The 72,089-nt window shown below is 33.9% G+C and overlaps 1 protein-coding gene across 2 annotated transcripts; it reads right to left on the bottom strand.

Annotated features, from left to right (window-relative positions):
* Positions 1-19,133: 19,133 nt before the first annotated feature.
* On the bottom strand, positions 19,134-62,468 carry LOC145266360 (nuclear pore complex protein Nup54-like). 2 transcript variants are annotated; one of them, XM_080121982.1, is made up of 12 exons: positions 62,168-62,468; positions 57,594-57,623; positions 50,175-50,273; positions 46,554-46,619; positions 42,973-43,196; positions 37,807-37,994; positions 36,326-36,528; positions 33,117-33,265; positions 32,040-32,147; positions 30,651-30,770; positions 24,037-24,147; positions 19,134-19,447 (listed from the first exon to the last, which is right to left on the bottom strand). In XM_080121982.1, the coding sequence occupies exons 1-12, from the start codon at positions 62,364-62,366 to the stop codon at positions 19,328-19,330; spliced, it is 1,617 nt and encodes a 538-aa protein (XP_079978108.1). In that variant the 5' UTR covers positions 62,367-62,468; the 3' UTR covers positions 19,134-19,327. The 2 variants fall into 2 exon arrangements, with proteins under 2 accessions (XP_079978108.1, XP_079978109.1); XM_080121983.1 differs by lacking the exon at positions 50,175-50,273 and having other exon boundaries at positions 62,168-62,459.
* Between the last annotated feature and the right edge of the window lie 9,621 nt (positions 62,469-72,089).

Raw genomic sequence — 72,089 nt, 5'->3', positions numbered from 1 at the left:
ACGAAATATTTTTTGGCGCGAGAGATGCCATGTGCTAACAATCTCTCGTTAACTAATTTTTAAATTTTTTTAATTTTTACTTCGAAATTCTAAAATCAATCATTAAGAGAAAAAGTAATCACTAAATAAATTTATTAATCAATTTTCTTGAAAATCCCGCTATCGTTTATCAAGAATCTTTTTAATTTCATTTTTTGTTGGTTGTTTTTCGGGGGGAGATATTGTTTTAACCCCCCCCCCATTCTCTCTCCCTCTCTCTAAATTATATTTTAAAAAATATTAAAATTTATTATTTTCTTTTTAAAACCAAATCTCCCTCAGTAATTTCTTTAATTTTCTATTTTTTAGCGATTATCAAGACCCCTAAGATGTGATATACCGGACATTATTTCTCGTTCGGGTTTATATTACTGTACACATAGATTCGAAAAAGTTGTCAAAAAACAAATATATAACAAATAAATGTTATCAAAGGCAAGATAAATTACTTTTCTACCAAACTGGATATAATTTTCGTGTTTTTATTTAATTTAACATGTTTATTCAGCTCAAAAAGCATACAGTGTTTACCGATGTATTGGAAAATTCAAAATGGCGGCCGACTCTCTCTTTAACACGGTAAGTTCGGAAAAAGGTGTTATAAATAATAAACTAGAGAAAATACTATTAAAAAACCACCGAATATATGTCAAGTTATGTCACGGTAACATATATTGAAAAGGTATCATAAATAATAAACTAGACAAAATACTGTTAGAAACTCGCTCAATATATGTTACTGTGACATAAGTTGACATATATTCGGTTGTTTTTTAACAGTATTTTGTCTAGTTTATTATTTATAACACCTTTTCCCGAACTTACCGTGTTTAAGAGAGAGTCGGCCGCCATTTTTAATTTTCCAATACATCGGTAAACACTGCATGTTTTTCGAGCTGAATAAACATGTTAAATTGAATAAAAACACGAAAATTATATCCAGTTTGGTAGAAAAGTAACTTATCGGGTAACCCAACTTATCTTGCCTTTGATAACATTTATTTGTTATATATTTGTTTTTTTTTAACTACTTTTTCGAATCTATGTGTACAGTAATACAAACCCAAATTTTAATATTTTTTAAAATATAATTTAGAGAGGGGGGGGGGGTAAAACTATATCTCCCTCCGAAAAACAACCAACAAAAAATGAAATTAAAAAGATTCTTGATAAACGATAGCGGAGTTTTCAATAAAATTGATTAATAAATTTATTTAGTGATTACTTTTTCTCTGAATGATTGATTTTAGAATTTTGAAGTAAAAATTTAAAAAATTAAAAATTAGTTAACGAGAGATTGTTAGCACATGGAATCTCTCGTGCCAAAAAATATTTCGCTTTTAATTTATTAGTTAATTTTTGCAAAATTTGACAGGACGACAATAAATGTTGATAATTGATAAAATTATAATTTTAAATAACGCATGAGTGCATTTTGTATGAGAGAAAACAAAAACATAACAACAAAAAACTATCATAATTAAAAAACCAAAACAAAAAAGTAACGCTCCCAGTTTTTAATTTTTTTGTTTTGTTTTTTATTATTGTTTTTATGACTCCAAAAAACATCGTTAAAATAAGAAACAAAAAAATTGTAATTAACTTTGTATGAACATAATAAACGCTTTAAAATAAGTGAAACCACTAAGAACTTAGCCAGTTAGGTAGAAAACGGGCAATCGATTTTATTTAAAAAAAAAAACATTAAACAAATAAAAATATTTTTTTAAAAATATTAGGGGGGGGCTATAGTCTATTTTAAAAAGCAATATCTCCTTCAAGAACGATCATAAAATCGATATTTATTCAATAAGGGACCAGTTTTCCTACCTAGCGAAAGGGGACGAGTTTTCCCGAGACGAGTTTTCCGGAGACGAGTTTTCCCGAAACGAGTTTTCCCGAGACGAGTTTTCCCGGGACGAGTTTTCCTAAATTCCCCCTGGAATAAGCACTTGAAAACTACCTCCCCCTTAACTGGCCAAACCTTTAAGCCCTCTCGCCACCCTTTGCCCTCGGCCATTAGTACATATATTTCACCCCTTTTCTCTCACTCCCTTGTTCCTCGTTTTTCCTTGCCTATTGATATTTCGGGTGTGTATTACTCTACACATAGATTCGAAAAAGTTGTCTAAAAACAAACATATAACAAATAAATGTTATCAAAGACGAGATAAGTTACTGTTCTATCTAACTGGATATGTTTTTAATGTTTTTATTTAATGTAACATGTTTATTCAGCTCGAAAAACATACAGTGTTTATCGATGTATTGCAAAATTAAAAATGGCGCTGGACTCTCTGATGAACATAGTAAGTTTGGGAAAAGGAGTTAAAAATAAAAACTATACAAAATACTGTTAAAAACACACCGAATCAGCCTATGTCACGTTAATATATATTGAGCGAGTGTCTAATAGTATTTTATATAGTTTTTTTAAACTCATTTTCCCAAACTTACCGTGTTCAATAGAGAGTCCGGCGCCAGTTTAAATTTTCCAATACATCGGTAAACACTGTATGTTTTTCGAGCTGAATAAACATCTTACATTAAATAAAAACACTAAAGAATTATCCAGTTAGGTAGAAAACTAACTTATCTTGCCTTTGATAACATTTATTTCTTATATATTTGTTTTTTGACAACTTTTTCTAACCTATGTGTACAGTAATACAAACCCAAAATTTAATTTAACTTGGAAATACTATTTAAAATACACGTGCGTACACTGCACAAGCACCCTTGTTATTATCATGATCATAATAATAATAATAATAATAATAATAATAAGAAGAAGAAGAAGAAGAAGAAGAAGAAGAAGAAGAAGAAGAAGAAGAAGAAGAACTGGTGTAGATGACATCGACTGACACCACACCAACTAGTTATGAAGGGTCAGGGAGGATGGAAAGACCGAGGTAGGAGAGTACTAACCAATTCTCCACTGGAAGTGTGCAGTTCAAATCTGGTACCTTGAGGAGGCATTTTGTCACCCGAACCCCAGGAAACACCAATGGCCGATGCCAACGAGAAATCAATGGCAAACGGCTGTTGCATGAAAAAATGCTAGAGATGACATGTCTGATTGAACGCTTTGTGGTCAAAAAGTGGGTGCTCATTTTACGTTAAATTTATATAGAAAAGTTATCCCCCACGCTAAAATGTGTTTTTTTTTTTTTAATTTCTTCTTTCATATTATTTATAAAGACTGCTTTAGGCCACAAAAAAAAAAAAAAAATAGGTCTTACTTTTTTTGGTCAATGTCAAGTTTATTTCCAACTCCCCCAAAAACTTTAAAATGATGACTTTTAATGGTTTTTCGTGGTGCTCAAAACGAATATTACGTTTAAATTTGAGGCAGATAAGTAGTTTTCATGATATGAAGAAATTACTTTTTAAAAAAGTGGAGGATCACTTTCCTATATAAATCTAACGTAAAATGAGCACCCACTTTTTGGTCACCTAGTAATTTCTTCATATCATAAAACAAATTTGTGATATTCGTTTTCAGCACTTCAGAAAATTGGCGAAAGTCCGTATACAATATAATGTCTCCTTTGACAGAAGTATCCTAAGATGAGCATTCATATTTCTTGACCAGGAGAGGTATATACACATTTGGCCTTTATATTTCTTTGGTCATTGGGAGTTGTACACACAGCGCAGAACTGGATTGCGTACTAAAAAAAGAAATTTGAATTTTTAAAATGAGGGAAAATAGGTCTTATTTATTGTTAAAAAATTATTTTAAACGCGCAACAGAACGTATCCGTCTGTATGCTCTTTTCTCTGTAATAATTTAAAAATAAAATAAATAACGAAATAGCTTGTACATGAAAGAACTAGAAATTTATTGAAAAAAAAAGCAATGCATATTTGTCATTTTAATAAAAGAAAAAATATTCACAGTTGAAACTTTTCAATTACATTTGATTTTTAGAAAAGATAATTGCATTGTATTTTTTTTTAATAAATTCGTTGAAGAGTTCTTATTGGCAGACAATAGTTCTTTTTTGACAGGAATTCTTTTTTTTTTTTTTTCGCCGGAAATCTTGCACGCGGGGGAAAAATTCAATGAAACAGTTCATTTTTTTTACGGGAATCTTCCACGACTGAGGACAAATTCAGTTCTTAATTGAAGAGTTACTTGGAATATTGGTCAAACCTCAGATTCATGCGTTCTTTTTCTTCTTGTTTCTTTTTTTCTCGACAAATAAATAAGCAGATATTACTTGAAACTCTGAAATGAAACCATTTGTATCTTAACCTAATAATTATATATTTTAAATAATTTCTTTTTTCTTTAGAAAAAGAATTAGAATTTCTGGGCTGCAGACATTAAATTAAATATACGAAGACATTTTATTCTATTTATTTATTTTATTTTTTTTTTTTTCATTTAGCGTTTGGATAAATGAATTTAATCCAATGACATCTTTAAATAATTAGCCTATTTTTACTATCAGCTAGAATCGAAAACGAAAGATAAACTGTATCATTCAAAGCTGGTGACGTTACCACTGTACCGACGTGACGCACATATGAACTGATTAAAAATAAACTAAGATGAATGCACAAAATGTATAACGATTTCTTTCAATTTTGACCCCCTTTTGACCCCTTAAAAACTATTTTAACCAGCTAAAGACCCATAAAGAACGGCACATAAAAAATCCAATCATTTGAGGCTCCTAGCACCGTTGTGTGACTTTTAGTTTCGGAAGAGTTTGAAAATATGGAGAGACAGACAGACAGACATAGTGTTTTATAAATTAGACTAGAGAGGAGGGGGAGCTTGCTTTGACCGGTCGTAAAATACGCTTAAATGATTTTTTTTATTTGTCTAGATTTCGTATATATTATTATAGTCATGATTTCAAAATGTATTTAAGTACCATCAGTTAGAATCGAAACCGAAAGCAAAACTGTAATATTCAAAGCTGGTAACGTTACCACTGTACCGACGTGACACGCATATGAACTGATTAAAAATTAAAAATAAACTAAGATTAGTGTACTAAATATATAAGAACCTTTTCAATTATGATCCCTTTTTTTGACATCTTAAAACCTATTTTAACCGGCTAAAGACCTACAAAAGAAGGGTCTATGAAAAATCCAACCATTTGAGGCCCATAGCACCGCTCTACGTCTTTTAGTTTCGGGACGAACATAGTGAGTTTTATAAATTAGATTTGGAAACTGTTAAAAAAAAATTGTACAAACTTAATTTCATCCTGAGATTTTTATTGTAAATGATATAAGTCCATTTAAAAAAATAAATATCTGAAATCGTCTGCGTAAAAAATGGAAAGAGAGGAAGGAGGAAGAGAGAGAACCTATAAAAAAAATAGGAAGAGAAAGAGAAACTGTAAAGAGAGAAAGAAAGGGCGAACAGCTGTTTAAAAGAGAAAGAGAAGATACATTGGTCTGCACACATGCGTAAAAGATACGCCCGAGCGAAGAGAGAAGGAAGGGTCAGCTGCCTACTACAATCATGAATTGAATGGGCAAGCACGTAAAAATATTTTTTTTAATAAAATATAAAAATGTATTAAAATAAAAATAATAATACAATAAATAAAAATACGCCTGGTCTAAAAAAGGAGCCGATACAAAATAAATAAATAAATAAATAAAATAAAATTAAATAAAGGCAGGGTAATCTCTCTCTTCTCTTCACCGCTTAGGAAACGAAAATTAAAAATACAAAAATAAGCAATAGTTAAAACCTGCTTACCTATTGCTAAAAATAACAACAGATCTTATCTATAGTAGAAATCTCACCTATCTGTTTAAATGTATGTATGTATGTATGTATGTATGTTTGCCTAAAACTTTCGACGGAGGCAACGGATTTTCACGATATCGGTATTCTTTTGAAGTCGACCCTTCAGACGACAGATATCGAAAAATTGGCTAAAAAAATTAATTCCTTCACCCTCAACTGGGCACTTTTCTACAATGAAAGTTATCCCCCTCTTTTCGATTGACTAGCCTTAATATAAAGCTTCGCCACTTCCGGTTTGGCGATGGACGCAACGGCAAAGACGTCACTTTTTTTTTCATGTTCGTTTCCTCCTTCGCGGTACGGGTTCCAGCCTGCCTGCCTACTACCGCCTTTTTTTTTGTTTTTTGCTCAACACACACCCGGGCAACCAGGGTAGTATGTGTAATATATATATATATATATATATATATATATATATATATATATATATATATATATATATTCCAAAATAACTACTCTTCAGACGGCGAAATACATTTGCTATACATATATGAATACATTCATAATCCTTATTTTAAGGGATTAAGCAGTTAGACTCACCTCTATACCATTTTTATATTTTTTCAAGTGCTTCGAATTAATTAATCCACTTTCGTGTTTCTATTTTTAAATGAAACTTCAACAATTCCCTATTTTTATATTCAATTCATCTTTTAATGTTTTTTTTTTAATTCTTATAATTATTTTTTGCTTTATTTATTTTATTGATTTATTTCCCAAATACTAATCTACACCTTGTAATTCTAGTTTCTATTTATATGTTTAATTATTCTTTTCTCAATTCGCCATAGTTTCGTATAAATTTTATTTACATGTTACGATCTACTAGTTGATTCTTTTTTCATACGTTATTTCTTAAGGAATTATAATTAAAAGGTTTATTTAAATAATATTAATTCAAAGTTATTTTCATTCCATACTGTTTATGTTAATAATTTAAGTTTTAAATTTAACTTATTAAGTCTTATCATTATCTAAGTATTATATTTTATTTTTTTTAATTTTTACTATCCATTATCCTTCCTAATACTGTTATATTGTAAGGGAGATAACTCTATTTTTTATATTCATCTATTTATCATTTATCGAAATTATATGTATTCTTAATTTAATATTTTGACTTTAGTATTTATTAATAGCCTTTGGTTAATTTTAAATTTATAGTTCTAACTTTATTCTCTTTATATCAATCTAGGTTCAATTTCTCCTTTAGTTTGCTTCAACTTTATATTTTGATTTAATCTATTTTAATCAATCATAATCTGTTCATCTCCATATCTCACAGTTACTTAATGTTCGATTTTGTTTATTTCCTCTTGAAATTACTCAGGTGTTAGCTTATTACCAATAGCAATTATTAAATATAAATATATTCTTATCCCTTAGTTAGGTTATAATTAGTTTAGTTTCTATATGTTAATTTGATGATCTATTAATTTATTTATTGTACCATTCTAACATTTTCGTATTAAATTTAACATTGCCTTACCATACTTACATTTTACTCTCATACCTATACCTTAAATTTCTTTTATGATAAAATGTTATTTTAATCAGGCCTTAGGTGTGATAATAGGAATTTATTTGTATGAAGACAGTTTTGTATAACATCTAACTTTTTGTTTAAAATTTCCTCTTTGGAATTCACTATGATGATTATGATGATGATAATTAACGATTCTAATATTTTTTCCTGATGCCGATACAATTACTGATTCCTTACTAAATTCCCAATTCCGATATAATTATCGATTTCGATTCTTTATAAATCTCTAAACATTTAACTATATAGTTGTTATTTTTCGACAATTACCCTAAAAAAATACATGTAAATGTGCAGACATTTTCTCAAGTGTAAAAATACACTTGTGGGGTATAATCTATATATTTTAATCTTATTGGTTGTTTAAAATCAATATTTATTATTTTTACATTACTACCATCAAGGGAAGATTTTGTTTTTTAAAAAAAAATCAAATAAAAAAAAAGACTATTAAAAGAATCGTTTTTTGGCATCGTAAAATTTTCACATTTTTCAGATTTCGATACCAATACCCCAAAAACGTTTTGATCTGTCTGATTCCCGATTCCGATTAATCGTCCCAACACTAGTAATAATAATGATAGTAGGAATAGCAGCAGCAGTAGAAGTAGTAGCAGTAGTATCAGCACCAGGAGGAGATATAGAAAAGGACGGTAGACAAACACATACACATTTATGTGCGTACGTCGAATTTTTTCAATGTAAGAGAAATTATTCTAGACTGAGGTAATTTTGTTTTCATGAAATAACGTCCATACCAATAAAAAAAAAATGTTAAAAAGTATGTTAGTTAAGATTTAAAAAATGTGCATAACAGCCTAAAAAATGTACAAGAGTTCTCTATGTGTATGTATGTGTGTGTGTGTGATTGTGTGGTGTTTGTTTGTGTGATGTGTGTGTGTATGTGTGTGCATGTTCAGCTGACTACAATATGGTCATCTTCAAGTCCAATATAAACAAGTTCTTGATGAGCCGTCCCTTTAAATAATCCAATTTACCAAATTTCCACTACTAACGATTACTGATATTGTCCCATTGACTAGTGCACACTCTTTAAACCGTGTGGCATGTGTGTCTTTACATGTGAATCAATTCTTACAAATACTCTGTTCTCTGACATGAATCAAGTATGATGTAGGCCATTGCATTTACATATATCCGAGACATAACATTATTAAAGTATTCTCGTCTCGAATCGGTGATAAATCTACATTTCAAAGTTTAGTTTATTTTACTGCCCGCCAGGATTGGTAACAGATTGTCGAGCTTCACGCAAACAACAGCGTTAATCGCTTTATTCAAACTATTGTGAGCGTGCTTACTCTGCGTAGGTTGTGATCGCTGACTTATTGCCTTTGTCTAAATTCTGTGCTTGGTTCCGACGCCATTGGTTGCCGTATTAATCATGTAGTTTCTGTCGTTGCAATTATAGGTGGGAACGATAAAATGTTGCCCTAAAAAAAAAAAAAAAGACAGGATTCAATTTCCATTTGATGAAAACCGGTTTTCAACAATTCCCCCACTATCATACAATCAAGAGGTTGTTAGCACGGCAATCGAAAAGGCTAACATGCTTGCCAGTGGGTTTGCCTCAAACTCCACACTGGACCCAGCAAACCACTCCCGCCCTGACTTTCCTTTGCGGACAGACACCACACTAAATGATCTGAAAATTATCCCTTCTCAGATGCATGATATAAAAAACCTAGACACTTCAAAAGCACGTGGACCCAATCTCATCCCGGCTGTACTATTAAAAAAATGCTCCTCTCCAAACTTTACAACAAATGCCTTTAAGAATCTTGCTTTCTTGACTTTCTTGGAAAACTGCTTCTGTGGTACCAGTTTACAAAAATTCTGGTATTTGAATCCATAATTAACCAAGCTCTAGTCCATCACCTTACAGCTGCTAAACTTCTGACTGACCAACAATATGGATTTAGACAAGCTCGTTCTTCAGCAGATATCCTAACTGTAATCTCTGATCATATATACCATTCACTAGACAAAACAGGGGTGGGTAGAATGGTAGCCCTAGATATATCTAAGGCTTTTGAAAGGGTATGGCACGATGGTTTTCTCAGGATACTTAACATAATATAATCCTTCTAATATATAAAAGCAAAATGGGCACGTGCGTTTGTGTATGTCCACGAAAAGCTTTTTGCGTCGGTTAGATTCTGGGAGAAGTTTTCACATACTTCCCAGATCGTAATATCTCAGATTTGCAAACAGACATCGTCTCTCTTATTTTTTTGATTGTTTTTTAAAAAATTCCCTCGTTTCAAGTGTTTGTCTTTTTCATATAAATAAAGCAAAACTAATCGAATGCAATCGTCAACTCCCAGCCTTCGAGCCAGGTAGTATATTTATTGTAATTAGTCCTTGCTCAATGTAGGGAAAACCCTTCATACTGAGACAATTGCTATTTATTTGGATACTGCCAGAGTGCCCCCCTTTTTGAGGGAGCTGGTTTTTCCCCCACATTAAAAACGACCTTTGTGGGTGGTTTAAAAGCATTTAAAAGCAATGCCGTTTCCGAAAGTCATCTTTTTAATTGACTATGTTCAATTGGAACGTTTTACACTTCTGGTCGCGTCATGGAGTAGTGGTAAGATGTCAGATTTTCTTTCACTTTCTTTTCCGCCTTCGCGTCACGGGTTCAAGTCTGCCTGCTACGACTTTTTTTTTTTTTTTTTTTTTTTTTTTAACTCATCACCCCCCCCCCACTAGTCTTAAATAAAAGAAAAATACAGGTTGTTCTCGACGTTCATACATCTAAACAATATGATATATATATATATATATATAATAAAAAAAAATAGAAAAATTATAACAATACATTAAAGATATATAGAATAATCAGTAATAAAATCATGAGCAAAGCTTTTTCTTAGAAGTGCACGACTGTGGAACTCTCTTCCGTTCGCCTGTTTTCCACCTGACTACAACTTGGATGTCTTCAAGTCCAACATAAACAAATTCCTGATGAACCGCCCCCTTAAGCAAGACACTTTATCAAATCTCCAATACTAACGATTACTACGATACTATCCCATTGATTACCGTACACGCAATACCCTTATCCCCGAGTAGCTTCCTGGCCTTGATAAGTGGTGACCTCCATGTAAAAAAAAAAAAAAAAAAAAAAAATGGAGATGTACCTCAGGGGTTTATCCTTGGACCTTTATAATTCCTAATATTCATAAATTGCCTCTGAGACAGGTGCATTTACTGATGACACCACGCTCTATAAATGGCACAAGATGAAAACAAATGAACACATATCTAAGGAAATGGCAAACACGTTAGAGAAAGACTTCCAATCTACTGGAATGGGGACAAAAATGGATTGTCACATTCAATGTTGCAAGACTAAGCTTGTTTCCTTCAGTAAGTACAAAAAAACCTTTTCAACCACTAATAGCAACGACTAAAAATACATTAGCTGAAAGTACTTCTTTAATACTCCTCGGCTGAACGTTCACAGGGAACATGAGTTGGAACAGATACATTGAGAGCATTGCCAGGTCCGCTGTGGGGAAGGCGGGCTCTCTCTACCGTGCTAGAAAGTCACTTAAACCTTAAAGTATCCTTTATACCTCTACAAGGCCACTATCCGCCCACGTATGGAGTATTGGTGTCACAGTTGGGTGGGTGCATCTGCTACTAGTCTCTCGCTCCTGGACAGAGAGTCGCCAACCTGATAGTTCCTGAACTGTCATCTAGGCTTCAACCTCTGTCCCATCGACGAATTGTTGTATCCCTCTGCCTGTTCTACAAGTATTTTAATGGTGGATGCTTTTACGAACTACAAGCCTTTGTACCCCCTCAACGTAAATACCTCGACAAACCCGACAAGCAGCAAAATCCCACCCCCACACAGTTGAGATCCTTAGATGTAAGAAAGCCTTCTACTCTAATAGTTTCTTCCCCAGAACTGCTAGACTTTGGAATTCCCTTCTGGGTTCCTGCTTTCCTAACTGTACTGACATGCAGAAGTTCAAGTGTAACGTGAACAGACATCTTGTTACTCAACTCCCCGTATAATATCCTTGCAACTCATGTCTCCAATAGTAGCCCTTAGGTAAGCACTGTGCCTTGTTTGGGGTGAAAATGGAATAAAAATAAAAAAAATAAAAAAGACGTGTGTGTGTGTGTGTGAAAATATTTAACCAATAAACTCCTAAACTATGGGTCACATAACACTGAAATTAACAGGAAATAATAATCCAAGGTTGATTTATTAAGAGTAAAATCTTTGTTTGAATATGTCGGCAAATTGAAATGTAAAATATTCATTTCAACTTGCCAACATATATCTATTAATTTTGTGCATGTGCAAATTCATTCATAGCTTGAAGTGGTTTAATTTTAAATCTTATTTATCTGTTGATAGCTCAAACGGTAGAGAATGCGGCTGGAGCACTAAATGTTTTGGTTTCGATTCTACCTACTGGCACCAAAGTCATTTTTTTTTTTAATCTTTTGAAATCAGTGCTATATAATAGGTACACTATAATATTCAATAGCGAATTGGCTCTGTAATAATAAATACGAAACCACCGGGCAAGGCCAGGTGCCTCCCCCCTCCGCCATAAAACATAAATCCATGCATGGAGTATTTTTTGTCACAGCTGAGCTGGTGCATCTGAAACTGGTCTCTCCCCCTTAGAGAGGATCCACAAAGGAGTCTTCAATCGAAAGGGTCCTGAACTCTCACCCAAGCCCCAAGCTCTGTCGGTCCTGGATATGACGTTAAACTATATCCGATGGTGAGGCCCAAGCTTGCGGGTTTTGGGGAGTGTAGAGCCACCCTTTGATTGCCATTGCTCCCAGGTCCACTCTGACCCGGACTGGTAGTACCTGGTAGGGTCCCAACTATGGATTAAATAGAAACCGACTTTAAAAAAAAAACAAAAACAAATATACTCTATTAAAAAATTGTTCTTCAAAATCACTGGATTCGGCATTAAATAACCTGAAAAGGGTTGATATGCTGTAAAGCAAAAACAACCAACCAACCAATCAAGCTTTGTCACATCGCTACAATGTTGCATCCCTGTAATTGTTTTACAAGTACTTTAAATGGAATGTACTCCGATAAACTAATAGCAGTTGTGAATCCCCAAAGTTCATATTCCCAACTAACCCAACAAGCAGCAAAATCCCACCCCTTCACAGTGGAGATCCCTAGATGCCGGAAAGACTTCTACTCTAACAGTTTCTTCCGTCGGACTGCTAGACTTTAGAATTTCTTCTGTTTCCTGCTTCCTTAACTGCACTAACCTACTGAAGTTTAAATGTAATGTGAACAAACATCTTGCTGCTCAACTCCCCAGAGTCTCCCATTAGTCAGAATCCCTAAATAGTAGTCCCTTATGTTCCAATATGCCTTGTTTAAAGTGAGAAATAGTAAATAAAAAAATAAGCTGAACTGAAAACAAAGAGTCCATCAGCTTAGTTAATGTTGGTAGTCCATCGAGTTCAACAAAGTGTCTTCGTTTTGCTAACTCATCTGTGTTTCGGAAATGTGGCTGCACAACCCCAAGCTGTGGGCACAGGATCTAGCACAGTAGGAGCAACGAAAGTCCATAGTTCGTACCACTGCTGTTGATGCTCTGTTGCGCTGATCTCTGGCAGCAATGAATCTCTAGCAATATTATCAAGGCGAAGAGGCCACTCAAGGATAAGGGTTAAAGAGTGTACAGTAGACATTGGACAAATCATTAGTAATGAAAATTTGTTAAATTTGATAACTTATATGGAACGGCTCATCAAGAACTTATTTACGTCAGACTTGAACACAACCATATTGTAGTCAGCCGGAAAGCAGGAAAACGGAAGACAATTCCACAGGCGTGCAGTTCTAAGAAAGAAGCTTTGTTCATGGAATCTACGTTTAGGTTTAGGCACAGATAAAGAGTGGGGGAAATTATTGATAGTATTTACAGCTAGACGAGTGTTTCTTGTGAAAGTTTGGCGAGGGGGGACCATAGATTGAAGCTCAGTCGAACACTTTCCATGAAAATAACGATACATCAGAGACAAACTCACAACATCTCTTCTGTGAGATAGAGGTTGCAAGGAGGAGAAAAGGACATCTCCTATGAGGCTACGAAGTCTATTTTGAACTCTATCAAGGCAGGACAAGTCCTTTCTAGCAGCTCCTACCCAGATGTGGCAACAGTATTCCATCCTTGGATTAGTCTTGACTATATCCTTGTAGTTTTTCTTTGGACGACTGTGGTTTCTCTTTCCATTTCTGAAATTCTAGTTCTGCCAATGGATTCCAAGGACAGAATGTAAAGCAGCATCCAAGTCTCACATCTATAGAGGAGAGACGGAGAGGAGCACTTTCAGTTTTGTACTCAAACATATGTTGTCTTGACTGAGCACTTGGCTTCAGCGTCTTCTTAAAGCTCGGCTGACTTTCCTAATCCATCTTTAAATTTCTTTGTCTTCATTGATATTGAAAGTGTTCTGCATTTTTCAGCTGAGTGTTGTCAGTGGGATGGTCGGGGGTTGGTTGCTTGTTTCTCGTGCAGGTTGACAAAGCACCTCAGTCTTATTAAGGCTGATTGTTAGGCCAAACAGTTTGGAGGCTTCGAGAAATGGTTTGGCATCAATTGCAGATGGAATTCAACATGTACCACCAGAGCACAGTCGTCGGCAAAGAGAACTTATTGGATGAGGTCTAGAACGGTCTTGGCATTGAGTTGGTGCAGATAAAAAAGGAGCCATCCAGACGGTATCGAATGTAGATCGCTTGCTTCAGGTTCCTTCATTACGTGAGACAGCATGCAAGTGAAAAAGGTCTTGAAGGGTGTTGGTGCTAGTACATAGCCTTGCTTCATTCCATTGCCGATCTCAAAAGTCTCAGACTCGATGTCGTTGTGGAGAACCTGACCTGTCATGCCATCATGGAAGAGTCTAAGCATTGAAATGAATTTCAGTGGACATCCAATATATCCCAAAGAGCCTCCTTACTCACGGTGTCAAAAGCCTTAGTAATATTAATGAACATGTTTTGTTCTAGAAACTTCGCTTAAAATTATCTCATGGCAATCTGCTTCTCCCTCGTTGAAAACCAAACTAGTACTCCTCCCTCGTCGAAAACCACACTGTGGCACTGCCAAGTTCTTTTCAGAGACAGTAATGGGTCAATTAAGAATGGCAAATATTTTTCCTGGTGATGGAAAGAAGTGATATGCCTCTGTAGTTTCCGCGATCAGTTTTGCTACCCTTGTTCTTATATGGGGAAACGATCAAGGCATCTCGAAAGCTGTCTCGAATCTTCTCCTTCCAGATGCTTTGCAGTAAATCCTCTCAGATTTCAGCAAGTATTCTGTTCTTTCCAGCTGTTTTGCCTGAATTTATTTGAATTTTTTTATATATATATATATAGGAATCACCTCTTATCAAGGCCCAGACGCCACTCGAGGTTTAGGGTTAATGGGTATCCATTAGTCAATGTGATTATAGCGTAGTAAAAATAAGTAGTGGAAATTTTGTAAATTGGATTACTTAGGGGGACGGTTCATCAAGAACTTGTTTACGTTGGACTTGAAGACAATCAGATTGTAGTCAGTTGGAAAGCAGGCAAACGGAAGAGAGTTCCACAGGTGTGCAGTTTTAGGAAAGAAGCTTTGTTCATGGAATCTACGTTTAGGTTTAGACACAGATAAAGAGTGGGGGAAATTATTAATAGTGTTTTGGCTAGACGCAATGATTGCTTTATTGATTTCTGTCATTGCTGACGGCTCAGCAAACGTATTCTAAATTGGTTACTGAGAAATCTGATCGAGTGCTTCCGTGTTGACTGAAGATGGCCGGTTGAGCAGATTGTTAAAGTGTTCTTGCCAGCGTTTACTTAATCCTTCTTAAGTTAAGTCATCAGAAGAAAGTAAGGGAGGGCATCTAGATACAAGTACAGACTTTCTCCCCTGCATCAAAATATTTCTTTGCATTGTGTCAGCATAGCATTGAACTTTAGATGTTTTTTCCTTCCACCAGTTGTCTTGCATTTTACATAGCCCCAATTGCACTTTGACTTGCAGAGTTTTGAAAACTTTGCGCTTTGCTACAAAAGATCATTCTACCATTCGAAATATTCTTTGCTTCCTTGATTTGTTCATTCCGGTCAAATTAGTCTTCATTAACTTTCATAGTTGTTCCAAGAACTTCTTTAGTAGTTTCGGAAATGGTCTCCTTAAATGAGCACCATTTTGCAATGCCATCCTTCGACAAAAAACCATTTTGCAAATTTGCTGTCGAGCTGCTGCTGAAACTTTGGAAGCTAGGCTGCATCTTTTAGCCGAGCAAATGTTGAATGAGGCTCTGACATGGGCTTTTTTTCTGTGAGATAGTGAGATATATAGCATTATTACGATCCTGACAAGTCTGCGATCTGTTCAGCATTAAAAATCTCTCCTGACATGAAATACGCAATCCAGAAATTCGATTATTTCTTACGCAACCGCCACTTTCGTAATATTTACAGACCACAAATCACTGATATACCTGGGACAAAGACTATTCAATAATGCAAAAATATGAAGTTCGCAAGAGGAAATATCGTCCTACAGATTCGTCTTGGAATATGTGGAAAGTGGATCCAACGTATAGGCCGACATGCATAGCAGTAATAGTGGACAAAAGAAACTGAAGGCATCAAATAAGCCTAGTCCAGCAGGCATTACATTTACACTAGGCGGTTCCAACTTAAACATCTACGTTCCATTGTCGTGCCTCGGAGATATTAAAAAAAAATGCAACTCGTCACTAGGTTTATGACAACAGCATATTCTTTTCATTGTTTTTACTCTCCAGTATATATCTGACACAGTTAGACGCAATTAATCAACCGGGGATTACATCACTATACATAAAAACATATATGATATCGATGGCGAAGGGGAAAATTTCATAAGTCATATGATCAACCCATCATGTCCAAAGTAGAAGAACAGAGGCTTGGTCCCTATGAGTTTTAGAGAATAACAAATAAGGTCCTGAACAGATGCGTGTCCTCTATCCCAGCAATCATTAACAGGCGTGAAATAATTTGGTCAGCACCTGACAAACCCAAATTCTTTGACAAGAACTTTGCAGCAAACTCAAAGCTTTGCGCTCAAGGCAACCTATACTCCAAATTTTCTCACAAGACTGAAAATAATCTGGGCATCATCCACGTAGCTATCCGTAATGTTGTCATCCTCATAAAAAACCTTTATGTCAGCAAAGCAACTCGTTCTGACAATATTTCAGTTTTAGTACTAAAAGAACTGCAAATATTGTGCTACAGATTCGTCTTGGAATATGTGGAAAGTGGATCCAACGTATAGGCCGACATGCATAGTAGAAATAGTGGACAAAAGAAACTAAAGGCATCAAATAAGCCTAGTCCAGCAGGCATTACATTTACATTAGGCGGTTCCAACTTAAACATCTACGTTCCATTGTCGTACCTCGGAGATATTAAAAAAAAATGCAACTCGTCACTAGATTTATGACAACAGCATATTCTTTTCATTGTTTTTACTCTCCAGTATATATCCGACACAGACGCAATTAATCAACCGAGGATCACATTACTCTATATAAAAACATGATATCGATGGATATATACCTGAGAATCAAAACAAGGAATAGAATATGCTGTTGTCATAGTCTACTCATGACGCTGATGCCCTCCGTACATCGCTGATGCTGTGTTGACGTGTTTGGACCTTGTGGTTTTATATTACTCGGTCATCCTGAGGTAGTTGTTAGTGATACAAAGGCTACGTTCCGCACATTTGCCAGGAAATAGCAGTCGATTGTCATTGATCTTAAATGTTCAAATAGCGAAACATTTGAACCGATTCAGACTTGTGATTGCAACAGCTAATGAACAAATGAGAAGCATTGAATCTTTTAGAGATAATTCAGTTAAACAGAAAAACATAGGACATTTCCATTGATTTTCAAAAAGAAAAAAAAATTCTTTGAGATTTTCCAATCAGAAAGACGCAATCACCGATATCAACATTCTTATGACGTTAAAATTCAAATAAACCGAAATAACATACAGCTATAGATTTTTGCTCCTTGATGATTACGTACAGAATTTATACAGACAAAAATTCTAAATAAATCCAGCAAAGGGGATGTGTGCATATATCAAAGAGACCTCCGTTTCAAACAGCAATAGAAAGTTTGAAATAATAATCCATTTAAAACGCTTGGTCTCTCCAATGCTATTTTGTTATTGATGAGGTAATAGAATTTATACAGACAAAAATTCACAATAAATCCAGCAAAATAATAGCTAGTAAAATGTGTAGTTTTTTTCTCTCTTCCCCCCTCCATTCCCATTGGTGAGTGAGAATATTTTGGTGACCTGTGACCGTTATTTAGAAACGCATGCAAATGTCGCAATCATTTAAAAACGATCCATTTTGTTTTCTTTTTCTTGTGTGGATTTCTTTTTGTGCATGCAAAATAGAAAGTGCATTGTATAATTCATCTTGCTGTTAAGTAAAAAAAAAAAAAAAAAAAAAAAAATTAAAATTACAGATAATTTGTCGTTTTGTTTGTTTAAATCTTGGTGAACTTGTAACTAGCAAGGAGACGATTCCAATATTCCCCCCACCCAATTCTGATACATTCAGTGATTCTGATTCTTTATAAATCTCTAAATATTTAACTATAGAGTTGTTATTTTTCCATGATTATCATAAAAACATGTTAAATGTCCAGATATTTTCTTAAAAATAACACTTGTGAGGGGTAATCTTATATATATACTAGCGGGGGTACCCGGCGTTGCCCGAGTGTTTGTTTCCGGGACGGGGAGGGGGGGGGGAGAGTTTTAAAAAATGTTATGGTAGGTAAGTAGGAAGGATCAAACCCGGAGTCATGAGTAAAAGTATGAAAATAAAGTGTGAAAAAAAAAAAAAAAAAAAAAAAAATCTGCAACGTTAACAGTTCGGCCACTAAGAAAAGTCCATTCCAGTTGTTTAGGAAAAAAAAAAAAAAAAAAAAAAAAAAACGACTATGGTAGGTCGGCGCGAACATGAAAATATAATGTGAATTGTCCAGCACGCTAACCACTACGCCACAGAGCACTGCAGCTTAGTTTAGTGATTTTAAATAACTTCACATGAAAGAACTACGAAGCCAAACCAGTGTTCTCTTCTCAACTGTTCCTTGTGAACGATCCCCAAACGGTGTTAAGTGGTGGCAGGGGGAGGAGGAATTTATTAGAGAGAAAATATTTTACCACTTCCATTGATCTTAACCGATTTTGGCCGTGACTTCTCAGCAGAAAAAGTATAGAAATCTAAAATTATCGAGGAATTTGAGAAATAATAAGCCTATAACACACCTCAGATATTGTTCTGCCGTTTGTGCATATTATATTTGCATGAAATATCTTGATTTTTAATCCTGTTAATGTCAAAATCAGACGGGAAAAAATGAGTTCATTTTATATATATATATATATATATATATATACACACACACACACACACACACACATATATAACAGCGCGTATAGGCATGTGTGAAAATATATCAGCAGGAGCTGTAGGATAACTGGCTTGTGAAGATATTAGCAGCAGCAACAGCCATTTGAACACTATACAAATTAGGCTTGTGTCAGAAGAAAAAGAAAAAAAAACTCAATGTGGCAACACTGGGGTCGCCCTGCTAGTTTTAGATAAATTTCACAAGAGGCCTTTTAATGAGTCAAAAAATTAAAACAAATAAAATCCCCCTTTTTTTTTTTTTTTTTATAAAACTTTTATTCTTAAAAAGAATATTTTTTATGTCAATAACCCCTTCATATGCGTCGCTCTTCAAAATAAACAAATATCAGTGACTGTTCTTATTAAGATTGCTTTGCAAAAAAAAGTTCAACTTTTATGGAGTTGCTTCTTTTCCGACGGTAACTCCTTGGCTATACGGAACTGTTACCGACTGTTGGATACCAAAATGTCAGTAAGGCCTTCTTCGATGAGACATAAATCGGATGAATCTTCCTTCATCAATTCAATTATGTGATGGATGCCCGTCTGCTGCTGCTTCAATAACTACAAAAAAAAAAAAAAAAAAAAAAAATACATTTGTTTAAATAAAACTATTAGACATGATGCTGTATAGTTATTTTTTTATTTTTTTTAAATTTATTTGAGGACTGTTATCCTCATTTTCATAATTGTTGTTTCACCACGTTTCGGCCAACTATTCCTCTAGCCTTCTTCAGGTGGTTAAGGGCAACGAGATAAGAATGCTGAGTCTTAACTGTATCCTCAGTAATTACTGCCTTCCATAGTTGTCGCCTCACGACCCCGTGGCGCAGTGGATAGAGGCATTGAATCTTTATGATTTCAGGTGAGTATTGTCTGAAGATAGCAGGTCAGAAGATTAGTTACTTATGGGGATACAGTATGAGACTCAGCATTTCTATCCCGTCGTAGTTAACCCCATGAAGAAGGCCAGAGGAGGAGTTGGCCGAAACGTGGTGAAACCACAACCACCATGAAGATGAGGATAACAATCCGACAATAAATAAAAATACAAATTACTCATCTCAAAAGATTTTTAAAAAAATAATATATAAGATGTATGTTTGTATGTGTGTTTCTCGTCTATATGTAAATCATTTTTTTATGTGTGTTCCTATTTACAATGCCTCCCCACGGGACAGAGTTAGACACCAGGGTCGTTTTTTAATGTGGAGAAAAGGAACAGAAATAAAAATTGTCTCAGTCGTGAAGGATTTCTCCTCCACTGACAGAAAACAAGAAATTGAAGTGCAGCATTTGAAGAACAGATACTACACTTTGAGATATTAAATCTTTTATTCATGTTAAAATGTATCGAGGGCGGGGGAAGAAAAAACAAAAGGTGATTAGTAGGACCCTCCCAACCCCGTCTAGTTGATAGACTGCCCGTTCCACTAGGTTTGTAAAAGGAACCTCGCTTCTGCGGGTCAGTCTCTAGGTGGGGATGCCCTCTAGATGGGGGTGAATGGAGAAAAAAAATTTTTGTGGGTAAGGGATGGAGGTTAGTTTGTATTTCTTTTTCTCCAAGATGGGTAAAATTTAGAGGAAGGGGTGAAAACAAAAATTGCAGGTAAGAGGGGATGGGGATCTTGGAGGCTTCCTAATCGGGGAGGGATGGAACACACTCAGCTAGCTGAGAGGCTACTTGTTTAATTTTACTTTACAGAACTGCGCGTTCCACACCTAGGCGGGGAACACGTATTCAAATTTGGCTCCTCTTCGTACACACAGACTTGCCACATGTATCCATCTTCTGTCAATCTTGACCCGAAGGCCAAGTCAAAGGTTTTTATGTGTGTTTCTCATCTATATGTAACTTGTGTGTTTCTCGTCTATATGTAAATCATTTTTTTTTTAGTAAAAGTAAAGGCGACAACCTGAATTGGCTAGTACACAGACATGCAGGGAAGAGCGCCACTCCTTTCCAGGATTATTCCACTTACTCTTGATTCTAAACAGTAATGAGATGATTCCAATACTTTTCCCAATTCCGATACAAGTACAGATTCTGTTCTAAATTCATGATTCTGATATGATTACTGATTCCGATTCTTTTAAAATATCTACATATTTAGCTACAGAGTTTTTTTTTTTTTTTTTTTTTTAATTTTTGGGTGAGTGTAAAAATCCATGTACCATGTGCATATATTTTCACAAACCTAAAAATACATGCGTGAGGGGTGATTTATACATATTGGTAATTTATTATTAATAAATATTTATTATTTTATAATTAGCACGAGCAAAGGAAAATTAAGTTTTAAAATTAAAAAAAATTAAACTAATAGTTTTTGTCATCAGAAAATAAGCATTTTTGGGGGGATTCCAATACCCCAAAAAGTGCGAATTCTTTTTTTTATTCTTGACTCCAATTAATCGTCTCAACTAATCCTAACCAGGGCTTTACGTTGCAAGTGAAACAGTCGCATCTGTGAGTAATTTTTCCAAGTGGCAGCTAGAAAAGAGAAAACGCTTATCTTTTGGCAAATGATTTTTTTTCACTGACAATTTTCTAAAATAAAAAGCTTTGGAAGATTGCCTTTTAATAAAATGAACAAAATAAAATTATTTATGTTAGAGAATGGATCAAGAGAGAGAGAGAGGTGTAAATTATATTGAGACACGTTGACCGGAAGTCAGGATCAGTTGATCGGATTGCGTGTGAGTCACGTGATCAGGTTAGCTGAATCGTTGAAATTTGGTTTAGACTTAGAAGACGGACAGCTTCACTGTTGTCTCCTCCCCTTCACTGGGGGGAGGAACGCTGACGTGTGTAGAACAGAACTATACAAGCCAGAGATTCACTTTCCATCTTCTGTGAGACATCTGGAAAGTGAAATAAACTAGAAAACTAATTCCTTGTCTTGGAGTGATTGAATCTTGGTCCAAAACAGGTACCAGGTCTCCCCTCTAAGACGAGATGATTCCAGATGAACCAACATCCAAGACACAGAAGGTGTGTTGAAAAATACATGTACCACACACACACACACACACAACGGCATATGAACAAATAGACAGAACAACTAGACGATCACACACGATCCCCTTTATGATACAACGAATATATAATATACATCATCTCTTCTAATCCCTTATTAGAGATAACTACGCAACATTTAAACAACAAAACGTTGGGCCACACTTTAAAGGTAACACCACTTCCAACGGCTCGGGTTACACTTTTAAAAATAAAAACAAAATAAAACAGAAAACTTGTCAAATAAAATTCAATAACTTTGCATCTGGACCCCTCAAGTTTCCAACGGCTTTTAATCTCCTTCAAAACTTTTCAAAAGCTTTTGAGAGCCTTTAACTCTCAAACTTCTTGCGGATTAAGAATCTTTAAACTGGCGAAGACCTATTCGTAACTCCTTGTCGTGGTTTGATCAAGTTTTTATTTTTGTCTTCCACTTTTCCTCATCTAGTGTTTAAGACCTTAATATTTATGCCAGATGCTTGCTGGAACTCATTGCTTTTCTATTCAAGCACGCAACTCGTGCATAACCCTAAGTTCATGTGACAGTTCTGCTCTTATGATGTCTGGTCGGTAACACTACCACAAGGGTCCTTTGGCTGGTCATCTGATGTTGGATGTTGAGGAGGAGGTCTTCTTTCACAGGCAGGTGCGTCGCTCTCCTCTGCTGTATCATCAGTCTAGGGAAGAATTCATTTCACAACCACAGGCAAACAACAAAAGAAATCACAAAGGCTTTTTAGTAACATCATCTGGGCAGGAGCTGCTAGAAAAGACTTGTCCTGCCTTGATAGGATTCAAAATAGACTTCGTGGCCTGGTGGGAGATGTCCTTTTCTCTTCGCTGTAACGTCTATCTCACAGAAGAGATGTTGCGAGTTTGTCTCTGCTTTATCGTTATTTTCATGGAAAGTGTTCGACTGAGCTTCAATCTATGGTCCCCCCCTCGCCAAACTTTCACGAGAAACACTCGACTAGCTGAAAACACTATCAATAATTCCCCCCACTCTTTATCTGTGCCTAAACCTAAACATAGATTCCATGATCAAAGCTTCTTTCTTAGAACTGCACGCCTGTGGAATTGTCTTCCATTTTCCTGCTTTCCAGCTGTCTATAATAGGGTTGTCTTCAAGTCCAATGTGAACAAGTTTCTGATGAGCCATTCCACTTAAGTTAACAAATTTACCGAACTTCCATTACTATCGATTACCATATTGTCCTTTTGACAACTGTACACTCTTTAACCCTTATCCTTGAGTGGCCTATCAGCCTTGATAAGTGGTGACGCCTATGTAAAAAAAAAAAAAAAAAAAAAAACATCAATTATTCAACATTATTACAGATATAGTCTCGGTAAGGACATGAGCTAGGAGCCTTCATAAGCTTGGTAAATCAGACTGATTTCTGGGTGCAGGATTATAATGGTTTAAATCAAGTTTTTTCAGCCAGGCCGTTGGACATATCGTCCAACGGTCTGTCAACGGACTCTGCTCACCAACGAATTCTCCTCAACTGGCTAAAAAACATGTCTTTATATTATCTCTGTAACTTGTAGTTTACGCCCCCCCCCCGTTCTATTTGGGGCTTTGTCCTTCTTTCTCTCTTTCCATCTCTGCCTCTATCTGTCTGTCTGTCTGTCTCTCTCTCTGTACCCTTTCCCATTACTCGTGGGAGGGGTTTCCCAAAGATCATATGTATAAGGTAAGATAAGTGAATTGGTCATCATAGTTAACCCTATTTCCAAAGTGATTTCACAGTCAATCCAATAATTAAAACCACTCGACAGTTTACCTACTTGCTTTTCTGGTGGCCCCTCAAATAAAACTCAAGTGGTCATTTCCAGATTCACAATCTTCTCCATTTTATGATCCCAACCGAGGTCCAGCTTGCGACGGGTGGGGGTGGGGGGTCATTTTGATTATTTGTTATCAAAGCAATTATTCTATTATTATCAATATGAGATTGGACAGACTCTTCTTACCTCACGGATTTCTTCTTCGATCAATGATTATGTGAAATTTTACTAAGATGGCCTAGGTTCTTTGTGTTTATAGCAAAATGTTATCAAAGCAATTCCTAGCAAGTGCTCTATAATTATTGACCTTGTACCATGATTAGATTGGACAGACTCTTCTTACCTCACGGATTTCTTCTTCCATCAAAGGTTCCATCTGATAATTGGTATCTGCTCGCGAACTCGTCAGATGATTCTGCATTCGTATCTGAGATAAAAGTTCGTTGAGACGACCCTAAAAGAAAAAAAAAAAAAAAATTTTTTTTTAAATAAACAAACAAAATAAAAAAATTATTTTTTTAAAAATAAATTTTAAAAAATAAACTTTTTAAAATAAATATTTGATATAAAAGTTTGAGACGACCCCAAAAGAAAAAAAATAAATAATAAATATATAAAGTTTTAAAAATAAACAAAAAAAAAATTAATTTTTAAAAATAAATAAAACAAATAAGCTTTTTAAAATAAATATCTGAGATAAAACTTTGTTGAGAGGAGCCTAAAAGAAAAAAATATAAATTTAAAAAAATAAATATACAAAATAAAAAAATTAATTTTTAAAAATAAAAAAAAAACTTTTTAAAATAAATATCTGAGATAAAAATTCGTTGAGATGACCCTAAAAGAAAAAAAAAATTAATAATAAATATATAAAGTTTTAAAAATAAATAAACAAATTAAAAAAATAATAATACTAGTTTGCAAAAAAGATGACAAGGCTTCATCGTCTTTTGACACACATGTGAATAACCAATGATAAAAAAAAAAAAATTAAATTAAGAATTTCTCGATTTAGGCATCTCAACCACTTGAGTATGTATCCGTGAATGGAGTAAGCAGAAAAAAAAAGAAGTCTCGTTCTACTGCAGATATTTTAACAATCATCTCTGAACGTACATACCATGCACTGGATAAGGCAGGCAAAGCCAGGACTGTAGCCCTCAAAGCCTTTGACAAAGTCTGGTGCAAAGGAATGCTAGTGAAAATTAAATCATACAGTATAACTGGATATATCTCTATATAAATAAAATGAACTCATTTTTTCCCGTCTGATTTTGACATTAATAGGATTAAAAATCAAGATATTTCATGCAAATATAATATGCACAAACGGCAGAACAATATCTGAGGTGTGTTATAGGCTTATTATTTCTCAAATTCCTCGATAATCTTAGATTTCTATACTTTTTCTGCTGAGAAGTCACGGCCAAAATCGGTTAAGATCAATGGAAGTGGTAAAATATTTTCTCTCTAATAAATTGCTCCTCCCCCTGCCACCACTTAACACCGTTTGGGGATCGTTCACAAGGAACAGTTGAGAAGAGAACACCGGTTTGGCTTCGTAGTTCTTTCATGTGAAGTTATTTAAAATCACTAAACTAAGCTGCAGTGCTCTGTGGCGTAGTGGTTAGCGTGCTGGATAATTCACATTATATTTTCACGTTCGCGTCGACCTACCGTAGTCGGTTTTTTTTTTTTTTTTTCTAAACAACTGGAATGGACTTTTCTTGGTGGCCGAACTGTTAACGTTGCAGATGTTTTTGTTTTTTTTTCACTTTATTTTCCTACTTTTACTCATGACTCCGGGTTTGATCCTTCCTACTTACCTACCATAACATTTTTTAAAACTCCCCCCCCCGTCCCGGAAACAAACACTCGGGCAACGCCGGGTACCCCCGCTAGTATTAAATATAATTATATCCTTAGACAATAGGACTATCCAGGTTGTCATTGATGGATGTACATCCAAACAGCATAACATTAATGCAGGAGTGCTTCAGGGGTCAATCCTAGGACCACTATTATTCATGATATTCATAAACAATCTCCCGGATAATAATGTGTCTGAAATGGATATATTTGCTGATGATACAACACTCTATAACATGCATGAGGGAAGAACGGATGTTCACAAATTTAAAACAATGGCCAAATCCTTAAAAAATGACCTCCAGATCATAGTGGAATGGAGCCGTAAATGGATGGTAACATTTAATGCTAGCGAGACTAAGCTGCTCTACTTTAACAATTACAAGACGCCTCTCCAACCACCGATATCCACAACAAATAACACCTTATCTGAAAATTCTTCCTTCAAACTCCTTCAAATTCACAGGAAATATGAACTGGAACAAATACATTGGGGACATTGCAAAGGCTGCTGCAAAAAAGGTGGGTTCTCTCTATCAAGCTAGAGAACTACTCACTACCAAGAGTATTGTGTACCTTTACAAGGCCACCATTCACCCATGCATGGAGTATTGTGCCCACATCTGGGCTGATGCACGAATCATTGTGGATAGGGTCCAAAAGAAAGTTTTCAATCTAATAGGTCCCACTTTGCCAACTAAGCTCCAACCCGTCCCATCGCCGCAATGTTGCATCCCTGTGTCTGTTTTACAAATATTTTAACAGAATGTGCTCTGATGAACTTGTTGCACGTGCCCCCTTGACATATAAATCCCCAACGAACCCGCTTAACAAAATCACACCCCTTCACTGTGGAGGTCCTAAATGCCAGAAAGCTTTTTACTCTAATAGTTTCTTTCCTAGACTTTGAAATTCCCATTCTGCTACCTGTTTCCCCGGCTGTACCTGTAGACGTTTAAATGTAATGTAAACCAACATCTTGTTAATCTTTCTTTTTTCTTTATTATCATCATCATTATAATTACCCTATTATTGGTATTATTACCACTTTTATGAGTAGTAAAAGTCTCCTTACTCTTCCACCTTGCCAACTATATGTATCCTTAAACCTTTATCATCAAGTTAAACGCACCCATAGACATTGCCATCCTATCCTCCGACCGCCCCCCCTTATAATCACATACATCATAACAGAAGAAACTTAAAAATATTGCCGCATATTACCTAATCAATATTACAACCTTGCATTTACCCCCCCCCCCCCAAAAAAAAATTATAGGCGATTTTATAGCCGCTATTTGCCGTTTAGGTTGCACCTATCAAAATTACCACTCCATAGATGATAGACAACTCACAAACCGTTAAAATAAATTACCACGCAGCCACAATATACCCCCAATTTAACCCTAAAACGTATACCCCTTAAACTCAACACTATGTTAAAGACCATATACAATCTTATATATCATACTATATATAACAAGCTTCTCCTTTATTTATTTAGAATTCAATAAAGCTTCTACCAACATTTTATAATTCCTCTTAATCTTTTTTGCCCTTAATGAACCCTACGCTAGACGCCGCATCTCCTCCATGCTACCTAGTACCTTCTCTACTCTTCTGAGGAGAAGCATTAGGCTTCGAAATGCCCTAGCATAAAGAGTCCCTTCTATTCCCCAAATTTTGCTTGTATTCCCTTAATCAAGAAATGAACCAATCTATATCCACCAATATATAGTTTTGTGACTTCATTTCATACTATTGTTGTCCTATTGTATAAGCTTCAATAATAATTGGAGAGCTTGACATCATCCAGATAAGTCTCCTCTTGTGGAATTGAACTCTTTTCCTCTTATGCATTAAGCTATACATATATATATGTAAGTTATGAACAGTACATAGAGCCCGAACAAAGCTGGGCTGAACTGCTAGTGTGTATATATATATATATATATATATATATATATATATATATATATATTAAGTAATGTGATTTATAATTTAAAATTCAAAAATCAAATTTTAATCAAATTAAAAATCAGTTTCATAAGAAGGAACAACAACAAAATCAATTATCTGTACGATCGTTTCGGAAAACAATGCTTTTTATTGTGGTATACATCAAGTTATGTAGAATAATTATATATAGTTTTTTGGTAAGCAAGGTCTCCTCATCAGCAAATTTAGGAGGGTTTTTATTGAATTTAAAAGACACCATAAATAAACCTAGCATTAAAAGTAAGGCAGATGAATCTGAAAAATTGAAATAAAAGGTCTGGATTTAAAATTTATAAGAAAATTAATATGGGTTAGAGATAGAAGTAAGTAGAGAAAAATATATATTTTTGAATAGCTATAGCTTTTTATCTTATTGAATGATGAATTTTAAAAAGGGGGACGCTCATGCAATAAATTGTTTCCGTTAGCGCATTTTTGATTTGCTGACGCTACGGTTTATATATAGAGAGAATATTTTTATTACAAGTTTTAAGGGGAGATAATTGTCATGTTTTCTTGACTTTATTTATTATTTATTTTACGGGTGTAAGGGAGGTAATTAGTCTAACTTAATTTATTAAAAAAAAAAAAAAAATAAATAATTACGAGCACTTTCTATTTCCTGTATTTTAATTAAACTAGTAATTTCACTGTTACATTAAAATACACTCAGCTCTTTAGACTATTGTTCTAATCTCCTTTAAATTATATATATATATATATATATATATATATATATATATATACTAGCAAAAGTACTCGTCATTGACTGGGTTCAAAAACAGCCTACAGAAAATGGACTCTGATTTATGAAAGTATGATAGGTTATGAAAAGGAAGGATTGTAAAGAGATAGCTTCGAATTCGGGGGCATCAAAACCAAAGCAAAATATGATGAAAGTAAAAATAAAATAGATATACCCCATAATTTATTATACCATACCTGTTCACACTGAAACACTTATCACAATATTCTGTGGATCTATATTAAAAAACCTTGTTAAACTTTGTGGCATATTTCCATTCTATGGAGGTCAGACGCGAACGTACACCCCATAATTTTATACCATATTTCTTCAAACTGAAACATAATTATCAAAGTATACTTATGCAGATGGATATGAAAAGTCTTTATTAAAGTTTGTGCCTATTTCCATTCTATGGAGGCCAGGTGCGAACGCAGACCCCACAATTTTATCATACCATCCCTATTTAAGTTAAAACATACTTATCAAAGTATTATTATGTACATCTATATCAAAAACACTTGTAAACGTTTTTTTTTTAATTTAATTTTTTATTTCCATACTTTGTGGACCAGTCGCGAACGCAGACCCCACAATTTTAATGAACCACCGTTCTGCCAGATCAAACATACCCATACATCTTCTATCATTATATGTAATCAGTTTTTTAAAATAGTCAACCATATAGGAGCCTATTCGTGACCAGACACACACACACATTCAGCTTTATATTATAGATATATATCAGGGTTCATACAGATTTTCAAGGCCTTCTCCAGAGAAAATTCAAGTTTTACAAACAAAATCTGATAAACAATGATATTATCTATATATCTAGAAAAGTGAGACTGTATGAATGTGTGTGAGGATAACTCTGAACTTATATAAATCAACAGTTTTTTGATCTTTAGACTTGAAATTTGGTATATAGGGTATTCAGACACGTGGAAAACTTTAATTGGTTTACATCCGGAAAAAATGGCTGCTAAGGGATCCAAATTGAAAAATTGGTACGCGAGACCATCAAATTTTTATCTGTTTGTCAAATGTTTCATGACTGTGCATGTGCAAATCATTCACATGACAGCTTCCTTATGTCAAGAATAAGCAGGTTCAAAAACCCTTTTTAAAGATTGTGGCAAGCTGGCCTAATGTTTATCATACTTCACTTACTGTCTTTAGGCTTTGGTTTCGATCTCAGATGGAGTATTTTTTATTTTTTTTTTTTTTTACTTACAAGAAGTGAACTGTTTAAAAAAAAAAAAAAAAAAATACTGGCATGCACAGGTCTCAGTTTCTATTTTTGTTTAAGGAATTTAACGTTACGTTTAATACTGGTTAACACCGAGTACATCTGTTCATAAACTAAAAAGTAATATTTAATAAATATTTTCATAGTATTTATTTTGATTTTGAGTTTCACTTTGGCTACAGCCATAAAGCATATGGATAGCATCGGGTAGTTTGGTAATAAAGGGACATAACTCTTGTATCGACAATACCAGTATTAATATGATGCAATTTCAGAATGCATTTATTTTGATTTTATCTATAAAAGTGAAATTGTCTGTGTGTGTGTGTGTGTGTGTATACATTTCCCTACCAAACTACTCTGTCAATTTTCAGTCTACAGTCTCGAGATTTGGGAAAATCTTTTTAATCAGTTTTCAGCCAATAAATCAATCAGCAGATAAAAATTTGCAATTTTACATAACTGGTATTCACACATGCAGCAAGCTTTATATCAGTTTTTGCGCAAAAATTTGTCTGCCAAGAGGTCAAAGTTGAAAGTGTTGACCTTTGCAGACTCTACCAAACTCCTCTGCCAATTTGGGGTCTAAACACTTGAAATGTAAGATGTAAGTTACCTGGACAGGAGTCAAACTTTTTAAAGTTATGAACAGTACATAGGCCCAAGCAAATCCGGGCTGAACTGCTAGTTTTTAATATTTTAAATATTTTTAACATAAAGAAATACAATTTTTAAGTCCTTTTCAATACATTTCTCATATTTTTAAGGCTTTTTCAATGCAATAATGGAAATAAGAGTTTTTTCAAGACGAAAGTCAAAATTCAAGTCCTTTCTAAACCTGTGTGAACCCTCAAGACATTAAAATAAATTAAATGGATCAACTGTAATTGAGAGTGACTCAAAGGCTCTTTTTATATTGATGGTTATGCTGTGATGTAGGGGAGGGGATCATTTTCCACGGATAACTCCACTTACCCTTGATTCTCACCTTATAATGCTAAAAGTTTGACAAGGAGAAATCAAATACTATTTTTTTTTTGCAACTCTCATATCAACATTACAAAAACTAAGTTATTTCTTGAAAATATCGTACCTTGAATTGTGTCGGGTGATTCAATTCTGACTGGACGGCCTCTAACTGTGCGCGAAACTGTTCCTCTGTATCTTGCATGGCCATACCCAATTTACGATAGACCTCTTGTTTTGCTATCACCTGTAAGAAAAAATTTAATAGAAATATCAACATTGGATGTCAAATTTATAATAATCACACATGATCATCATAAATTTATGATAATCACACATGATCATAAATTTCTGGTGGCATTATGCAGCTGGTGGTTGTATCAGGTTTTTAATTTTGATTTCAAATGGTGTTTTTTTAAATAAGTTTTCCTTATAATACCTTTACTTTATATATTAAATTAAAGAGGGGTTTTCACTCTATCCAATCGTTTGAATTACAATCGTTTTAAAACAATTATGTCTTCTTTTCAGAACGTTGAATACAAGATGGGAAAAAAAAGCAAACTCACAATTTTCTTATTTCAATTCAAGCTAGGCTGAAAAGCTGCTGAAACGATCAATTAAAAGCCTTAGTCGAAGCTAATCCACTGTTCAAGACTTTGCTTCCGGATTAGATGTAACGTATACGACGATTTCCAACTACTTGAGAGAGATTGTAAAGATAAAAAAAAACTTGATAAATTGGTGCCTCACAAATAGAACACTTCTCGACTGGTATAACGGTGAGTGAAGAGGGGTGGGGATCAATAGACATGTCGATAAAAAAAAAAAAAAAAAAAAAAAGGCAATCTGTTCTACTCTGAAAATCGCCAATGCCATAAAACTTTCGGGTTAAATAATATGCGATAGCCTGTTAATATCAATGATGCTCAAGCGACTTCCAACTGATTTTAAACCATTTACAACTGTTATGACACAAAAAAAAACAAACCCATAAATTTCAGTGAATTAAAGTGGCATTGCTGAGTTACGAAGAGACGAATCGGATGCTAAAGGGAGGGGGGAGTAAATGCTGAACCTAGTCATTTTTTTTATATCTCATTCACTGTGCACTCACGGGGAACCATGCATGCTTCAGTTGTTAGTATTGATTTTGACCTAAAAAAACAATCTCTTCTTTTAACGTGACCATACCAACAAAGTCTCTTGCTCTCCAGATTTAATTTTTCCTCTGAGGTCATCGGATCTAAGTTTATCTTTATGCTTCACATTAGACATCCATCGTATTATTCTCGTATCATTTCTTTTCATGCAATGCATGCTCTCAATCGTAACTGGTTTCAATTCTACATAGATATCACATGCAAATGGCTTAAAAAATATCTATAAGACTGGCAGAAGATGCTTGGAAACATAGTCAGCATTTTATGCATTTCGACAAATTCGGAACTAGAACATGTCGATAATAAAAAATTAAAGATCAAAACGTTTTTTTTTTTTTTTTTTTTTTTTTTACCTTGAGTAATCTGTGTCCTAATTTGAGATGTTTGCGTTTGGCTTCTTCCACACGAGCGACCGTATTCCGCTGTTTGTTTTGCAAATCGTTCAATCCTTGGGCAATCAACTAGAAAAAATATATTTAATTTTTTATTAATAATAAAAAAAAATAATGCATGTTGGAAGCCAATGACAAAAAAAAAAAAAAAAAAAAAAAAAAAAAAAATGTGTGCGTGGTCCCCCCTCTGGTGCTGCATGTTAGATGACGCCACAAAAAATAATGAAGAAATGATGAACGCAAAAAAGTGTGAAGAGGCGACGTAGCTTTCACATTTTCGCCAATACAGTGAATAAATGACAAAAAAAAATACTTCAAATTCATGATGTTGACCATCTTATTATTTATTCCTTTAATTCAGTTGACATTTACAATTCTTGACAGTATCTGTTTTGTAGAGCAAAATCAATCACTTAATTATTATATCAATCAGTGAATCTATTATGCCCTTAAATCATCAGAAGAAATAGCAACAATCAATCCATCAAAAGAAAATAAACTGTGATTTGACATAATTAAAATCCGAAAATTGGAAGAGAAGCTGCAAATACCTTTAATATGTATCCATTGCGCGATTTTGCTATTTCTTCTGATGAGTTAAGGGCATAACAGATTCACTGATTGATATAATAATTAAGTGATTGATTTTGTGCTACGAAACAGATAGTGTCAAGAATTGTAAATGTCAACTGAATTTAAGGAATAAATGATAAGATGGTCAACATCATGAATTTTGGAATATAGTTTTTTTGTCATTTATTCACTATATATATTATATATATATATATATACATATATATATATATATATATGCCTGAATTGCAAAAGGAAAGTAACTATTGTTCATACATATGTAGCAGAAACAATTTCCATAAAATATTTTTAGAATTATTCTGTCCTTTTCATCGATTTAGATGAGCACCAACTTATAAGACACTAGTGACGGTGAAGTGAGTGACAGAACGATAACGGCTGACGTCGAAACGTGAAAGATCGTGCATTGTTCATGTGTTGAGAAAAATGAGGTGTAAAACTCACGTCTAGTCGACTTTGGTGGGATTTGGTCTGTTGGTCTTGTTGTTTGAGTCTTTGCTGTAATTCTTTGAATCCAACAATTGGAATTGGTACAAAGGATTCGGGATCTGGATTGTCTTTCTTAGCCTGTTGCCATAGCAATGGATCGATTCCTTGAAAGGAAGAAGAGAAAGAATTTTTGGTCAAAGGTCAGAGATTATGGCTTCATTTAGAGTGAAAAAAAAATGTGGAGTAAGAGTAAAAAAAGAAAATACAACAGAGGATAGGAAGGAGAGAAAAAACAGGAAATGGTACAAGGATGGAGAACATTTTTTTTTTGTTTTTTGATTTTTTACATGGTAGTCACCACTTATCAAGGCCTGGAAGCCACCCGAGGATAAGGGTTGTTGCATGTACAGTAATCAATGGGATAATATCGTAGTAATGGAGATTTGATAAAGTGTCTTACTTAAGGGGGCGGTTTATCAGGAATTTGTTTATGTTGGACTTGAAGACATCCAAGTTGTAGTCAAGTGGGAAACAGGCAAACCAAAGAGAGTTCCACAGGCGTGCACTTCTAAGAAAGAAGCTTTGTTAATGGAATGTACGTTTTGATTTAAGCACAGATAAAGAATGGAGAAAATTATTGCCAATGGTTTCAGCAAGACAGGTGTTTTTTGTGAAAGCTTGGCAAGGGGGGGGGCAGAGATTGGAGCTCAGACGAACACCTGCCATGGAAATAACGATAAAACAAGGACAGGCTCGCAACATCTCCTCTGTCAGAGAGAGGTTGCAGGGAAGAGAAAAGGGCATCCCCCACTAGGTCACGAAGTCTATTTTGTACTCTGTCAAGGCAGGATAGGCTGTTTTTAGCAGCTCCTACCCAGATGTGGCAGCAGTACTTCATCCTTGGATGTACTTGTGCAATTCTCTATCTATAGATAGAGAATTGCATCAGTAGTGAGATATTTTCTGGAGCGGTAGAAGGATCCTACCATTTTTCCAGCTACCTTGGCAACAGACTTGATATACATGTTCCATTTCAAGTCAAGAGTAAAGGTCAATCCTAGAAGCTTATTAAAACATGGAACCTTCCCTAGACGATTACAATTGATGCCAGACGGGAATCAGAGCGTTGATGATGTAAAGATTGGAGCTTGGTTTTAGATGCATTAAAAGTAACCAGCCACCTCTTCCCCCACTGTACCACGCGCTCAAGATCAGCAGAGAGAGAATCAGAGAGAACTTTGTCATTTACGATCCTTTGATGTGTTGCCATAGATGGTTGTGTCATCAGCATAGATGTCAACGAATGATTTAAGTATGTGTTTTGGGAGATCATTGATGTGGATCAGAAATAGAGTTGGGCCGAGGATGGACCCCTGGGGAACTGCAGCATTAATACTGAGGGCCTCTGATTTCTGCCTATCAACCACTACTTACTTACTACAGTATAAGGCAGAGGAGATAAAACTAAGAGATGAACTGGAGGGGATAAAGGTGTGATTGTTTTTGTTTTACGGCATATCAACCCTTTTCAGGTTATTTAATGCCGAATCCAGTTATTTTGAATAAAAGTTTTTGAAGAGAATATATATTTTTTTTCAAGTCGGTTTCTATTCAACCCATAGTTGAGACCCTAACAGGTATTACCACTCTAGGTCAGAGTGGACCTGGGAGCAATGGCAATTAAAGGGTTGCTCTACACTCCCCAAAGCTCGCAAGCTGGGGCCTCACGATCAAATATAGTTTAAGGTCATATCCAGGACCAATAGGGGAAGGAGAGACAGGCAAGAGGGGATGGAATGAGGAGATGAGCGGTTTGATTGTTCGATTGTTTTGTTTTACGACATATCAACCCTAGTCAGGTTATTTAATGCGGAATCAAATAATTTAGGAAAAAAAGTTTTATGCTTCAAATTTTTTATATCTTCAAATATTTATTCATACTGTTTGGTTTGGTTGTTTTGTAGAGAAAAATTGTTTTTGTTTTTGACTTTGCAGAACATGATGGAGTTTTGCAAAGGGTAAAAAAAAAACAAAGAAATCAATAACATCAATGTTTGGTGCATTTTAGGTAATGATGAGGAAATCAGCGAGAGGGGATAGGAGGAGATGAGAGGGACAGATGTGTCGAGTGAACAGGACCTGACAAGAGGGCAAGAGAATAGAGAGATAGTGGAAGCAACTGGTACAGCACAGGGGCAAGAGAGTCTGTTGAGAGTGATGAAATCTATAAAAAAATGAAAGTGTGTGCGTAGACACTTCTCAACCTATATACTCAACAAATTTTTTATCTAAAGACTTGAAATTTAGTATATAAACTATTCAGATATGTGGAAAACTTATCGGTTTTTATCCGGAAAAAAAGGTTGCTAAGAGGTAAAAATTTAAAAACTGGTATGTGAGGGGAGGGGGGGGGGATTTTCATCTATTTTCAACCGTTTTACGACTGCGTATGCGCGATCAAGTAACATGACAGCTTGTTTATGTTAAGAACAATTAGGTGTGAAAACACTTTATAAATGTCGTGTCAAGCTGGTCTAACGGTTATCGTACTTGACTCGATATCTTTAGGTTTTGGTTTCAATCTCAGCTTGAGTTTTTTTTGTTTTGTTTTTTTTTTACTTACAAGAAGTGAACTTATTGAATTATTTTGGAGATGAGTAATTTGTATAATTTTTTTTATTTAATTATTATTATTTAATTTTTTTTATTTAATTATTATTTCATTTTTATCCTCATCTTCTAGTTGTTTTTCACAATGATTCCAGGTGAGCATTGTCTAGAGGTAGCGGTTTCGATCCCACCCAAAGCCAGTCAGAGGATTAGTTGACCAAACCGTGGTGAGATAACAACAGCTACTGAAGGCAGCAATTGCTGTGGATGTAGTTGGAGGATTCGACATTTATATCCCGTCACGATTAATCTGACGAAGACCAGAGGAATAATTGACTGAATAGTACATGAGGATAATAGTCCAAATAAAAAAAAAAAAAGAAAAAAGATGTGAAATGCTTAGAAAAAAAACATAATACTCGCATACACATCGCCTCAGTCTCTGTATTAATTAAAAATAAAATATTCATGCGTGCTTTATGACTGGGCCATGTTGCGCATCCTGCTAATTCTCTGTCGGGTGATGAAATTTTCTGTATGTGAAAGGAAATTGGAGAGAATAATGGAGGAATGTGGGGAAACAGTGATAGTAAGTGACAACCGTTGCGTTTTACCTGCAGGTGGATTTTCCAGATAATATTTCATCTGTTCTGTGTTTAATGAACGTTTCGACAGAACATATTCAACATATAATGGATCCTCCTCCATTTTCTTCTTCACGGTGACATTATTGAGGTCTTCGGCCAGTTTCGATGTGGGATAGCGTCTCACTTGACCATTCATCTGACGCTCCACAATGTAGATGACCAATTCCGTTCTGGTAAAAAAAAAAAAAAAAAAAATTTTTTTTAAAATAATAAAAAAAATAAATAAATAAATAAATAAATAAAAAAAATAAATAAATAAAAAAATAAATAAAAAAAATAAATAAATAAAAAAATAAATAAAAAAAAAAAAAAAATCAAAACTGGAGAGAAAAATCCTTGTAAAATTATTTAAATTTTACAATTTTTGAGATGAGGATTATTCGGATTACTTCCATTATTTGGACTACTATTCTCATCTTTTTTGTGGCAAATGAAAATCACATTGTTTTCGATTGTTTCGCTTCATTTTGTTTTTCAGTGTTTTGTTTCATTCTGCATAGCATACAAGTTTATGAAATATATATACAGTTACATTTCTAATTGATGATGCCTTCAGTCTCGAAAGACAAAGGATACCCTTGTAGGGGCAGTTATGCGTGTAATTGCGAAGCAAAGGTCGCGCAATCCCTAACCACACCTCTCCTGAATCGACAATGTTTGGCTCCAGTGGCAAGGAGAAGACCAAGATGACTGGAAACAATGCCGAGATAAGCGGAGAGCACATACAGCACCTAGAAGTCCTAAACGGTCACCCATTTAGTACTGACCAGGCTCAACGTTGCTTAACTTTGGTGATCCAGCGGGAACCGGTGTGTCAACGTGCTTATGCTGTATTTAAGTATTACAATTAATGAGAAAGAAGTCACAGTAAGAATCATACCATCAACCTTTTTATAAATGTTAAAAAGAAAAGGTTTACAATAATTAGTTAGTCCATGGCCTACTCATACGTACATATGAGTAGGCCATGGTTAGTCTAAAATGAAATCTTGAACAGGACAAAACATGTAAAGTAAAGAAATAAATGTAAAATAAAATTTTGTTTTTTTGAAAACATAAACTAAAAATTGTCTCAAATACGATTTTGTTTTTAAATTTACATTTTCTTAGTAAAAGCTATTCCGGTCAAAAGTAGAGGGGATTCTCATCTTTTCTTTAAATAGATTTTTTTTTTTCCTGTTATTTATATTATTATTTTTAATTCTTTTTACTTTTATAATTTTTAGTTATTTTACTTATTTGAACAATGTTGGTTCAAATAAAAGAGCGGTAAAACGAAAATGAGAGAAGCAGATAGAGACAAAGGGCAAAAGAGCGCGGGGAGAAAGAGAAAGATAATGGGCAAATGAGGGAGAGAGAGAGAGAGAGAGAGTGAACAAACCAAAGAGACATGGCAGGAGGATAAGGGGTAGGATAAGGAAAATTAAGCCAATCAGGGATCTTCTTACTTATTGTCTGGCCACTGCTTGATACCTTCGACACAGACCGAAACAGTCTGCTTGCCACCCAGGATTTGATGTAATGCATCAGTTAACTTTTTCTGGCTCGTTTTAATGTCAGCGTACGGCTTCTTCAGAACAAGACCAATAAGCCCATCTTCGTCTTTGCTTTGTGGAATACAACTATAACCAATTGCCTGTGGAAAAAGAAGACAAAGATTTCATTTCAAGACCCTTTCCTTGCGAGAAACAGATTCTATTTATAGAATAACTAGCATGGGTACCTGGCGTTGTCTAGGTCGACAAAGTTCCATTTGGAACACACCTGTTATATAGAATAACAAGAATAAAAGTCTGACAATCAATGAAGAACTTTCTGTCATCCCCACATTATTACTTTGTTTTACTTATAAACTAGACTGGGTGCCTGGCATTGCCCAGGTGTTTGGAGGTGTGTGCTAAGCAAAAAGAAAAAAAAAAGTTGTAGTAGGCAGACAGGCTCAAACCCGTGATGCAAAGGCAGAAAAGAAAGTTGAGGTGTGTGTAAGGGTGTTGGTTGAGCAAAAAAAAATAAAATAAATAAAAAATATGAGTAAGCAGGCTTGAATCCGTATCGGATCATATAGGAAAAAAAAAAAAAATTGTTTTACCAATGTGCCCACCATGGTTGTGATGTCACGGATTGTCGAAATAATGCCTTTTATGCGACGTCGTGGAATAGAGGGTTGAATGACTTGCAAAAAATCTCAGAAAACCCCCCAAAAAACGACCCTTCCCGTAGAATAGTGGCCAGTTGAGGGTGAAGGAATTAATGTTTTTAGCTAATTTTTCAATATTTGTCGTCCAAAGGGTCGAGCTTCAAAATGATACCGATCTCATGAAAATCCGTCGCCTCTGTTTTAGGCAGACATACAAACACACATACATTTAAACAGATTTTTGCCCTTTATATTATAGACTAGCAGTGATACCTGACGTTGCCCAGGTGTTTGTCGGTATGTATGTGTAGGAAAAAAAGTGTTAGTAGGCGGGTAGGCTCGAACCGAAGCCTTGAGGCGAAGACGGAAAAGAAAGTGAAAGTAAACGTGATATCGTACGATGACACGTAGATGGTAGAGGGAATAAGAATGGTTGAAATTAAAAAGTTAAGTGAGTTCACACAAGTGCGTAAATTTAATGAGGTCAAACATCACGCCATAGGGGGGAATGAAATCCTGCACTTAACTTTGGCTGCAAGCCAGTTAAGCTTGGGGCTTTCTGTGTATTTATTTGTTTCCCCAATATGTTGGGGAAAACCAGCTCCCCACTAAAAGGGGAGTGTCCAAATGAATAGTAGCTGTCCGATATAAATGGTTTTCCCCCCATTGAACAAAGCTTACTGCTTTCTGGACGTCCCTGGTAAGAGTGCCAGAGAATCGGGTTTTCTTCGTTTACTTTCGCTTTATCTCTATATATAAAATGTATGTGTGTTCGCTTTTTCTGTATGTCTAAAAAAGGCTTTTTTAAGAGAAGCGGTCGGTCGCCTAACAACTTTTTTAAACTTTATATCACATGTAAATCGTAATATCTCAGAGTTAACAATGGAGCTCGCCTGTCTATTTAATTTGCTCGACTTCGGGAAGATAAATATTCAACAGTTTTCGCTCGCCGCATGTGGGTTAGTCTTTTTCCTATAATAAAAGCAACACTAATTCTTGCGTTATTTTTCCGGTCTCGATCGCCGGAAATGTACGAGAGCAATGAGCTTTGATCAATGTGAAAATATTATTTCCTTATATCAGAAAGACAATTGCTATTCAATTTGGACAAGTGGAGCTGTTTCCCCCTATCCCCAACGTCTTGAGGGGAAAAAAAAAAGCATTCCCGCACTAAATGAAATGCTACCCCGCAGTCAAAAGTTGACTTCATTAAGTCATTAAAACGTGCACCTGCTAATTTAAGTAATTAAATAAATTCAAACGTGTTTCCGTTAGCATCTCGCGGTGGCCCAATGGTTAACGTCGCACTCTTTTTTTTTTCACACTTTAATTTCCAACTTTGCCTCAAGGGTTCGGGTTCGATCCTCATACTTACCTACCAAAACATTTTTTTTTAATTTTAAACCCCCATGTTTTGATTTACCCAAAACCACATACACCCGGGCAACGCCAGGTACCTCTCGCTAGTTTACATGAAAAACACGAAAAAACAGTCGAAAACAAAGAATAGCGTTAATTTTATAAAATGAAAGTATATTTTATAACCAGGTAGCGTGCAAGTATTAATCATAAAAATATTAAAAAAAAGAAAAAAGATTAGGCTTTAATTTCCTAAAATTTAAACTAGAATTGCACAGAAAGACCCATGGCACAACGGAGAAATGTGCTGAGTACAAACAGTTCGAAATGACAGTCGTCTGAAGGTCCTGAGTTTGATCTTTACTACAGACGATAACTAATAACATAAAAATTAACAATTCTACCTGGTCATGGCTGATCAAACAGGAACAATCTACCCCCATGCATTAAATAAACTATGCAACTCGAAATAGCATAATGGCTCCTAGTTCGACAAACATTTCAAAAGATTTATCCAAGTAAGTAAATAATCCGAATTATTAATCCGTATTTTATAAAAAATTACAAGATAAACTTTTTTCTGTCAGTTGGTCACTACTTACTTGCCTCCCCATGAGGGCAGAGTTAGACATGATTTTTAATGCAGGGAAAATCCACTTCCCAAAAAAGAAGGGGTACTCTGGATTGAGAAAATAAAAATTGCTTAAGTCTAGAAGGATTTCTCTTTTGCCGACCAATACCAGAAAAGATGAACAGGTACTGCACATTGCTCCTTAGATGGTCTGTTGAGCTTTTCTTGATGATGTAGAGATACGCATGTCAGACTGCTAGCAAGGATAACCTGGCGCACACCGCACAAACAGACACAATTCGTTAGCAACATTCAGCAATAAAAGATTAGGCACAGTTCCTATTTACAATGTCTTCCCACGGGACAGAGTTAGACACCAGGGTCGTTTTTTAACGTGGAGAAAAGGAACAAAAATAAAAATTGTCTCAGTCGTGAAGGATTTCTCCTCCACTGACAGAGAACAAGAAACTGAAGTGCAGATACTCTTGACTCGAAGGCCAAAGATTAGGCACAGTTATCGCCCTCACTTAATCCTTAATAGCAGGCGGCGATATCAACGTCCGCTTTTTCTATATCACTCCACCTCTCTTTCTCCCTCTCCTAACGCCAACATGAGTAGACGCATTTGAATCTGCTCCTCAAACGTAAATAACAAATTAAAAAAAAAAAAAAAAACAATCTCTTCAAATGACATACGTTCCCACACACTATCTGTGCCTAAACCTAAACGTAGATTCCATGAACAAAGTTTCTTTCTTAGAACTGCAAGCCTGTGGAACTCTTCTGTTTGCCTGCTTTCCACCTGACTACAATATGGTTGCCTTCAAGTCCAATGTAAACAAATTCTTGATGAACCATCCCCCTAAGTAATCCAGTTTACAAAATCTTCACTACTTACAATTACTATGCTATAATCCCATTGACTAATGTAGACTCATTAACTCTTATTCTCGAGTGGCCTCCGGGCATTGATAAGTGGTGACACCTTTGTAAAAATCTAAACGCAGATTCCAGGAAGAAAACTCCTTTCCCAGAACTGCTCGCCTTTGGAACACTGTTCAGCTGGGATGCTTCCCGATCGAATACAACATGGTAGGCTTCAAATCCAATGTAAACAAATTCTTATTGAGCCGTCCTCATAAATAATCAAATTCCACCCAATTTACACCATAAGTGATTACTACACTACTACCTTACATTCATTAATCCTTTATCCTCGAGTGGCTTTCAAGCCTTGATATATGGGAAGTCCCAAGTAAAAAAAAGAAAAGAAAAGAAAAAGACCATCGTTACAGAGATTTTGCATAAAGCCTTACTAACTTAAAACAATAACACACGTATAAATTCAGATACACAATCACCAATGTCTTGTCGCAAATAACAAGCCGTGCGTGTGGGGTCCCCCTCTGGTGCTGCATGTGAGATGACGCCACAAAAAAAATAGTGAAGAAATGATAAATGTGAGAAGTGCGAACGGCTAACGTTGCCTCCACATTTTGGCCAAGTTTCAGAAAAATCTAATGGACGAATCAAAAGCTATGGGGCAAAAACGTGACATTTTTTTTTACCTCTTTTGAACCCCTGGGGACGCAACGGGAATTTTCGCAAAAAAAAAAATTTTTTTTTACTGTACACATCTATTTAATGAAATACAATTTGTGGCAAAATTTCAGGAAAAACTAATGGACGGTTATCTGGCAATCGTCTGGACTAATGTACGCATAGGCGCTACTGAAAACATAAATCATAATCATATATAGGTATGAAGTTATTTAGCAATCATCCAGAATAACGGACGCACGCCACTGAAAATATAGGTCCCTCTCCGATAAATCGGGGGATCAAAAATCAGGTGCATTTAAAGAACATAAATCTAGCGAATGTTGCTTATTTTCTTTCTCTGTTTTTTATTTGTTTTACAAGGGAGTCGCCACTTATCAAGGCCTGGAGGCCACTCGAAGACAAGGATTAATGAGTGTACAGTACTCAATGGGAAAATATCATAGTAATCATTAATGGTGGAAATTTGGTAAATTGGATTACTTAAGGAGATGGGTCATCAAGAACTTGTTTGCATTGGACTTGAAGACGATCAGATTGTAGTCAGTTGGAAAGCAGGAAAACAGAACAGAGTTCCACAGGTGTGAAGTTCTAAGAAAGAAGCTTTGTTCATGGAATAGAGTGGGGTAAATTATTGATAGTGGTTTCAGCTAGACTAGTTTATCGTGAAAATCAGGTCTGGGTGGGGATCATAAATTGAAGCTCAGACAAGCACTTGCCATGAAAGTAACAATAACACAGAGACAGGCTTGCAACATCTCTTGTGCAGGAAAGAGGTTGCAGGAAAGAGAAAAGGGCATCCCCCCACTAAGTCACAAAGTCTATTTTGAACTCTGTCAAGACCGGATAAGGTCTTTCTAGCAGCTCCTGCCCAGACGTGGCAACAGTACTCCATCCTTGTTCAACTACAACGATATAATTTCCTTCACTAAACACGCATATTGAACGGACATGGATTTAGACGACTCTCGTTTGCCTTGTACCCACCTTAAATCGACATAACGGGTTCTCCGATGTGAGATCAACAAAACCGTTAGCGTTGGAATCGAAATATGCTCGTCCTGAGCCCCAATATGCTTGTAGAAGATTCCACTTTGCAATGATGGTATCTCTTTCGTCATTAAATAAGTGAGGCATCATCACAGCTTTTGCCAAATTATCCAACTGGTTAGCTGCCTGTTGCTGCTGCTGCTGCTGCTGTTGCTGTGTACCTAGTAAAAAAAAAAAAATTTTTTAATCAATAGATCAATAATAATCAAAAAACATGTGAGAAACATAAAACTTTGTGCAAAGTCGAATAGTGAGATCATGTTGTCACTCAACAATCGCTGACGCCAACATAGTTCTTCTTGTTCTGGTTGGGGACTCCATGTGCACGAGCACTGATTTACAAATATGAAAAAAAAAAAAAGTTAACACTATGTAAACTAACAAGAAGAAATACAAATCCCCACACAGCGTGTATAGACCAGTTTTACTCCAGGTGTGTGAGTAGTACCTTCCGTTTAGCAATTTCTCTCCTGTAATCCCCAATGCCTTTCTCGTGAGAATTCCGACTAGAAAAATACTGGAGAAATCAATGACGACAATAGAATCTTCGAATTCATATATGATGAGTACTCTGTTTGTTATTTTCTAAAACCCATATGAAGCGAGCCTCTGCTCAGCAATTTAGGCTCATGTACAACCATAGGTGTCCACTTGATAACCACTGACTTTAATGTCTCGATGTCATGACTTTCTATTCATCTGCACCTCTTCTTTTTGTTCTGGTTCTTGTTGTGTCAGATTGGCGATTGCCAAGGGTGCGAACACTGGTTTACAAGTATGAAAAAACTTAACCCTATGTAAACTAATAAGAGACAATACAAACCCTAACAGATTGTGGTTAGATCATTGTATGTATGTATGTATGTGCTCAGTAATTTAGGATTGAACATCAGACTCTTTAATTTATTTATTGCGGACTATTATTCTCATATTTTTAGGTGTTGTTTCACAACATTTCGGCCAACTATTCGTCTGGCCTTCGTCAAGTGGTAACCGCGATGGGATAGGAACTCTGAACCTCCTAACTGCATCCTCAGCAATTACTGCCTTCCATAGTTGTCGTCTCACCACGTTTTGGTCAAGTAAGCCGCTGGCTAGCTTTGGGTAGGATTGAAACCGCTATCTTCTATGGGATGAAACTACATGAAAATTTGCAGGCTTTTTGAAGATTATAATATTATTCTATGGTTAAACTTTTTATGACAATTAGTAAAAAAGGACATTTTCAAACCAATAAAATATGCCCAAATTTCCCTACATTTGTGCAGTGTCCTGGCAGGCTACCTTCAGTTTTGCTGCTTTAGGATGAATTTTGTTTAGGGTTTTTTTCTTGCTTGGTTGTCTTCCCTGTGGTTTTACCAGGCCACTCATATATATAAATCATGCTGCAATAAAATGCTATATAAATCAGTTTTCAGTACGAAAATTTGTGAAATAGTGTACCTTTCGTACATATTAGTTACAGTGTGAACAAACGGATAGGAATACAACTTTATTATAATAGATATATTTGTATGATTTAATATTAGGTAGTATTCTTTTATTTAAGCAAACATTGTTAGGCATAAAAGATTTCTTTTAATTCTAACGTTTCTAATGCTCTGTTTTGTGTTTAAAATCAAGAAAGTTATTTCCATGTTTCATTTCTTAATGAAAATAACTTCATGAAAATAACAAATTCAAAATTAAACAAAAAAAAACATAAAAAGGAAAAAAGGGAAATGAAATAAGGAAAAAAAGGATAAAAAAAAAGATCCTTAACTCAATGAATCTATGTTGAAAGTATAAAAAAAAACTTCAAAAAAAGTTCAAAATAAAAGAACAAAGGTACTAGTGCAAAACAGAAAAAAAGAAAAGGGGAAAAAAGAAAAAGAAATGAAAAAAAGGAAAAAGAAAAAAAATGAAAGAAAAAAATGAAAGAAAAAAAATGAAAGAAAAAAATGAAAGAAAAAAAATGAAAGAAAAAAAATGAAAGAAAAAAAATGAAAGAAAAAAATGAAAGAAAAAAAATGAAAGAAAAAAATGAAAGAAAAAAAATGAAAGAAAAAAAATGAAAGCAAAAAATGAAAGCAAAAAATGAAACAAAAAAAATGAAAGAAAAAAATGAAAGAAAAAAAATGAAAGAAAAAAATGAAAGAAAAAAAATGAAAGAAAAAAATGAAAGAAAAAAATGAAAGAAAAAAATGAAAGAAAAAAATGAAAGAAAAAAAACGAAAGAAAAAAAACGAAAGAAAAAAAACGAAAGAAAAAAATGAAAGAAAAAAATGAAAGAAAAAAATGAAAGAAAAAAATGAAAGAAAAAAAATGAAAGAAAAAAAATGAAAGAAAAAAAATGAAAGAAAAAAATGAAAGAAAAAAAATGAAAGAAATGAAAGAAAAAAAATGAAAGAAAAAAATGAAAGAAAAAAATGAAAGAAAAAAATGAAAGAAAAAAAATGAAAGAAAAAAAATGAAAGAAAAAAAATGAAAGAAAAAAAATGAAAGAAAAAAATGAAAGAAAAAAAATGAAAGAAAAAAAATGAAAGAAAAAAAATGAAAGAAAAAAAATGAAAGACATTTGTGCAGTGTCCTGGCAGGCTACCTTCAGTTTTGCTGCTTTAGGATGAATTTTGTTTAGGGTTTTTTTCTTGCTTGGTTGTCTTCCCTGTGGTTTTACCAGGCCACTCATATATATAAATCATGCTGCAATAAAATGCTATATAAATCAGTTTTCAGTACGAAAATTAATTTGTGAAATAGTGTACCTTTCGTACATATTAGTTACAGTGTGAACAAACGGATAGGAATACAACTTTATTATAATAGATATATTTGTATGATTTAATATTAGGTAGTATTCTTTTATTTAAGCAAACATTGTTAGGCATAAAAGATTTCTTTTAATTCTAACGTTTCTAATGCTCTGTTTTGTGTTTAAAATCAAGAAAGTTATTTCCATGTTTCATTTCTTAATGAAAATAACTTCATGAAAATAACAAATTCAAAATTAAACAAAAAAAACATAAAAAGGAAAAAAAGGATAAAAAAAAAGATCCTTAACTCAATGAATCTATGTTGAAAGTATAAAAAAAAACTCCTAAAAAAGTTCAAAATAAAAGAACAAAGGTACTAGTGCAAAACAGAAAAAAAGAAAAGGGGAAAAAAGAAAAAGAAAGGAAAAAAGGAAAAAAAAAATGAAAGAAAATGAAAGAAAAAAAATGAAAGAAAAAAATGAAAGAACAAAAATGAAAGAACAAAAATGAAAGAACAAAAATGAAAGAACAAAAATGAAAGAACAAAAATGAAAGAACAAAAATGAAAGAAAAAAAATGAAAGAAAAAAAATGAAAGAAAAAAAATGAAAGAAAAAAAATGAAAGAAAAAAAATGAAAGAAAAAAAATGAAAAAGAAAAAAAATGAAAGAAAAAAATGAAAAAGAAAATGGAAAAAAGAGGAAAAAAAAAAAGAAAAAAATGAAAATTTCTTGGAAAAAAAAAAAAAAAAAAAAAAATATCCAAAGAAAACCAAGCAGATACTTACTGCCAAAAAAGCCTCCCGTTCCTGTGCCAAACGTTGAACCAGTGGTGGTTGTGTTTGTACCAAAACCTGAAAGAGAAAGAAAACCAGTGAATTTTAACAATCAAAATCGTATTTCAACGAGACATATGACTGACCAATAAACAAACAGAACTTATTATAGAAATATTAACGGTGAAATATCAAAAGTATTCCATTATTATTGAAACAGAATGAAGTAAAGAATGGCACAAATACATAATATAGATGAATATCTCACGAGTTTATCCAAATTTGGGATACCATACATGAAAGGAAAACAATATTTATTTATTTTATTTTTTATTTAGTTTTTGTTTTACTTATTACATAAATATGTACGATTTTTTGCCCACCTATTTAAATATCAAGAATTACTAAATCTCACAAATTGTTCACAAATTTTGGATGAATTTGATTTTTATGTACAACTAGCCTGGGTGCCTGGCGTTGCCCAGGTGTTTGTAGGTGGGTATCAAGCAAATAAATTTAAAAAATAAAATAAAAAAGTGGTAGTAAGCAGCCAAGCCACGAAGAAGGGAAAAAAAAAAAACATGACGTCTTTGCTGTTGCATCCATCGCCAAACTTTAAATTAAGGCTAGTCAATTGAAAAGACGAGACGGCTTTCGAAAATATTGGCAAAAAAAAGTGACCCCTCCCTGTAGAAAAGTGCCCTATTGAGAATGAAGGAAAAAACGCTTTTAGTCAATTTTTCAATATTTGTTGTCCAAAGGGTTGGGCTTTAAAATGATACTGATCTCATGAAAATCCGTCGCCTCTGTTGAAAATTTTAGGCAGACATACAAAAATACATACATACATACATACAGGTGAGATTTATATTATAGACTAGCGGGGGTACCTGACGTTGGTCAGGTGTTTGGAGCTGTGTGTGGTCTTAAATAAAAAAAGAAACCGGGGGGGGGGGGGGATTGAACCCGAAGTCCTGAGGCGAAGTTTGAAAATAAAATGTGAAAAAAACATGAACCGTTCGGCCAGCGAGAATGAGTTACTGAAAGATGTTTGAATTTATTTAAGTAAGAACCAAATTGACAGGAGCGTGACGACGACGTAAGCAATAGCTATTCAGCAAATGAGGTCAATGACCAGGTTTATTTGTTATAAGCGAAGTAAAAAAAGAAAACATAAAAACGAACGTTAAAACTTAAGCCGGGGGGTAATCAAAACATCGTTACCCGGGTGTTTGTAGGTGTGTGTATTGGGGGGGGGGGATCAGAACAAAATGGAAACTTAATGATAGCGATTTAAAAAAAAGGGGAGGGGCATGTGGGCTGAATACCTACGCTACGGCAACAATGTTAATGTAAGAGCGATTAAAGTGAGTCAAGTCAAGGAGGTTTGATTGACAGGTGGGCGCTTAATGAGGTGATCGCGGGAGCGTTACGATGACGGGGCAGTTTTTTGGCGTTTGTTTACTTTGTTTCACTGCGTAGCCGTTTCTTCATTTACTGCGGGGCAGTTTGGGCTTCCCCAAGATGATGGGAGGGCAGAAACCAGCTCCCCATTAAAAGGGATTTCCAAATTGAATAGCAATTGTCTGATATAAGGAGAAAAATCCGCATTGATCAAAGCTGATTGCTTTTGGATGTTCCTGGCGATCGCGCTGGGAACGATGTAACAACCTTTGTATTAGTTTCACCTTTATTATACGAAAAAGGCGAATCTACACGCAGCAATTGAAAAATATTGAATATTTAACTTTTGAAAGTCGGGCAAATTAAATACACATGCGACCCCCGTTCGTAACTCGTAGATATTATCATTTCGATGTGATATAAAAAGTTTTAATAATGAGCAACGGCCTTGAGAAGCCACCAAAAACAATCCTTTTGCGGACATACAGAAAAATGCGCGCGCGCACACACACACACACGCACTAACACACACACATTTTCACTTTTATATATATAGACTAGCAGGGGTACCCGGCGTTGCCCGTGTGTTTGTAGGTGTGTGTGGTGTTAAATAAAAAAGAAATTGGAGAGTGGGGGTAGGATCAAACCCGAAGCCCTGAGGCGAAGTTTGAAAATAAAATCGGCCAGCCAGAATGAGTTAGTGAAAGATGTTTGAAAGTCGTTGAGCGTGACGATGACGATGTAAGCATTGTTATAAGCGAAGTAAGAAAAGAAAACAACGTTTTAATTAAGCGGGGGGTGGGAGTAATCAAAACATAAAAAAAAAAAAAACACAAAAAATCCAACGTAAGGCAAACAAACGATGAAAACAGAAAAAACAAACACGTGAAAAATGGCTTAAATGAGCCTGTTTCGATATTAAAATTTTAAAAATCTGTGGATACCCGGGTGTCGCTAAGAATAAGCGAAGTAAAAAAAAAAAAAAAATAAAAAAAAACAGGAAAACGAACGTTACATGAAAAATGACTTAAATAACACAGGGTTCAATATTTAAATTTAAAAAAAAAAAAAAAAAACATCTCACACCACGATTCGAACCCAAAACGTTTAGATAATGAACAAACACGTTAACCAACTGCGCTAAAGGGACATAGATGAAATGTGCTCGGTTTTTCAACTATTTAAAGTAAATCAGGTCACGACGTCATCTGACGCATGCGTAGAATCGGTCATCGTTACGAGAAACCTGTTTTTTAGAGAACCTGTATTTTAGCAGAACCCCCTTGAAATCTGTGATAACCAAAGTTTTTATCATCCGTGTGTATTACTACATATTGAATCAATTCCAACTAGCATAGATAATCTATCTATTAATATGATAACGTGTGTTACTTTGCGTGTCATGCTTACATTTTTCTTTTGAGTGGCTGTCGTTTAATTGTTATGACCTTCCACTTCTTGTAATAAATAATTTTACCAAGAATTCTCCAAAAGTTTTGGTTTCGGTTATAGCTGAAGGAACTAAAGTTATAATACACACATATATATATATATATATATATATATATATATATATATATATATAAGTTTGGATTTCGGTTTTGATTCAAGCTTATGCACCCAAGTCATATGGATATTTTTTTTTTTTTAATCACAATTTATAATATATAAGAATAGAAAATTGACTATAATAATATATATGAAATCTGCATAAATTAACCCGGTTGTAAAATACGCTTAAATACAATTTAAGCGTATTTTACAACCGGGTTACATCAAGCGTTCCTGCTAGCTTAGATAAAAATTTTGCAGTTTTAACTTGTCAAATTCGGGAATCTTTCTGTTAAACTCAGGAATTCTCACATAATTTATTTAATCCATGGGGGTAGACTGCTCTAGTTCCATCAGCCATGACTGGGTAGAAGTCCTATGTATTTCGCAGGGTCAGAACGAGAACTAGAAGATGAAGGAGATGAAAACCATAACACATGAGCTGTGGGATCGGCAGTTGTAGAGGGGCAGCATATTGTCTTACAAAAAGAGAAAAATGAGTGAACGCTGTTGCAAGTATAAGACCTAACTCTCGATGGGACTCATAATAATTTAACAGCGAGTTTATTATCCCCGCACCACCACCAAACTCAGGATCTTGTTCACTCCTGGTAGATTTCTCCTAAAAAAAGCAGCAGCAAATTCTTTGTTTTTGAGGAGAAAAACACAATCATTTACCACTAAAAAAACTGCCGCCTGTTCCTGTGCTTCCAAACGATGGTGTACCAAATGTGGTACCTGTGCTTGTTGTGTTCGTACCAAAACTAGTAAAACCACCTGGAAATTGAAGGGAAAGCAATTCATTAGATAAAAGGAAAAATTATTTTAGCTCAAGTATTGAAGGGAAAGTAATTCATTAAATAAAAGGAAAAATTATTTTAGCTCAAATAAAAAGAAAAATCTTTTAAGATTAACCCTTTATAACCTGATTGAACTAATTTATTCAGTCATAAATAAATGAATATAATGGCATAAATGAAGTGGAAATTGATTCAAACACGCCTTGTACATATTTGTCTAGCATATGGGAAGATGCCAGATACTTCCAGATTGCAACTGTCCATTGCTTACATTCAGTATGCCGCCATCTATCTCAGAGAGTGGAGAATTTCGTTTGTTGTCACAAACACACTTTTTTTCAAGTACTGTGGATAATAATAAAGGTAAGCTTATGAAACGCAAAAATTCTCAGTGATAATTTAACAATTGAACTTCATAATATTTCCTGTTTGAAGACAATTATAATATCATTACCCATTAAATTAACTAAAATTAACAATAAATATTTTTTTAATCATCAACATCACAATTCAGGTTATAATGGGTTAAATTAAAAAGAAAGAAAATTTTTTAAATTTTGTAATGAAATTTCGTAAAAACAAAATATTTTGGATCTCGTAAAAAGAACAAAATATTTTGGATCTCGTAAAAAGAACAAAATATTTTGGATCTCGTAAAAAGAACAAAATATTTTGGATCTCGTAAAAAGAACAAAATATTTTGGATCTCGTAAAAAGAAAAAAATATTGAGATTACATAAAGAGAAGAATTTTTTTTATTAAAAAATTTTTTTTAATGCTATGATATCGCATGTTTATAACATGTTTTACTTGCTGGCATGTGCTGGACGGCTTTTAGAAATTGACTTCCAAACTCATCTATAGTCAAGTTACTTTGGGAGTCATTTTTTTAACTGATGCGCAATTTTTATGAAAAAAAAATTAAGGAAAAAAGAATGATCAATGTTTAACAATCATAAAAAGTGTCTCATTCAAGGTCATGCCTATAAGAGGCCAAGCGATCTAACATTCGAATTCTTTTACTGGAGCCAAGATTTCCAGTCTTTATTTCTTAACAATTCACTTTTAGTGGTCCAAGAAAACTCCGAAAGGGAATTCTAAACCATAAAATTTATTTTAATAGAAAGTCTGTATTTAAAATAAATGGAAAACGCTACAACTTATCCAAACTATATTCATATCAGAACCGAAACAATGTCTTCAATAAATTATCAAAAGTTATAGATAGAAGGAAAACAGGGAGAAGGAAGAGTTCCACAACCTTACACTCCTTGGTTGGTTGTTTTTGTTTTACGGCATATCAACCCTTTTCAGGTTATTTAATGCCGAATCCAGTGATTTTGAAGAACAATTTTTTGATAGAATATATTTGGGTTTTTTTTTCAAGTCGGTTTCTATTTAACCCATAGTTGGGACCCTAACAGGTGCGGTCATAGATATGGCCTTAAACTATATCCGATGGTGAGGCCCCAGCTTGCAGGCCTTAGAGAGTGTGGAGCCACCCTTTAATCACCATTGCTCCCAGGTCCACTCTGACCCGGAGTGGTAGTACCTGTTAGGGTCCCAACTATGGGTTAAATAGAATACAACCTAAAAAACAAATATACTATATTAAAAAATCGTTCTTCAAAATCACCAGATTCAGCATTAAATAACCTGAAAAGGGTTGATATGCCGTAAAACAAAACAACCAACCAACCTAACAGGTGCTACCACTCCAGGTCCGTGTGAACCTGGGAGCAATGGCAATTAAAGGGTGACTCCACACTCCCCAAATCCCGCAAGCTGGGGCCTCACCATTGGATATAGTTTAAGGTCATATCCAGGATCTACACTCCTTGGAAAGAAACTACTGGAATATAAAGCTGGAATATAAAGCTGCATTACAATGAGGTATTAAAACACCAAATTGATGAAGACCACTAGACCAAGGAGTCCAACGAGCTGGAACAAAAACAGGAAATAGAACAGACAATTCTCAGGAACACGTGGCATAATAGTATTTGTAGAAAAGACTGAGACTAGCAACATCACGTCTGTGATAGAGAGGTTGCAGTGAAAAAGAAAGTGTGGGAACCAATCAAATTACAGATACGTTTCTGCAATTTATCCAGAAGCTTCAAATGGAACACAGATTCAACTGATCTAAGGAGCTAACAAGAACATAAGATGGTTATTGCAAAGTCAGGAGATGCCTATTGACCTTGGTCTTAGATCACAGTTATAGGTAGAAGGAAAACAGGGAGCAGGAAAAGAGTTCCACAACATTGCAGTCTTTGAAAAGAAGCAGAGTACAAAATAGACTTCGTGGCTTAGTGGGGGATGCCCTTTTCTCTACCCTGCAACCTCTCTCTCACAGAAGAGACGTTGCGAGCCCATGCTTATTTTATTATTATTTCCATGGCAGGTGCTCGTCTGAACTCCAATCTCTGGTCCCCCCTCGCCAATCTTTCACGAAAAACACCTCTCTAGCTGAATCCACTGTGAAAAATCTCCCCCACTCTATATCCGTGCCTAAATCAAAACGTGGATTCCATGAACAAAGCTTCTTTCTTAGAACTGCACGCCTGTGGAACTCTGTTCCATCGGCCTGCTTCCCACCTGACTACAACTTGGATGTCTTCAAGTCCAACGTTAACAAATTCCTAATGAACTGCCCCCTTAAGTAAACACTTCATCAAATCTCCACACTAACGTAATGTATTTACAATAACCCTTATCCCTGAATGGCTTCCGGGCCTTGATAAGTGGTGACCACTGTGTAAAAAAAAAAAAAAAAGCTACTGGAATAGGAAGCTGTATTACAATGAGGTATAACAAATAAATGCTACCAAAGGTAAGATAAGTTACTTTTCTAATTAGCTGGATAATTATTTTGTGTTTTAACTTATTTTAAAGCATTTATTTAGTTTGAAAGATAAGTAGTGTTGAGTGTTTTTTATGGAAATCGCTCGAGCCAAGGCATGAAGCCACCTGATGTAAGGAGCTAAGAACGTAAGATGATTATTGCAAAGGCAGAAGATGCTCGTTGACCTTAGTCTTGAAAAGACCAAGGCTGTAGGTAGAAAGAAAACAGTGAAGCAGGAAGACAGTTCCACAACCCTGCAATCCTTGAAAAGAAGCTACTGGAATAGGAAGCTGTATTACAATGAGGTATCAAAACAGCGAATTGATGAAGACCACTAGACCAATAAGTCAAACGAGCTGCAACAATAGATCAGATAATTTGGAGAAACATGTGGCATCGCTTCTGTGAGAGAGGATACAGAGAAAGAAGGGTGTTGGCTATTCAATTTAAGGCTACGCTTCTGCATTTTATCAAGAACTCTCAAATGGGACAGAGATTTACCAGACCAAATATGGCAGCACGGTCTGATAGTATACTTGTAAAAATACAGAGGATAGCCCTAGGTTGACATTCGACACGTTCTGGGAATATTGGAATGGAGTTAATCGGGTATACTGTCTAAAAAAATATAATTGTGCTAGTTAGCAGCCCGACATCTTTTCTATAATCACCTTTCTTCCTTGTTAGCTTCTTACATCAAGTGGCTTCACGCCTTGTCAGGAGCGATTTATATAAGTGTCAAAACAACGAATTGATGGAGACCACTAGACCAACGAAGTCAAACGAGCTGGAACAACAGAAGCAGGGAATAGATCAGACAATTCTGAGCACCAAAGCTGTAATGTAGAAGGAAAACAGTGAGCAGGAAGGGAGTTCCACAACTTTGCAGTCCTTGGAAAGAAGCTACTGGACTAGGAAGCTGTTTTACAACGGGGTATTATAACAGCAAATTGAACGAGACCTCTAGACACAAGAGAACTGCTTTCTGTTATTTACTTACAAATCTATTTATTCATCGATCAACCTAGTCTAAGCGGAGTTATCCCCCTTACAAGCCTGTCAGGTGCTTCTTCGTTATTAGAGCGAAATTTGAAACATTGAATTTCAAGTAAAACCAGTGGTATCTACTTAATTGTCACGTCACAGTAATGAACATATCCAAAAATTACAGAAAATGATAAGGTAAAAAATTAATTATTAATGAAAATAGTTTTTGAAGACAATTAGTGGAAATTAAGTTTTGCTTAAAAAAGAAACCAGAGAGTTCTAATTCTAACAAGGGAGGTAATTTTTTTTTTTTTTGAAAACTTTGAAAAATCACAGCAAAACGCAATTTTCGCTAATTGTCTTCAAAACGGTTTTCATTAATAATTAATTTTCAACTTTATCGTCTTTCATAATTTTTGGATATGTTAATTACTGTGACATAATGAAGTTGCTAGGTACCATCAAAATTCAATATTTCGAATTTCGCTCAAATCACTTATTCAGTTTGCAACAAGACCATTCCTATAGCAGGTGAATGATATAGCATTTGGGGTTTTTTTGCTGAAAGCAAGATTTGCAGGCTGCAGATATCTTTTTAGTGAACACGTCATTGCTCCAAGAAAATTCTAACCCAGGGTTTCCCACGATGGAACCCCTGAGCAGGCCAAAGGTTTTTTTACGGAGCACTAACAAGATAATTTTTTAAATAAATATAAAAAAAAACATTAATATCAAATTTTAATAATAAGTAACAAGTTTGCTAGTTCCTTCACTTGAGGCTTAAGCCAACGGGAACAACCACATCCATAACCCTTGAGCCCGCTGGAGGGACATAGGCCATCTACAACTTTTTTGTAGATGCTTTTGTAGCGAGGAGTTCTTTTAACAGGGTGAGGGTGCTGGCCCCACACTACCTTCCTAGAAGGTACATACAGTGCCTAGCCTTCCCAAATGGTCACCCATCTGGTACTGGCCAGGCTCAACATTGCTTAACTTCAGTGATCTGGCGAGAACCGGTGTGTCAACGTAATTGTGCCATACATGAGCAACCACATGTATCATATTTATTTCCAGTAAAAAAAAAAAAAAAAAAAAAAAAAAAAAAAAATCAATAATTAAATGTCTGCAGCCATTTAATTTTTCCATATAAAGTATTTGGTTCTCTTTAAGAAAGGGGGTCCTGAGCCCCTCAGCCCCACTCATGGAGCCCCAGGGCTTTCCCAAACCTTGTTCTTAGCTAAAATAAATACAAAAGTTTTACAACTTGTCCAATCTATTTTAACATCAGAACCGTTCAAATTTAACTCAACAATACTTTTAATATTTTGAAATACCGTATATATATATAATAATCTGCAAACGCCCAAACACTTTCTATTTAAACTACTGTTCTCATTTTGGATGTTATTTTTATAATGTTTTAGTCGATGTAAACTCCAAACTTCTTCAGGTGTATCTCAAGGAACCTTTCTGCCTTTCTGCCTTCCCGCCCAACTCGGGATTATGTATGGAACACTTCAATGCATGAAGGGAGCTTACTCTTATTCCGTCAATTCTACATGATCATCATCTAAGTGCTGATGGTTCAATCCTTAGTGCAGGCGATACTAAGAAGACAATAATAAGTTACTTAGAACTTCTACACAGTCATGGCTGACCAAATGAGAGCGAGTTACTCTGATGGATTAAATTAAGCCTGCCATTTGAAATTCTGTACAAATTCCTGAGTTTGACACCTGAAGAATGTCAGCGATTACATCGGACGAAACATTGTGAAAATAAAAAAAAGATATAAAACAGTAGTCCAATTATCAATCCCCATCTCAAAAAAATCTGGCCAACATCAATGTGTATACTTAATTTTCATACATATAAACCAGTTTCTAATCAATATTCTGACATTCATTTGTAATTTTTATTGTTCTATTCTCACTCTCTCTATATATACACACACACACACACACTAGTTTCCTTAATATTATTTATATTAAAGCAATCTAATGAAAAAAAATGATGTGCCTGGTATCCAGTAGGATGCCCTTAGCTAGAACTAGTGTTGGGACAATGAATCGGAAGAAAAAAAAAAAAAAAAAAAAAAATAGACAAGTTTGGGGATATCGAAATCAGTATCGAAAAAGAATTGGTGCCTATTTTCCGATGCCAAAATGATTCTTTTAAGTGTTTTTTTTTTTTTTTATTTGATTTTGTTTAAAGTAAAATTTTTCATTGCTGGTATTAATGATAAAATAATAAATTTTTATTGATTTTAAACTATAGATCATCCTCCACAAGCATAATTTTACGTTTAAGAAAATATTTGCATATTTAACATGTTTTTTTTTTTTTTTTTTACAGAAATTGGGAAGAATAACAATTCTATAGAAACTTATTAAGAATCGGAATTGATAATTGTATCGGAATCTGGAAAAATATTGGAATCGTCCCATCACTAGCTAGAACCAAATAAGGAAAAAAAAAAAAAAAATTTTTAATAAGACCTAGTATTTTCTTTTCTTTTTTTTTCTTTATTCACCTCATACAAGACACATTTTCACTTGGCCATAAAGTGCCACTATTTGTGACTGTGTCAAACTCTGGGCACTATGTGGAAAGATGAGCAAAGAGCTGTTTGTTTACATTAAAGTTCAAATTCTGCTAATTAGTACAGCCAGGACGGCAGAAGACAGGGTTCCAAAGTCCAGCAATTTGTGGGAAATAATTTTTACACTAAAAGTAATAATGTAAAAATAATACCAATCATTTTTACATTAAAAGTAATAATGTAAAAATAATACCAATCATTTTTACACTAAAAGTAATAATGTAAAAATAATACCAATCATTTTTACACTAAAAGTAATAATGTAAAAATAATACCAATCATTTTTACACTAAAAGTAATAATGTAAAAATAATACCAATCATTTTTACACTAAAAGTAATAATGTAAAAATAATACCAATCATTTTTACATTATTACTTTTAGTGTAAAAATGATAGGTATTATTTTTGTATTATTACTTTTAATACAAAAATAATACCTATCATTTTTACACTAAAAGTAATAATGTAAAAATGATACCAATCATTTTTACACTAAAAGTAATAATGTAAAAATGATACCAATTATTTTTACACTAAAAGTAATAATGTAAAAATAATACCAATTATTTTTACACTAATAGTAATAATGTAAAAATAATACCAATTATTTTTACACTAAAAGTAATAATGTAAAAATAATACCAATTATTTTTACACTAAAAGTAATAATGTAAAAATAATACCAATTATTTTTACACTAAAAGTAATAATAAAAAAATAATACCAATCATTTTTACACTAAAAGTAATAATGTAAAAATGATACCAATCATTTTTACACTAAAAGTGATAATGTAAAAATAATACAAATCATTATACACTAAAAATAATTTTTTTAAAAAAATGACATGGCACTTACCTGTTGTGCCAGAACCAAATCCTTTAAAACCTGAAAATATTTTGATTAAAGAAAAATTTTAAATTTTTTTTTAATATTTTAATAAATCTTCATCAGAAAAAAAGAAAAGAAAAAAAAAAAACAATGGTAGACCAACGTGCAATAAAGAATGGTCAGAAATAACGCCAAAATGCAATATGTCTGGTTTTCTAGGTCAAACATCACGCCAAAGTAGTAGAGAAAATGAATCACAGCGCGAATTTTGTAACATAAAAGTCGCTGAATAAAAAGATAGACGCGACCTTGTTTTGTAAATCCGACATATTATAACCTAGGAAGTGTATAAAAAGTTCTAAGAAACAATGACCCCCACCCAGGGCACACCCTTCCCTCCTCACAGGCCTTTGGCAGACATACAAAAAAAAAATTCACACACATTTTCGCTTTTATATTATAGACTAGTAGGGGTACCCAGCATTGCTTGGGTGTGTGGAGGTGTAGTAAGGACTTTGGGGGGGGGGGGGGTTAAAACGTGTTAAAAAGAAATTGGTATAGTAGCAGGGTTCCCCAGTGTTGCTTGGGTTGATTAAGGAACCCGGAGGGAGAGGGGATTAAAAAAAAATAATAAATTGGTAGAGCAGACCCGAGGAGGGGGGGGGGGACAACGGTAGTTTAAGTTTAAGTGGAGAGAGAAAGAAAAAAAACAGTGGTAGTAGGCAAACAGGCTCGAACCCGTAACGCAAAGGAGGAAAAAAAAAAAACAAATAAATAAAACGTGACGTCTTTGCCGAGGTCTCCATTGTACGACCGGAAGATCGAAACATTGAAATTAAGCGAAGTCAATCCCAACAATACGAGGACTTGCAAAAATGGCAATGCAAAATCGACCCCTTCTTGTAGAAAACTGCCGCATTTAAGGTGAAAGAATTAATGTTTTTGGCCAATTTTTGTCAGCCGAAGGGGCGAGCTTTTAAACGATACCAATCTCATGAGGATCCGTCGCATCTGTCAAAAGTTTTTGCAAGACATACAAACACACACATTTTACCATATATATATATATATATATATATATATATATATATATATATATATATATATATATATAGAGAGAGAGAGAGAGAGAGAGAGAGAGAAGTAATCCTTTATGTTTTTTTCTCAATTGAAAAGTACTAATACAAAACACCCCACTCTTCCCCCATATTAAAAATGGCGAACGCCACTGACATTTATTAATACACTATCGGGGGGGGGGGGTACCCGGCATTGCCCGGGTGTTTAGAGGTGTGTGTGGTCACGCGAGTGTTTGTGTTGGGGGGGGGGTAAATATGAAGGATCGAACCCAAAACCTTGAGGCAAAGTTGGAAATTAAAGTGTGAAAGAAAAAAAAAAAAAAAAAAAAAAAAAAAAAAAACGTGCGACGTTAACCACTGGGCCACCACAAAATACTAACGGAAACGCGTTTGAATTTATTTAACTATTTAGAATTGGCAGGTGCCCATTTTAATGACTTAATGAGATCAACTTTGACTGCAGGGTAGTATTTTATTTACTTTTTTGTTTCCCCAATATGTTGGGGGGGGGGGGCAGCTCCCCATAACAAGGGGATTGTCCAAATTGAATAGCAATTGTCTGATATAAGGAGAAACGCCACACTGATCAATGCTGATTGTTTTTGGACATTCCCGGCGATCACACCAAGCTCTGTTTCGCTTTTATTATTATACGAAAAAATTTAATGTACATGCAGATTGCAGCGATCGAAAATTGTTGAATATTTATCTTTTCAAAGTCGAGCAAATTAAATAGACAGGCGACCTCGGTTGTTAACTCGTAGATATTATCATTTAGGCGCGATATAAAAAGTTTTAAGTTGTGAGGCAACCGATCGGTTCTCGGAAAGAAGCCTTCCTTGGACATACACGAAAACACAAACATTTTCGCTTTTATATTTATAGATTAGAAAAAAATGTCTTAGAAAACTATTTGTTTGCCCCAAATTTGAATGTGATATTTGTTTTCAGCATAACCGAAAACCTACGTAAGTGGTAATCTTAAAGATGAGAATTAAGGTGAAAAGAAAGTGAAAAATTACTATTTTTCTTACGATCTTAATAGAAAATTGTAGCCATTACAAGACTGATTTTGATCTTGATAGTTCAAATAGAGTTATCTCCCCCTTATTCATAAAAAATAGTGAATCAAAACAATATATTTCAATTAGTTATAAAATTTTCTTAATAAAAAAAAAAAAAAAAGAAAAAATACTTGATCAATTTACGCGATTTTTAGAATGCGATATCTTCCTTCCACGATGGGTATGTAAATGATAAAGTTTCTGGAAGATTTTTCTATATTTTTGTTTTGAAAATTGGCTGAATTCTAAGTAAGTACCGAACAAAAGCACTCTCAGGTTACTCTGCATACTCTAAAACCTCATAAAAACAACCCAATGTAGATATTTTTTTGTGTGACATTTACAATAAACAGACCAAAACAAGTGGTAAAAAATATATATAACAAATAATGGTAAATTTTTATGACGTACCCCAGCGTATTATAAACAGCCCAACCACCCCACGTTAAGAACGGCTTTTGGAATACCCCCCACCCCCCAAGTTCGAAAGCCATTCTTAACATGGAAAGGTGGGGGGTGTATTCCGAAAGCCGTTCTTAACATGGGGTGGTTGGGGGTGTTTATACTATGCTGGGGCAGGTCATAAAAAATACCCAAATAATAGTTATCAAAGCCAAACATAAGTTCTACCTATCTGGATGATTTTTTAAACGTTCTTTAAAGCGGTTATCTACTTCGAAACACAAATAGTGCCGAGTTGCTAAGTTAGACCGACTACAAGATAGCGAAAATGAAGATGCCATCTTCGGAGTCTCGATAATCCCTTAATATTCGAAAAATAAAAATACTGACAGAAATCCACCCCAATAAGCGTCACTGTCACTGTGAAACTTACTGGGTGGATTTCTGTCGACGTTTTGTTTATTTTTCAAATTTTGAGCGATTATCGAGTCTCCTTGGCTAACCATCTAATGTCAGTCGTTTTCTTGTATATGGTATTATTATATGGTATTATTATTATATGGTACTTTAAGCGAGTTTAAGTAAAAACACGGGTTTGTTACTATACACAGATTCGAAAAAGTTGTCAAAAAATAAATATATAACAAGTAAATGCTATCAAAGTCAAGATAAGTTACTCTTCTATATGGAAAAGTTTTTAGTGGTTTTACTCACTTTAAAACGTGTAATCGGTTAAAAAATCATACAATGTTTATCGATATATTTTAAAAAGAAAAATGGCGGCATGCTCACTGTTCAACACGGTAAGTTTGGGAAAATGAGTTCAAACAATCAAATTATACAAAATACTGTTAGAAACCGACCGAATATATGTCTGCTTATGTCAAAACTTATTTAGGTAGGTAGAAGAGTAACTTATATTGCATTTGATGATATTTATTGGGTGCTTATTCAGATTGGCATTTTTTATAGCAATAAATAAAAATTAAGAAAATCTTTTACCTTGTACCTACTTGTTATGGAATGAAGATTTTATATTCCAAAAATCACAAAAATTGATCAAGTAGGTTTTTTTAGGTTTTTTTTTTTTTTTTAGTTTTTATTTACAAGAAAACATTTTTTTTTTTTAATGCTGTTTTTTTTTTTTTTACCTATAAGTAACAGACAAGGCCATGTTTTTACTAATGAACATAAGGGGAGGTAATTAGTGATTGTTTTGAGAGTTTCCACGTGCACTAGGTTTGTTTGTGCTTGTCCACCGATTCGTTGGACGTTTTTTTTTTTTTTTTTTTTTTTTTTTTTTGTCACCATCATCATCGAATCAGTGATTTGACGAATCAGTGTAAACTTTGATTTGACACTTCTCTACGACAGTGGCATGAATCGACTGAGACGAGTTATCGACCCCCTGTTCTTTGAAGGAGAAACGCCCTCTACCGGCCGTTCTGTGAACCTCAAATATAAACAAGTGTCTCCGAGAACGCAAACAGATATAATAACGAAATAAATAACACAAAAATATATGAAAAGCGAAACATTTGTAGATTGTTTTTTAGAATTATTTGGGGGTTTTTCTTGCCTAGATTGTATGAAATGTAGCAACATATATTTGTTTTTATTTGTTTTTTTTTCACAAGATTGTATAAAAATATGTCAAAATATAATTTTAGTTTGTCAATGTAGCAAAATATGATTATTAAAAGATGATACAATGATACATTTATATAGAAAGAAGTTTTTGCACGAACTTTTAGAAAGGTACGAGTTATCGACCCCTATTCTTTGAACGAGAAACGCCCTCTATTGGCCGTTCTGGAAACTAAAATACACACATTTGCCTCATGGCACTGTCCTACAGAAGTGCCTCTGATTTTCTTGAATAAAAAAATACTTTATCAAATTACGTCATTTTTGGAATGTTCTATCGTTGTCTGGCACGAACATCAATACATCCACAGACATTTATGCATTTTCTTTGATTTTAAATGCCGTCATAAGTGGCAATCTGAATAAGCACCCTCAATTGTATTACATGCGTATGGAAGCTATTGCTGACCTGAACCGGTGGATGTAGTCGTTGCAGCCGGGGTCCCAAAACTGAATGCTGAAGCGGTTGTCGTTGTCGGTGCACCAAAAGTAAACGATGAAGTCGTGGCCGCCGCCGCTGGTGCACCAAAGGAAAAACCAGATGCAGTTGTTGTCGCCGTCGCCAACGATGTTGACGCAGTTGGGGTAGTCCCGAAGCTTAAAGCCATTTTCTCCTTTTTATCTCCGAATTAAAAACCAACATTAAAAGTACCGCTACTTTACTCCGGCGGTTTAATGAAAGAAACGTGTTTTCACGCATTGGAGAGTTCTAATCACCGGAAGTAGGACGAACATAAGTTATCTCCCCCTTTTTTCTTTGGTGTTAACTTTCTACTCCATTCAATAGAAGCTTCAGCTTCATATTGATGAGTTTTAGTCCACTTCATTTATTTATTTGGTACTTGTACAGTTTAATCAAGACATTAAAAAATGAAAATATTGAAAAAAGGTTATATTGTACGTATCCGTTATGGAACGAAGTTCTCCGAAAAAAAAAAAAATTCACTTAATTTCATCAAGTAGGTTTTTTGGGTTTTTTTTTTTACAGCGAAAAACAATTTATGATACCGAGCAAAAGGTTCGATTTTTAGGAAGAAAAGCTAGTATTAAAGATGGAGAGGGAGTGTCGGCGATTTAAATTGAGTTATCTCTCCGTGGCGTGTTAAAAATTTCCATAATGGCTGACTTCAACGTGCTCTCCTAAAAACGTGTTTTTCCGCTGTAAAAAAAAAAAAAAAAAAAACTCGATCAAATTGAATGAAATTTTTGGGGGAGGGGGGAGATCTTCAGTCCAAAACAAATGCGGACAATATAACCTTTTTTTTTTGTTTGTTTTTTTTTTAGATATTTTCATTTTTTAATGTCTTGATTAAACTGTACAAGTACCATTTATTTTTGCAAATTAAAACGATAGTAAAACTTATGGAGCTTCTTTACAATAGCGTGTCGTCCTCAATGTTGTGTTGCGAGACTATAAAAATATTTGAAGCCAAATCTTTCAGAAAACAAGGCCAAATTGATAATCGTGGCCAAATTTTCACAAACCAAAAGAAAAAAGAAGCCAAATTGAACATTTAAATTATTAAAGCACGTGCACGTGTTGTTTTGCTTGTGGTTACGATAAAAAAAATATTACACACTTATGTGTCATGCCGAAATTAGTATAAATCCCCCAACTTACGCAAAATGTTTCAGTAGAAAAATAATTGTGATTAAAAACAGAATTTACTACAAACATAAAAAAAAATAAATTGGTAAATGTGTAGTTTAGCGGCGTATATTATTTGACAGACAAAAAATTATAAAAACTATTTATTTTTATATAAAATATTGGTAATCGTGAAGAAAGAGAGAGCCTGTTTCCTCCGTTCGACTATAGGTGGCGTTACTGTCTGTCCGCCCAGTTACGGAAGTACAAAATGTATATAATGCCACCCTTGAAATAAAAATAAATGTTTTTGTTATATTTTAATTTTAAACATGTTTCTTTTTTTTTTTTGTGCAAACATATTTAAGTTTTATTTTTTTGCAAACATATTTAAGTTTTATTTTTCCAAACATTTACGTTTTGATGCTTGTTTATTTTTAAACATTTACGTTTTTTTTTTTTGCAAGCATAAACTAAATGTTTTTGCTATATTTTTCTTTTAAACATATTTATGGGTACAACCGTTTTTCCGCGAGTATTTTTTACGCTCTTATAATAATAATAATAAAAAAATCAACGTTTTTTCTTTTATCTTTTTTATGGACCCCCCCTTTTTTCTTAATTTTTCTGCACTTATTTTACCTTTTCCGCAAGTATTTATATATATATATATATATATATATATATATATATATATATATATATATATATATATATATATATATATATATATTTGAAAAAGGATATTGTAAAACCTGAATCTTACTTGAAACTACTATTAAAAATAGCGCGGTACCAATAAGTGCATAAGCAAACTTTTCAAAAAGAAAAATATTTCAAAAATATTTAGTTTATGCTTGTAACCCCCCCCCCCAAAAAAAAACCGTAAATGTTTTAAAATAAACAAGCAACAACACGTAAATGTTTGGAAAAATAAAACTTAAATATGCTTGCAAAAACAAACAAAAAAAACGTAAATATGTTTGAAAAAACAAAAAACAAAACTTAAATATGTTTGCACCCCCCCCCCAAAAAAAAAACCATGTTTAAAATTAAAATATAACAAAAACATTTATTTCAAGGGTGGCATTATATACATTTTGTGCTTCCGTAACTGGGTGGACAGACAGTAACGCCACCTATAGTCAAACGGAGGAAACAGGCTCTCTCTTTCTTCACGATTACACGAGACCCTAAGGCTGAAATAAAATTTTTTTAAATAATTCATTTTTATTATATTTTCATCATACTTATTAGACTAAATGTACGACATTCAAGGCCGCTCTAAAATTTGACAGATTGTCATTTTTTACGCGCTTTCATGACCGCTGATTTTATATATATATATATATATATATATATATATATATATATATATATATATATATATATATATATATATATATATAGAATGAAACAGCGTAAAAAAGGCCCAATTTGGTCTTAAAAAGACCAATCAATCTGTCAAACCTTAAAAAGGCCAAATTTTAAAAGCAATACGGCGGCCTCGAATGTTGTATATATAGTCTAATAAAAGATGACGAAAAAATAATAAAAATGAAATAGTTTTATCATTTTTTTTTTTTTTGGCTGACAAATAATTTACGCCGCTAAACTACATATTTACCTTTATTTTTTCTTATGTTTGTAGAAATTCTGTTTTTAATTATAATGTTATCGACTGTTATTTAATTTTTTTTTTTTTTTTTTGTAGAATTAATTTATTAGAACAAAATTTAAATACTTGACGGAAATTCGGGTTAAATTATGCAAGAGTACCCAAGGAATAACACTTTCCGAGAGTGATTGGCCTTCGGGACAAGATCAAAGTGTAGTATCTGTTCTTCAGATACTGCAAGCTATGACTAGCTATGACTAGCAAAGACCAGATGTGGAGGCAACCCCACATGCCTGACCTTTAACCAGCTCCCATTTCCCACCTCTCGGGAGCTGGTCCCCTTTTTCCCTTCCCCCTCCCTTCACTCCTCACATTAAAAATCGGCCTTGTGCCTAATTTGCTCGGTGGGGGAGCAAATAAATACCATCTGTTCTTCAGATGCTGCACTTCAATTTCTTGTTCTCTGTCAGTGGAGAAGAAATCCTTCACAACTGAGACAATTTTTATTTTTGTTCCTTTTCTCCACGTTAAAAAACGACCCTGGTGTCTAACTCTGTCCCGTGGGGAGGCACTGTAAATAGGAACACATATTTGTACGAGCCTTTTTCAAGTCTCACACAAAACACACATTCATATTTCAAGCTGTCATATACATACGCGCACACAAACATACGCGCCCACGTCCACACATGTACACATTCACGTTCGCGTACATACACTCACATTCACGTATATATACACACACGCTTACGTATACACATGTACTCACACACGCGAACACGAACACACACATGGACGACGTCACTTCCGCTTTCTAAGGAAATACACATGCGCAAAAGACACTCCAGAAGCGAGTATAAAACATGGAGACAACCTGTTTCTAATCCTCTTTTTAGGACCAACTCTCAACTAGAGAGGTTGGGCGAACAAGCCGCCGCCGTTTCGGCGCGCGCGCACCTCACGCCCACTTCTTACTATGTATGGGGCACGAGCTAATGACTGTATGTATACATTCTCCCTCTTTCTCTCTCCATCTACTACTGGCCACTAAGAACACCTTCGCGTAGCTGACTACTAACTGATGACAACTCTAATATCCACTCTTTGTCTACACGCTGGACTACCATTCTCAATTTTCCTACAACATTTATTTCTCTTCCCACGCGCGAACAAACAATAGTGACCCAAACTTGAGATGAAAACACATTTCCTTTTCTTGCTACAACACCAGTCCTGCAACGGACATTGGTTACATACGCGCGGACATTTCTTTCAACAGCAAATAAACGACGTTTATCTTATCCATTACTTGAGTCTTTGTTTCCTTCAATTCCCATTCGTTTCATTATTCTTTTGTAACGGGATTGGGGTATTTATATATCCTAGTCCCCTACATATTGACATATTTTATCAACAAAGAAGAACGTGAACAATGTTGACATTTTGCTATCGCCGATAACGACTATGCTGAAATGAATAACCTTAACAGCAGGGACAAACTGTTGTTGAAATAAAGAACATTTTACTTTATTTGCGTTTCTTAAGTTTATTTTAAAATAAACTATTGAGCAATCAATCGCTTAAAATTAAACTTAGGTGCTAGTGCACTTACTGATCCGCGCTATTTTTTAAATCGTATTTCCAAGTTTAATTAAAGTTTTATATGTTTGGTACTAGTGCAGAGAGAGATCCGGACGTAAATAATAACGTTATTATTTAAAAAGCCATTCTTAACATGGCGAGGGTGTTTTGTACCTATTCTATACTTCAATCTTACAATTGAATAAAAAAAAAACATAAAACTTTAATTAAACTTGGAAATACGATTTAAAAAATAGCGCGGATCACTCTCTGCACTAGCACCATATGTTTTTTATTCAATTTAAAGTATAGAATAGGTACAAAACACCCTCCCCTACCCATGTTAAGAATGTCTCTTTAAATAATAACGTTATTATTTCAGCACAGATCAATAAGTGCACGCCACTGCACTAGTATCTAAACTTATATTGTCTGTTTGGTTCTTTCCTGCCACAATGCGCTTATTCTTAATATAACAAATTCAAGCTTTACAATATCTTTTTTGTTTATTAAATTGATAGGTGAAAGTACAGATTAGTTACAATACGCTAGGGATTGCCAAACGATTGTGAAGATTGGACCGCATGTTTCCATGACGTCAGATTTTTGTGCTAACTATACGAACTATGGAAAAGCAGAAGCGACTTAATGATTTTTTAAAACCTTTGTTTATCTTCTTCAAACTGCAATTAATAATTAATCTTTGTTATAATTTTCTTAAGTTTTAAGATTTACACAGTTTAATGATTAATAATATTATAAACATTTGTATATTAAATGTGGGGTTTGTATTACTGTACACATAGATTCGAAAAAATTGTCAAAAAACAAATATATAACAAATAAATGTTATTAAAGGCAAGATAAGTTACTTTTCTACCAAACTGGATATATTTTTTGTGTTTTTATTCAATGTAACATATTTATTCAGCTCGAAAAACATACAGTGTTTACCGATGTATTCGAAAATTCAAGATGGCGTCTCACACCCTCTTTAACACCGTAAGTTTGGAAAAAGGTGTTATAAATAAAAAACTATACAAAATACTATTAAAAACCCGCCGAATATATGTCAACCTATGTCACAGTAACATGTATTGAGCGAGTTTTTAACAGTATTTTATCCGGTTTTTTATTTATAACATCTTTTCCAAAACTTACCGTGTTAAAGAGAGAATCAGACTCCATCTTGAATAAACACTGTATGTTTTTCGAGCTGAATAAACATGTTACATTGAATAAAAACACGAAAAATATATCCAGTTAGGTAGAAAAGTAACTTATCTTGCCTTTGATAACATTTATTTGTTATATATTTGATTTTGACAACTTTTTCGAATCTATGTGTACAGTAATACAAACCCTAAATATGAAATACGGTTTTACTGAATGTTCTTTTGGTTACCTACGGGCTTCCATAATTTGTTCGGTAAAAAGAGACAAACAAAATATGAAGGGGGAGGGGCTACAAAATGCTTAATATTTGTGCAATAATATTTTCAAATTGGTTTTAATCTGGCGATAAAATAGCTGACAAGAATCATGTTTATATTAAAACTTAATATTTAAAAAAAAAAAATTTAAACACAATCAATTAAAAATCTATGTTGTAACGGAACATTTTGAAATAATGGAATTTTAATCGTTTTAATCTTTTAAAAATTAATTAATGTTTACGAAGTTTCTTTTTCTTGGCAATTCAACTGATTATAGTATATATTAATTCGAAAAACGCTATTTAAAAAAAAAAAAAAACACACACACACACAATAATATTATGTTTATATCAATTTTTTAATTGCAACTTCAACGTAAATTTTTGTTCAGTATGTGTATTTAAATTTATAAAAAATAAATATTTTTCACTTATTTGAACTCTTATGTTTCATAATAAATAGAAATTTCGATAGATTTAAATATATTTTGTTCGAATTTCGGAAAAATAAATATGGGGAGGGGACACGCACTAAAAAAAGTATTTCCCCTCGTATATTTTACGGAAACTGCATTTTATATGTAATTTCATTCTAAAATGAATAAGTACCGAAAATTTCACGAAAATCTGACCATTAGTTGATTTTTGCTAGATTTATTAAACACGGGTATGTTTTATCGTTCGAAATGTCTACTACATGGAACGTTATTTTAAAGCGCCAATTATGTAAACACGATTTTCGTCTCGCAATTTCATTATTTTCGTTCGATGAAAAAAAATGTTTTTAATTATTATTGGTTTATTATGTCCTTCTTTAATATTAATTTATAATAAAGTCACATCGTGTTACATATGGGGGGGGGTAATTCTGTGGTGACTTTTGGCAGTCCCTACAATACACCCACTAGTTCGGTAACATAAGTGCATGCAACTGAAAATAATTTTTTTTTTATAATTACAAATTTAAATCATGAATTTATTCAAACGGTCCTTTATCTCGCTAAGTCAATCCCTCCTCCAAAAAATATATATAATAAAATGATTATATATCAATTCAAGTTTTACGATATCTTTTTTTGTTTATGAATTTGTAGGTGAAAGTAGAGAATTTAAATACTTGACGGAAATTCGGGTTAAATTATGCAAGAGTACCCAAGGAATAACACATATTGACATATTTTGTCAACAAGGAAGAACGTGAACAAAACATCCGCCAACCTGGTAGCATAAGTGCATAAGTACCAATAAAGTGATTTTTAATATCGTATTCAGCTAAATCCATAACAAGCGGCACTTGAATGAATGGTTTATTTTATTGACGCTACACCGTAATCACGTGATTAAAATTTTAGCAGACAAAAAATTGGGAGACAAAAGAGTCAGGAATTCCGAAGATAATATTGATATTCCATGATCAGAAGATAATATTGATATTCCATGATCAGAAGATAATATTGATATTCCATGATCAGAAGATAATATTGATATTCCATGATCAGAAGATAATATTGATATTCCATGATCAGAAGATAATATTGATATTCCATGATCAGAAGATAATATTGATATTCCATGATCAGAAGATAATATTGATATTCCATGATCAGAAGATAATATTGATATTCCATGATCAGAAGATAATATTGATATTCCATGATCAGAAGATAATATTGATATTCCATGATCAGAAGATAATATTGATATTCCATGATCAGAAGATAATATTGATATTCCATGATCAGAAGATAATATTGATATTCCATGATCAGAAGATAATATTGATATTCCATGATCAGAAGATAATATTGATATTCCATGATCAGAAGATAATATTGATATTCCATGATCAGAAGATAATATTGATATTCCATGATCAGAAGATAATATTGATATTCCATGATCAGAAGATAATATTGATATTCCATGATCAGAAGATAATATTGATATTCCATGATCAGAAGATCATATTGATATTCCATGATCAGAAGATAATATTGATATTCCATGATCAGAAGATAATATTGATATTCCATGATCAGAAGATAATATTGATATTCCATGATCAGAAGATAATATTGATATTCCATGATCAGAAGATAATATTGATATTCCATGATCAGAAGATAATATTGATATTCCATGATCAGAAGATAATATTGATATTCCATGATCAGAAGATAATATTGATATTCCATGATCAGAAGATAATATTGATATTCCATGATCAGAAGATAATATTGATATTCCATGATCAGAAGATAATATTGATATTCCATGATCAGAATATAATATTGATATTCCATGATCAGAAGATAATATTGATATTCCATGATCAGAAGATAATATTGATATTCCATGATCAGAATATAATATTGATATTCCATGATCAGAAGATAATATTGATATTCCATGATCAGAAGATAATATTGATATTCCATGATCAGAAGATAATATTGATATTCCATGATCAGAAGATAATATTGATATTCCATGATCAGAAGATAATATTGATATTCCATGATCAGAAGATAATATTGATATTCCATGATCAGAAGATAATATTGATATTCCATGATCAGAATATAATATTGATATTCCATGATCAGAAGATAATATTGATATTCCATGATCAGAAGATAATATTGATATTCCATGATCAGAAGATAATATTGATATTCCATGATCAGAATATAATATTGATATTCCATGATCAGAAGATAATATTGATATTCCATGATCAGAAGATAATATTGATATTCCATGATCAGAAGATAATATTGATATTCCATGATCAGAAGATAATATTGATATTCCATGATCAGAAGATAATATTGATATTCCATGATCAGAAGATAATATTGATATTCCATGATCAGAAGATAATATTGATATTCCATGATCAGAAGATAATATTGATATTCCATGATCAGAAGATAATATTGATATTCCATGATCAGAAGATAATATTGATATTCCATGATCAGAATATAATATTGATATTCCATGATCAGAAGATAATATTGATATTCCATGATCAGAATATAATATTGATATTCCATGATCAGAAGATAATATTGATATTCCATGATCAGAAGATAATATTGATATTCCATGATCAGAAGATAATATGATATTCCATGATCAGAAGATAATATTGATATTCCATGATCAGAAGATAATATTGATATTCCATGATCAGAAGATAATATTGATATTCCATGATCAGAAGATAATATTGATATTCCATGATCAGAAGATCATATTGATATTCCATGATCAGAAGATAATATTGATATTCCATGATCAGAAGATAATATTGATATTCCATGATCAGAAGATAATATTGATATTCCATGATCAGAAGATAATATTGATATTCCATGATCAGAAGATTAATATTGATATTCCATGATCAGAAGATAATATTGATATTCCATGATCAGAAGATAATATTGATATTCCATGATCAGAAGATAATATTGATATTCCATGATCAGAAGATAATATTGATATTCCATGATCAGAAGATAATATTGATATTCCATGATCAGAAGATAATATTGATATTCCATGATCAGAAGATCATATTGATATTCCATGATCAGAAGATAATATTGATATTCCATGATCAGAAGATAATATTGATATTCCATGATCAGAAGATAATATTGATATTCCATGATCAGAAGATAATATTGATATTCCATGATCAGAAGATAATATTGATATTCCATGATCAGAAGATAATATTGATATTCCATGATCAGAAGATAATATTGATATTCCATGATCAGAAGATAATATTGATATTCCATGATCAGAAGATAATATTGATATTCCATGATCAGAAGATAATATTGATATTCCATGATCAGAAGATAATATTGATATTCCATGATCAGAAGATAATATTGATATTCCATGATCAGAAGATAATATTGATATTCCATGATCAGAAGATAATATTGATATTCCATGATCAGAAGATAATATTGATATTCCATGATCAGAAGATAATATTGATATTCCATGATCAGAAGATAATATTGATATTCCATGATCAGAAGATAATATTGATATTCCATGATCAGAAGATAATATTGATATTC

The sequence above is a fragment of the Euprymna scolopes genome, chromosome 41 (genome assembly GCF_053919585.1).
Source record: "Euprymna scolopes isolate OS-2025 chromosome 41, ASM5391958v1, whole genome shotgun sequence".
NCBI classification, from domain to species: Eukaryota; Metazoa; Mollusca; class Cephalopoda; order Sepiida; family Sepiolidae; genus Euprymna; species Euprymna scolopes.
The sequence above is the reverse complement of the archived record's forward strand: the minus strand, read 5'-3'. Positions and strand labels throughout refer to the sequence as shown.

What these genes read in the sequence shown, in the direction of transcription:
- LOC145266360 (XM_080121982.1), bottom strand. Translation starts at nt 62,366, where the DNA reads ATGGCTTTAAGCTTCGGGACTACCCCAACTGCGTCAACATCGTTGGCG. An exon ending in ACCCGTTATGTCGATTTAAG is followed by an intron (nt 37,995 to 42,972) that starts GTGGGTACAAGG and finishes CTTTTTCCACAG; the next exon opens with GCAATTGGTTATAGTTGTAT. An exon ending in TCTGGAAAATCCACCTGCAG is followed by an intron (nt 33,266 to 36,325) that starts GTAAAACGCAAC and finishes CTTCCTTTCAAG; the next exon opens with GAATCGATCCATTGCTATGG.